The sequence below is a fragment of the Moschus berezovskii genome, chromosome 8 (genome assembly GCF_049115385.1).
Source record: "Moschus berezovskii isolate FMDL1 chromosome 8, NW_MosBer_1.0, whole genome shotgun sequence".
NCBI classification, from domain to species: Eukaryota; Metazoa; Chordata; class Mammalia; order Artiodactyla; family Moschidae; genus Moschus; species Moschus berezovskii.
In genome coordinates this window covers 106,898,480-106,968,034 of record NC_142467.1, presented here as the reverse complement: position 1 = coordinate 106,968,034, position 69,555 = coordinate 106,898,480, and the positions used below count along the sequence as shown (strand labels likewise).

Here is a 69,555-nt window from a genome sequence, read left to right as displayed (position 1 = left end):
GTTTCCCTGAAGGGCTGAGAACATCGGTTGTTTCATTTATTACTCTTCCCTGATGCAGGGGGCCCTCCATCTGATTTCTCTTTTACTACAGCATACTTGTTTTCACTTTGAGGGTTGTTTTCATACATGGTATTTTTTATTTCTGTTTCTTTTATGAATTTTGTTTTCTTCTGTTCAGATGGGCCCACTTTCACGTGGCTGGCATATTTTCCTGCCCAGTCTGGGATGCACGTCAAGCTCATTTTAAGGTCCTGGCCTTTCTGTCCTTCTGTTCTCGCTCTCAGTGGAAGCCATGGTCCAGAAATTTTTCCTGGTGAAATGATGGGTTTCTCCAAATCTGATCTTTTTGATTCCAGCCCATTTTCTCAGGAACATCAACAATAATGGTGGCTCAGATGGTAAAGAATCTGCAATGCAGGTGACCTGGGTTTGATCCCTGGGTCGGGAAGATCACCTGGAGAAGGAAATGGCAACCCACTCCAGTATTCTTGCCTGGAGAATCCCATGGGCTACAGTCAATGGGGTTGCAAAGAGTTGGACACAACTAAGCACCTAACCGGAGAAGGCAATGGCAAGCCACTCCAGTAGTATTGCCTAGAGAATCCCATGGATGGAGGAGCCTGGTAGGCTGCAGTCCGTGGGGTCGCTAAGGGTCGGACACGACTGAGCGACTTCACTTTCACTTCTCACTTTCACACATTGGAGAAGGAAATGGCAACCCACTCCAGTGTTCTTACCTGGAGAATCCCAGGGACGGGGAAGCCTGGTGGGCTTCCGTCTATGGGGTCGCACAGAGTCGGATACGACTGAAGTGATTTAGCAGCAGCAGCAGCAAGCACCTAACACCAGCTCCAGTACCCCAGTCTCAGATAATGAGATGAGTCCCCAAGTCCCCTGAAACCTTAGGCCATCACTTCTCCCTTCTCCTCCTTCCCTAGTTCCAGCTTCCCTTCCAGTATCTCCCGGGGAGGCAGCTGATGGGAGGTGGGGGGGCCACTCTGTTGCAAGTGCCTCCCCAGGGGTCAGGGGCAGTCCCCTGCTCAGGCCACTCTGCCAGCAGGTGTGGGAGTGTGCATCATGTGTTCTTGTGATGGCTTCAGTGGGGGTGGGGGGATGCCAGGGACAGAATTCCCAGCCACCCCCTCCAGGCTTTCTGGCGCCTCCATCTCAGGCCGGGTCATTCTCAGAATTTTCTCGGCATCCCCCACTCTGGTGCCTCTGGGCCAGTCTCCAGAAAGAGCTGAGATTTTCCTTGATCCTGGACATCAGGCCTGGGATCAGCCTCAGGAGCCCAGAGGTCATTTAAAAATGCTCTGTGTCATGGAAACTTTCAAACATGGCCTGCAGTTAAGAATGCACAGTGACCCGAGGGCCGTCCCCAGATTCACAGGCTACACTCTCCCCATGTGCATGACGCTACCCACCCCTGCCGTGACCTTATAAGGCTCCTGTACCCCAAGGTCATGCCCCTCATCCATTCTTCTTAAGGACAAGCCTGACCCCTGAAACTCACCAGAAGCTGGGGTGCCTTTCATTCCTTGCCTCCCAGCCTTTGTCCTACCTGCACCTCTGTATCCTGAGGGTTCCAGCCTACGTCACAGCGACAGGTCGGGAGCTGGGACCTCAGTCTCCCCGTCTGCATGTCCAAGGGGCAGCAGTCTGGTTGGGGGTGGGGAGGGGTCCACAGGCCAGGTGCGGGAGGGGGGCGGATGCCCCCGAATCTCTCTCCCCGCCCCTGTCTTTCCTGCTGTTTCTCTGTCCTCTTCTCCGCATCTGTTTTTGCTCTGCGTCTCCACCAGCTTTCTCTCTATCTGCTTCCCTAGCTCGTCTCTCTGTCTCTCCCGCTTCCCTGTCTCTCATCCACATCTCTCTTCCTGTCTCTCTGAGTGCATCGCTGCTGATCTCTGTGTGTGTCTGTCTCTCCCGTCTTTCTTTCTTTCTTTAAAATTCTTTTATGGCGTATCATTGGTTCAAAATGTTAGCTTCTTGCTGTGCAGCAGAGTGAACCAGCGGTTGTTGTTGTTGAGTCAGCAAGTTGTGCCTGACTTTGCGACCCCACGGACCGCAAAATGCCAGTCCTCGCTGTCCCTCACCGTCTCCTGGAGTTTGTCCAAATTCACGTCCATTGAATCAGCGAGGCCATCCAACTATCTCATCCTCTGTCGCCCTCTTTTCCTTCTGCCTCCAGTCTTTCCCAGCAGCAGGGTCTTTTCCAATGAGTCGGCTGTTTGCATCAGGTGGCCAGAGTATTGGAGCTTCAGCTCCAGCGTCAGTCCTTCCAGGAGTACCAGCTATACGTATACATATAGCCTCTCTTTTTCTAGATTCTTTTCCCACACAGATCATTACAGACTTCTTTAGCTGAACATCGATTTATTCGACTGCACTGGGCCTTAGTTGAGGCAGGCAGACTCTTCACTCTGGTGCGCGGGTTTCTCTCTAGCTGTGGGGTGCACCGTGGCATTTGGGAACCTGACTCCCTGCCAGGGATGGAGCCCGCGGCCTCTGTGACTGGAAGGCGTCCCTCTTTCTCCGTATCTGTCTCCCCCTGTCTTTCACTCTCTGTCCTGCAGGTTTATGGAGTCCGCTGTCTGATCTCCCGGCAACGCTTGCCTCTCCCCTGGGACCTCCAGTCTGAGCTGGAGAGAGATGGATGAGCTCTTGTTGGACCTCCAGAGAATGGTTGACAGGCTGGACTTTCTGATGAGGCCAGAATTACACACACTGGGCCCAACCTGGGCCTGGCCACCTTGCCCTGACCCTGTGGACCCCCTCCCCGACCCTGCTGACCACACTGCTGAGTCCCCAAAGCAGCCTCCCCAGGTCCCCTTGCCAGGCCAGGAGCTCCCCCACTGGTCACCCTGAGTCCAACTCCTGGTGACCCAGAGACCCCAGGATCCCAGGACACCAGCCTGGGGCTCCTCACCACCCCCAAGATTGTTCTAGAATAGAAGCAGCCCCAGCACTAGACCTTGGTCAAGGGGCAGCTGTGCACTGGGGTGAGACTGGGACAGTGCTGCTGCCTCATCAGGGTGGCCCTGACCTCGTAGGGCCTGAGAATTTGGGTAATGGTGAGATATGTGTGAACTGAACTGAACTGAACTATTTGTGAGCTAGACTTTAAGTTGACTCTCATTAGCATAAAATGAATAAATGCATCAGAAAGACACTCAGTCCAACCCAGGCTTTACTTATCCTATCCTGATGGCACCTACCGCATCACCCCCAACCCACCCAATGCCGACAAGAGCCCCACACAGCAGATGGGGGTCATTACCCCCATAGTACAGATGAGAAAACTGAGGCAGCGTCTCAGGGCAGCTGTGACAGCTACAATGTCTCTATTGCCAAATGGGTTGCTGTTTAACCTTTTCTCTGTTTTTATATTATGGTGTGCTCACACACATCTTTCACAAATGCTCCATACACAGCATTGACACAACTTAAAATACAGATAAAAAAATATTTATTTATTTGGCTACACTAGGCCTTAGCTGCGGCATGTGGGATCTAGTTCTCTGACCAGGAATCGAGCCCAGACCCCTCGCATTGGGAACGTGTAGCCACTGGACCACCAAGGAAGTCCTGGATGTCTTTTATTTTGAAGGGAGAAAAAGAATATTTGTTGGCCCGTCTGAACTGCTAGAGTATATAGTAAGAAGCGGACTACAAATGCAGGATACTGGAAATGCATTTGAAATAAAGAGACCAGAAATTTAAAACAACCATGCAAACACAGAGACTGCTGTATCAAAACCTCATGGTAACCACAAATGAAAAAAGCTAGAATAGATATACACTCAGAAAAGAAAAAGGAATCCAAGCACAACGTGAAAGATAGTCATCAAATCACAAGAGAAAAGAGCAAAAGAGGAAAGGAAGAAAAAAGACTTACAAAAACAAATCCAAAATGATTAACAAAATGACAATAAGAACATCAGTTCAGTTCTGTCGCTCAGTCGTGTCCGACTCTTTGCGACCCCATGAATCACAGCACGCCAGGCCTCCCTGTCCATCAAATAAGAACATACATCTCAATAATTACCTTAAATGTACAGCAGATTAAATGCGCCAATCAAAAGACACAGACTGTCAGAACAGATACAAAAACGAGACTCGTATGTATGTTGTCTGCAAGAGAGCCTCTTCACAGCTAGAGACACATACAGACCGAAAGTGAGAGGATGGAGAAGATATTCCAAGCAAATGGAAATCAAAGGAAAGTTGAAGTAGCAATACTCATATCAGACAAAAGAGACTTTAAAATAAAGATTGTTAGGAAATTCCCTGGTGGTCCAGTCTTTCACTGCTGAGGGTGCAGGTAACTCGGAACCTGCATGCCACTCAGTGTGGCCCGTAAATAAAATAAAATAAATAAAAATACTGTTACAAGAGATATAGTAAGATATCACTTTTCTTCCTTACACAGACTTCCAATAATAATGCATTTAGGTTTTTGTTCTTATGTTGCCTCATCCCCCCTGACCCTGTCCCCCATCCCCAAAGTCTCAAAATAAAATATATACCTATTTTTAAAAATTCTATTTATTTTTGGCCATTTTGGGCCTTCGTTGCCACATCAGGTTTTTTCCTAGTTGGGACAAGCAGGGGCTACTCTTTGTTGCTGTGCATGGGCTTCTCCCTGCCTTGGCCTCTCTTGTTGCAGTTCCCGGGCTCTAGAGCACAGGCTCAGTAGTTGTGGTTCATGGGCTTAGTTGCTCTGCGGCATGTGGGATCATCTCAGATCAGGGATCAAACCTGTGTCTCCTGCCTTGGCAGGCAGATTCTTTACCACTGAGCTACCAGGGAAGCCCATCATTTACCTATTTTTAAGGTCTGCTTGGTTAGGTTACAATTCACATACCATAGAGTACAGTTAGATGAGTTTTGACAAATGCATAGTCTTGGAACTATCAATCTGGATATATTTCTACAACCCTAAAAGTTCCATTGGGCCCCTTTTACAACCAACTCCTCCCCGACTGCAGGTATGCAATAAGTGATGAGTCCTGAGTGAGCTTATTCATCCTTTCCCACTGGATACAGAGAGTCAGAGTTAAAGATTCAACTGGAGGGAGATGGGGACTTCTCGTGCCACAATCCTGCTTGGCTGAGCCCAGGGCCTGGGGTGAGGGGTCTGCCTGCAGACAGCCACAGTTGGCCAAAGTCCCATTTTGCAGCCAGTACTACTGAGGCTAGAGATAAATGCCTCAGTGGGTTTCGTAGGCTCAAATCTGGCCCTGGATATTGGGTTTTCATCTCCTCATCTCAAAAGTGAGAATGAAGAGACTTCCTTGGTGGCCCAGGGGTTAAGACGCCTTGCTTCCATTGAAGGCGTCACAGGCTCGATCCCTGGGCAGGGTGCTAAGATCTCACATGCTGTATGATGTGACCAAGAGGAAAAAGAGATGATTAAAAGGAAAGGCAGAGGGACTTCCCTGGTGGTCCAGTGGCTAAGACTCCAGGCTCCCAACGCAGGGGGCCTGGGTTCCCTTCCTGGTCAGGGGACTAAGATCCCATCTCTGCAACTAAGACCCGGTGCAGCCAAATGAATTCACTAAAATAAATTTTAAAAGAATTTTTTAAAAAGGAAAAGTGGGTGTTGCTATACACTGAATATTTATATCCCACATACATGTGTGTTAGTCGCTCAGTTGTGTCCAACTCTTTGCGACCCCATGAACTGTAGCCCACCAGGTTCCTCTGTCCATGGGATTCTCCAGGCAAGAATATTGGAGTGGGTTGCCATTCCCTTCTCCAGGGGATCTTTCCAACCCAGGGATGGAATGCAGGTCTCCCACACTGCAGGCAGATTCTTGACTGTCTGAGCCACCAGGGATATATGCCCCCAAAATTCGTAAACTGAAATCCCGATCACCAGAGTGTTGCTATAAGGAGATGAGCCTCTGAGAGGTAATCAGGCCATGAGGATGCAACTCCCACTGACGGGATTAGTGCCCTTCTAAGACTTGAGAGAGTCTATTTTGTCTCTCTACTTTCTGCCATGTGAGGATGCAACAAGAAAGCAGCTGTCTGCAAACCAGGAAGTGGGCTTTCACCAGACTCCAGATCTTCTGGTACCTCAATCTTGGACTCCCCAGCCTGTCAGACTGAGAAATAAATGTCTATTGTTTAGGCTCCCCAACCTTTGGTATTTTTGTCATAGCAACCCAAACTAAAATCTGCTGCATCCTGGGGTCAACTACAAGTCCTTAGCCAGCTGTTTCTTCCTCTGGATCCTGTTTCTAGCTGATGGGGCTTTTGTAAAAAGTATAGTTGGAGAAGGCACTGGCACCCCACTCCAGCACTCTTGCCTGGAAAATCCCATTGACTGAGGAGCCTGGTAGGCTGCAGTCCATGGGGTTGCTAAGAGTCAGACACGACTGAGCAACTTCACTTTCACTTTTCACTTTCATGCACTGGAGAAGGAAATGGCAACCCACTCCAGTGTTCTTGCCTGGAGAATCCCAGGGACGGGGGAGCCTGGTGGGCTGCCGTCTATGGGGTCACACAGAGTCGAACACGACTGAAGCGACTTAGCAGTAGCAGCAGCAGCATAGTTGGTTTACAATATTGTGTTAGTTTCAGGCGTGCCGCAAAGTGATGCAGTTATGTATGTATATTTCAGACTGTTTTCCATTACATGTTATTAGAAGACAGTGAATATACTTCCTTGTGCATGCATGCTCAAGTCATTTTCAGACTCTTTGTGGCCCCATGGACTATAGCCCGCAGGCTCCTCTGTCCATGGAATTTTCCTGGCAAGAATACTGGATCAGGTTGCCATTTCCTCTTCCAGGGAATCTTCCCAACCCAGGGAGAGAACCCACATCTCTTGCATTGGCAGGTGGATTTTTTCTACTAGCTCCACCTGGGAAGCCCTATAGTTTCTTATGCTATACAGTTAATCCCTATTGCTTACCAATTATAGCTTATCTATTTATATCATAAAGTCCTATACTTCTCATATATCACTCCCACCATCCCTTTCCCCTTTGGTAACCATAAATTTGTTTTCTATGTCTGTGAGTCTGTTTCTGATTTGTCTATAGATTCATTTGTATTATTTTTTTAGATTCTGAATACAAGTGATATCATCTAATATTTGCCTTTCTTTGTCTGACTTACTTCACTGAGCATAATATTGTCCAGGTCCATCCTTGTTGCTGCAAATGGCAATATTTCATTCTTTTTTATGGTTGAGTAATAGTCCACTGTGTATATATCTGCTTAAACCAGTCATCTGTGGACAATCACTTGGGATGTTTCCGTGTCTTGGCTGTTGTAAACAGTGCTGCTGTGAACATTAGGGAGCATGTGTCTTTTCAAGTTAGCTCTCATCTTTTCCAGATGTATACTCAGGAGTGGGACTACTGGGTCATATGGTGTGTGAGCGCACTTGCTAAGTCGCTTCAGTCATGTCTGACTCAGACTCTATGGACTGTACCCTACCAGGCGAGAACACTGGAGCGGGTTGCCACGCCCTCCTCCAGGAGATCTTCTCAATCCAGAGACCGAACCCGCATCTCTTATGTCTCCTGCATTGGCAGGCGGGTCCTTTACCACTAGCACCACCTGGGAAGCCCGGGCCACATGGTAGCTCTATGGCTTTTGGTTTGTTTGTTTGTTTTTAAGGAAGCTTCATAGTGTTTTCTATAGTGGCCACACCAATTTATATTCCTATTCCTGCTTGTTTGGGGGGGCTATTGGCACTCTTGGGTGTCATCAGCTACTGTTACTGTTATAGGGGTTGCTACTGTTGCACCCCCAGCCCTGGTTCTTGTCTCTGAGACCTCCCAGCTGGACACCCTGAAGCTCTTCTCTCTCCCTCCTGGCCCCACCTAGCAGCCTGTGTCCTCATCCCATTCCCCCTGCATCTTCTGAGGTGGCCAGGACATCATGGGAGAGCAGGGTATGCCCGGAAGGCAGTCGATTCTGGAAATTCCAGGGCAGAGGCAGCGCTGGGTGCTGCTTGTCTTGCCCTCGCCAGGGCTGAGTTTGTTCTGGGGCTTTCATCCTTTTCCATGTGGGCGATTCAGGACACAGAGTCCTGCCCAACTTGCTTCTCAACCTTGGTGATCCTAAACCTAGCCTTACTGACGATCTGTGGGAGTCTGCAAATTGTCAAAGGGAACTGCGGGTGGTATGAAAAGAGTCCTTGAAATCATCATGTTCCCTCCCACTCTGGGGCCTTTGCACATGCTGTGCTGTCTGCCTCCAACTCGTTTTCCTCTGTTTATACCTATATATCTCCCTTTCCAGGTCTGTCAGTTCCCTCCAGGAAGCCCTTCTGGAGTCCATGCTGGTGGTCCTAGCACTTGGGAGGCAGGGGTGTCTTCCTTTGGCAGGTCCTGTCCAAGTTATAATTTTGCACTTATCCATCTCCTTTGTTTATGAGGAGTCCTGGGCAGGCAAGGCTTGGGGTACTTGGCAGATAGTAAGTATTCAATAAAGAGTGATGGGATCAATCATTGAATTTGATAACTGCTTATTGAACCCCATCTTCCATTCATTCAGCAACTCTTTCCTGACCCCTGCAGGGCACCAGGCCAGACTCTGGCTTCTGGGGGACATGGTGAATGAAGAAATTTGGACTCTGGGAGATGGTGAGGGACAGGGAGGTCTGGCGTGCTGTAGTAGTGCGGTCACAAAGATTCGGACACAACTTGGACCCCCAGCCCTCCTGTGGGCCCCTGTGGTCCAGAGCCTCTTGCAGACAATTCTAGTGAAACTCTTGAATAATAATTCTTGTCACCCAGGCTCTGGGCCTCAGAGATAGATGATGTATTTATGAGTCAATCATCAAAACAGATCCATTCCCCTGAGCTCCTAGGGGAGACAAGGATGGTGAACCATCAGTGGTACCACTCTCTCTGTTTCTGGCCTGGGATCCCCTCAGGATGTTCACAGACTCCAGTGGTTGAGGCTTCATCAAAGGGAGGTCAGGGATTACCCTGATGGTCCGGTGGTTAGGACTCGGCACTTTCACTGCTGGGTCCCTGGTTCAATCCCTGGTTGGGGAACTAAGATCCTGAAAGTCACATGGCAAGGCTAAAAAAAGGGAGTGAGGGGTCAGGTTAACATCTAAGGCAAATAAACATCTAAGGCACTCAGTTAACTTCAAATTTTGGATAAACAACTGACACATTTTTTTTAAAGTATAAACCCAAATATTTCTGTCTATATTTATATCAGAATTTATGTTTTTGAGCTCTTGTGCTAGAGAAGACTCTTGAGAGCCCCTTGGACAACAAGGAGATCAAACCAGTCAATCTAAAAGGAAATCAACCCTGAATACTCATTGGAAGGACTGAAGCTGAAGCTCCAATACTTTGGCCACCTGATGCAAACAGCTGACTCATTGGAAAACACCCTGATGCTGGGAAAGATTGAAGGCAGGAGGAGAAGGGGATGACAGAGGGTGAGATGGTTGGATGGTATCACTGATTCAATGACATGAACTTGGGCAAACTCCAGGATATGGTGAGGGACAGAGAGGCCTGGCGTGCTGCAGTCCATGGGGGTCACAAAGATTCAGATATGACTTGACAACTGAACAACAACAATACTAAAATTAAAAAATATATATCTGAAATTTAAAGTTAATTTGGTATCTTGTACCTTGATGGAACCTTGATCCATCATTGTGCCCATTTTACAGATAAGGAAATGGAGGTCCAGAGAAGTTAATTCATGGCACAGCCAGGGATGGGCAGAAGAATTCAAGTGGGACAATGAGACCCAGTGCCTTAGTACTCATTCTTCCCTCCAAAGAGCCCATCCTAAGGACAGGGGTGGGGTGCGGGAGGAGGTGGGGAGAGGATGTTTGAATGAGCCAAAGCCCCACCTTGCCTGGGTTGGAGGCACTTTTCTCACTCCCGCTCCTGGCACAGGAGAGGTGTCCCTAGACCAGGACTCTCTGCAAACAGGAGGAGCCTGTCCCACCATCTGGATTCCTGCATCTGGAAGCAGGGCGGCTGGTCTCCTGTAAACAGCCGGTCTCATGTCACTGTAAACAGCTGGTGCCTAGCATTGTTGTCACAGTGCCCGAGTCTCAGTGTGATTGCCCTGTGACTCAATACCCTGCGGCCAGCCCCTGTCACTGGATATTTGGTAAACAGTATTCTGAGAATGGGCAGCAGCGCTCCATCAGTACCAGGGCTGCTGGCTGGGTCCAACTTAAAGGCATATCCTGACGCCTCATTAGCCATCCCTGCTCATTTTGTACTGATACTTTGTAAACATGAAGTCCTGATACCTGTTACTTGTCAATGATCAGACACTGTTAGTCATCAACCTGCCCTAACGTTCCTTAGCTGGAGACCTGGAAGCACTTTAAACAGAGCTCTGATACTCTGTAAACAATGAATCTTGATACTTCGTTACCCATCCTGAGCCTTATCCAGGGGCTGGCAAACTGCAGCACTGGCCAGACCTAGAAAGGGCTTCAACACTTTTCCACGATTGAAAATATACCAAAAGAAGATATGTGACCCATGAAAAACTACATGAGGGGACTTCCCTGGTGGTCCAGTGGCAAAGACTCTGAGCTCCCAATGCAGGTGGCCTGGCTTCAATCCCTGGTCAGGGGACTGGATCCCACATGGGCCACAGCTAAGACCCAGTGCAGCCAAATAAATAAAAAGCAACCAAACAAAAAACTACATGGAATTCAAATTTTAATTTGCATAAATAAAGTTTTACAGTCACGCTCACTCATTTGAGTGTTGTTTGTGGCTGATTTCAAGAGAGCTGGATTGACTAGTTGCAAGAGATGCTGTATAGCTGGCAGAACTGAGAAAATTTATAATCTGGCCATTAATAGAAAAAGCTTGTCAACTTTTGATCTAAGCTCCCAAGCAGTTTCTGTTCCCTATACTATCCTGTTAGTGGTCAGCAGTGTATGATGTTCATATACTGGGCCAACAGTGAGTTCAGTAGTTTCTGATGTACACATACTGTGTAAAAAACAAGTGCAGTGGTCCGTAACGTTCATATACCATTGCAAGTATGAGTAGCATTCAGCCTGATGTGCTGACACGCTGGGTGCAGTGAATGTTTGGTCTCTGACGTTAGTCAGTGTGTCCCGAGACTGTGTGAACAGTCGGTAGTGACACGTGGGACTTCTCTGGCGGTCCAGCGGCTAAGACTCTGCCACCAACCACCCCTGATCTGGGAAGATTTCACATGCCTCTTGGCAACTAAGTCCAGGCACCACAACTACCGAAGCCCGCGCATTCTAGAGACCGTTTTCTGCAGCAAGAGAAGCCACCGCAGCGAGACACCCACACGCCGCACTTGGAGAGCAGCCTCCTCTCGCAGCAACTGGAGAAATCTTGTGCGGAGCAATGAAGGCCCAGTGCAGCCAAAGCTAAATAAATAAAAATCAAAAAGAAAACTCTGGGAACTGCAACCAAGATGAGATCTAAAGGGTGACTGAGAATTAGGCAGAGGAAAAACAAAGGATCTTGGCACACTCAGGCAGGACCTTGAACCCTGAGCTGAAGAGCTGGATTCCTCTGGAGGGTGATGGGGAGCTAAGGCTAGAGCGTGAGTGAGGTGAGGAGGTGCCTGCTCAGCCTGGGTGCAGGACCTCTCCTGACCTTGGATTTTCCACTCATGCTATGAGCTGAGGAGGCCAAAATAAGGACCTTTCTAGGCCTGGAGCCTGGAAGGAAAGGGGGCTCTCGATCATAATGGGGAGGGTTTTATGAGAGGCCAGTGTGTGAACGACTGAGCAAGACCTTCCATTCTCCCCACCTCCGCTCCCCCCCAAACACCAAGCAAGCTCTGGGAGAGGGAGGCAGCAGGGATGTGGAGGCCAGGGGGGAGGCTGGGGACTCTCCCTTAAGGAGACATCCTCTGGGTGCATGCATTCTTCTTTATTACCACATGTTCCCTGGACACTTGCTGCGTAAACCAGCCCTGCCCTCTCGGAGGTCCCAGTACAGAGGGGAGGTGGAGGACAACCATGAGCCCTCAAACACGTTGCAATTGTGAATTGTCAGGAGCACGAAAGAAGGGCTAACAGAGAGAATGAGGCAGGGCAGGTTTGATCAGGGAGGCCAGGGCTTCTGAGGAACTTAGACCTCAAGGAGAAGGGGAAGGTCTTGTGAGGAGTGAGGGAAGGGCTATCCAGGCAGTAGGAACAGCAAGTGCAAAGGCCCTGAGGTGGGACTAACTAAATTCTGTTGTGATGGAGGCTGTGGGGGCGGGGCTTTGGGGACGGCGTGTAGGGGATGGTATCTGAGCCTTGTTTCTTAGCTCCCAAGGGTGCCCTGGGGACACCAGCGAGAAACCCCCACCGCATTGCCTGTGTCTTGGACTGTCTCGGGTTCATTTCTCAAATGAATCAGCCTGGCATGGAGCTGATGTGAACCAAGGCCAGAGGGGCTGGAGGCCTCTTCCAGGCCTCCTCTGGAAGGGGAATTTCCAGAACAGAGACCTCTCGGTGGAATGGAAAAGTTTTGCCTGCTCTTCTAAACTATTGAGTGTTACATGTCCTGAAGGTGATAAGCCAGCAGGAGGTACCTCCTGAGAATCAGGCATGGCTGGGGGACCTGAGCCAGCTCCAGGAAGTCAGCATGTGAGAAACATGGTCCTGCAGACCTGCCTGGGTGATGCTCGGCTCCTGAGAGGCCTCAGCTCTGACCTGTCTGGAGGGGGATAGACATGGTCAGATACAAATGCCCTCGGTCCATGAGGCCAGAAATGGGTCAGAGCAAAGGGGTATTGGAGATGGGGTTTTAAAGGATGAGTAGAAGTTTGTGAGCAAGAAAATGATATCCCAGGAACATGACCCACAGAAGGCCCCAGTTTGGCCCCACTTTGCCCCTGTGAGTGAGTGACCTAGACTGTCCCCAACCCTCAGGTGTTTCTCTCATTTAATATGGGCAAGGACAAAGCCTCTGGGATCTGGCCAGTGCAAATTTGAGTCCAGGCTTCTTCACTTTCTCAATGACTATGAGTGAGTAAGGCCATACCAAGACTGGCCCCAGGTTATAGGAGAATAAACTGAGGTTTATAGAGGGAGACCACTCATCCTAGGATGCAGAGGGAAGTGGTCAAAGTGGGGACTTGGGGGAGGAGAGGGAGATAGTTGAGAATCAGAAGAAGGGGTGTCTTGCCCAAGGCCAGTGTCCCGAGATTGGAAAGAAGGGGAGGAGAGGAAGGAAGTAGCTGGCATAGCATGTGCAAAGGCCCTGAGGCAGGAACATATTTGGTAGCCTAAAGGAACAGCAAGGAGGCAGGTAGGCCAGGAGCTGATGTGTGAGTGGGAGATAGAAAGGAGAGTGGAGGCATCACACGGGCTATGCAGGGCCTTGGGTTTGGAGCAGGGAAGAAATGGTATCAAGAGAGACCACTGATGGCTGAATCAGGACTTCTCTGGGGATTCAGAGGCCTGGCGGGGAGGTCACTAAATAGGCTCCCATCTGCCTGCCTGAATTGACACAAGCCTGCACAAGCCAGTACCCTCCAGTACAAATTAGTGCTTGCCAGGGCACACCAGTGCCCACTGCCGATAGACACCCACGCCTAACACCTGGACCCAGACTCACAAGCGCACCGATCAGCCCACATCTGCTCCCCACATTGACTGCGAAGCAGATCGCATTCGAGTATACACAACTTGTGTGCACAGGCCTCTGAGCGATGCCACGGACGAGGCAGACACACACGCACATGCACGCTGCACGCGCTGGTGGCCCCAACTATCTCCCCGCCGCCTGTAAATATACATGTGCGTGTGTCAGCCTGCGTCACTAGGGGGCTCAGGAAACGCTGCTGGGGGCTCCCTTGAGAGCTGGCTTCCTGTTTTCAAAGTGGCTGGGAACTGCTGATGGAATGTTCTGGACAGGCCCAGCCCCCCCACCCCCACTGCCTCAGCAACCCTCCGCCATCCAGCCCTGCAGATCCTGCACCCGCTCTGTACCCCGGTACTGACCCTGACCTCTAGTGAGGTCAGACGCCAGATGAGGAAACTGAGGTTCAGAGAGGTGCTGTCATTAGCCCAAGGTCACACAGGAAGGAAGAGGTAGTGCCTGGAGCCCAGACCCTGAGCTCTAACCTGCCTCCCACTAGAGCACCATCCCTGGAGGTCCAGGATTCACAGACGGGGAATTGCCCCTTCCTGCCTGGACTGCGGCCCAGTGCCTCCTGGCTTCTAGGGCCACCCCCATGCAACCCCAGGCTCTCCTGCCCCATGAATCCTATCCTCCCATTCACCACTCACTCTCCCCATCCCATCCCATGTGTCCCCCAAGGAGTGCCCTCCCTGACACAAACATTAATGAAGCTTCAGCAGCTGATAAACCAGACCTGGTCTCTCCTTCTGGGGGTCAGTGAAAGACCCAGACCAGGAACAAATAAACAAACACAACTGCAGCTATCCCTGAGCCACCAGGATGGCTAAGGACATGCTTGGCTCTCTCTTGTCTGCTAGGGTTGCACAGGCTGTGACCTCTGCCTGGGATGTTCTTCTCGAGCTCCCTGGCAAACTCCTCTTCATCCATCAAAGCCCCAACTCCAATGGCTTCCCCTGCTTCTAGCCCTCCCAAGACCCTCCAGCTCTCATCCTTCCCATCTGGCCCCACCCTGACTTCCCAGAGTTGGGGGTGTTAATGGTCCTCCAGACTCTGTTCTGCTGTCCTTGTCATGGATGGTAAAGAGGGACCCTGTCGTCACCTCCAGGGAGTCTCCAAAGTCCCACAGTGATTGGCCCAGCCAGATTCACATGCCCAACCCCTGAGTCCATGGTGACAAATACCTCTAATTGGCCAGATCTGGTCACCTGTCTGCATCTGGAAGCAGGAAGTGGACCTGGCTCCTTCTGCCCACCAAAATGTGCGCAGGGAGTAGAAGCCCTCAAGACCGTTTTGCCAAGGGCCCAGGGGTCCCCTGCCTGCTGCATCCTGGCTGGGGAGCCCTGGGCCAAGTTGCCTGTTCTCCTTTCCTCAGTTTTTCTACCTGTGACTTGAACTCAGCATGGCTGAGATGTAGGAGCGCCGAGGGGCCATCCAGGCACTCCCCTCCCACCGCACACTGTTTAGAGGCCCTGATAACCGCGTGCCTCCTGCCCCATCCTTCTTGTTGCTCTCTGGTTCCCTTGAGATGGGGCAGCACAGCGTGGCAGGCGCTGATGGCCGCCGGCTGAGTCACCACTTCCTCCTGGGCCCCTTGCCCAGCCCGATGCTTTCTGGGGACTTTCCTGGCCTACCCCGAACATCAAAACAAGGTGCAGGGGAGGAGGGTGACTCCTGGGCCAGGGAAGCAAGGGCAGAGGTGCGTGTGGACAAGCTGGAGTATACCCTGGCGTGGGTTCAAATCCCACGGCCTGTCCCCACCTGCAAAGGAGCCATAGCCTCCCCAGAGCTGAGGGACTCCACACGTGAAGGCCCCACACACCCTCAACCAGGACCTGAGCGCCCCGCGCTGGGGTGGGTGTGGCCTCGCCGGCGAGCCTGTTTGCACAGGTGCTGGCGGGCGCGCGTTAGAGGGTCTGTGTTCGTTTTCTCAGCTGCGTGTGCTGGAGTTCGCGGGCCGTTTCTGCGACTCTGCTTGTGTGTGTGTGTGCGCCACGTGGCTGCCCCTGTGTGTGGAGCCCAGCGGGCTTAAAGGACAGACAGACCCAACCCCTCCTTGGAAAAAGGTGTCTCTGGCGGTGCAGGGAATTCCCTGGGCAACAGTCGGGAGAACTGGGATTCCTGGTGTGTGTGGGGGGTGGGGTGGGAAACAGCAGGGGTGGGTGAGGCCGGGGCTGGGGCGGGTCAGGCAGGGGCTGGGGCGGGACAGGCAGGCTGAGGAGATGGGGAGTCATGTGTATGAGCCAGCATGCAGGCTGACGACATCCACTCTAAAATAGTCACCAAACCCTAATGGCACTGGGATATAGTGGGGTCCTGGGGTAACAGACATGTAAATCAACAAATATGGGACTTCCCTGGTGGTCCAGTGGTTAAGACATCTGCTTTCAATGAAGAGGGTGCAGGTTTGATCCCCGATCAGGGAATGAAGATCCCACACGCCATGTGGCAAGGCCAAAAAAACCAAAAACCCTAAACATATAAATATATAATTCTGGGAAGGGCAAAGATCAGAAAGCAAATGCATCGGAGTGGGGGTAGGGGAGCTAAGGAGGTGCTCTGGCCAAGGCACAGGAAGATCTACAAGGGAGAAGGGAGGTCTGCAAGGGAGAAGGTCCTCCATCTGGGGAGAGGGAGCTCCAGATGGAAGCCTGGGCAGGTGCAGAGTTCCTGAGGTGGGGACTAGGTGCAGGAGAGGCCCCATTCAAGAAGATCTAAGCTCAGAGCAAGGAGGGGAGGCGTTAGGGGGCAGCGCTGGTGGGGAGCAGGGCCACCAGGACGGGCTGTCCTGTAACTGGAGCTGGGCAGGAACATGTCCCCCTACCCACCCGCCCCCAGTACTCCCTGCTCGGGACAGAATGTGCCGGAAGGAGAGGCTGGTGGTGGCTGGGCCTGGTGGCTGGAGCAGGGCGGCTGGAGGATTCCTGAACAGCAGCCCGTCTGGGCCTGATGCCAGTGAGGGCGGAAAACAAGCAGCAGGCGCCCTGCCTGCCTGTCACCCCATGCCCCGGGCTTGGCCCGGCCAGGGCAGGAGAGAGAGATGGTAAAAAGAGTCAGAGACAGAGATGGTGACCAAGAGAGAGGGTGAGAGACAGGCAGAGAGTGAGACAGGCAGAGACGCAGAGAGGGTAGGTCAGACGGAGCCGGAGAGAGTGACGTGACGAGGCGGACGGGGAGGCCCAGTTGGCGAGAGAGGCAGAAGCAGAGAGAAAGCAGTGAGAGACAGAGAGACCCGGCCTTGACTCCATACCGGCGACGGTTCTGATTCTCGGGGGTCCTGGGAATAAACGTGAGGCAGTGGCCCTCCTACCCCCATCAGAGTCTTTGTTCACAGCAGAGTAGACGGGGAGTCCCCTCCAGTCACTCATACCTGCTGTGTGCTGGGTCCCCAGACACGCCCCTGACTTAGCCCGGCTCGCAAGGTCTCAGCCAAACAAGTGAATATCTAAACACAAATTTCAGAGACTGATGAAAGCAAAGAAAATAGGACAGGGGGATGGGGGAGGGAATGATGAGGGGTGGTGAGTTTAGGCTGGGCTATCCCTGAAATTTAAGGCTAGTGTGTAAAGAGGGGCCAGCTATAGGGAACAGCCTTTTAGCAGAAGGAACAGCATGTGCACAGCCCCTGAAATGGTAGTCAGCTTGGGGTGTTTGAGTAGCAGCCAGGGTTGGAGGGGGAACTGGAGGGAGAGGTGGGTGGTGGTCTTAGAGGACCAAGGAGGGGAGGGATTTTATTTCAGAAGAACATTTGGCCACACTCCTCTGTACTCTGTGGGCTCCACACAACATCCACGGAGCTCCCTGAATTCTGGGCTGCCTGGCCTAGCTCCATGCCGGTTGTCATCTATCTGAACCAGAAAATCCTCCTCCTTTAGGGATCAGGTTCCAGAGAGTTGCAGACGCAGGAGTCCTGGGGACACGAGGTAGCTTGTCCTCCCAAGCCCCCTGGGGGAACCTTTCGGAGATGTGTACCCACATCCACTGTTGCAGTAAACACCTCAGACTCTTCTTAGTTTGGGAACATGAATCCGGAAACCGCAATCTTGCGTTTTCCACAATCCAGCTGACGGGGAACTCAGCCCCACCTGAGGCTGCCATTTGGGAATCTGGGTAACCGTGCTGTAGGAACATCTCCCCTCTGCCACTGGGCCCCCAAGAACCCCAAGTCTGACAAGTTCCAAGCTTGATGGCCAATCAGCTACCCAGGGCACATACTGCTGGACTGGGAGGACTGGGTGAACCCCGAGACTAGGAGATGTTGGGAATCAGGGCCTAACTTTAGACCAGGGAGGAGGGTGATGAATGTGAGGAGGAAGTGTCCTGGAGTCTCAGATGGGGAAGCTGAGGTTCAGAAGCAGGTGACTTCCGAACCCATCATCAAAGAGCAACGCCTGAACGCTGAGCTCCCAGTGCCCTGCTCCAGGGGCCCCCAGTCCTCAGTCCTGCCCCTCAGCCCCACCCGTGGCCACTCTGGGCTGCTAGTTCATCTTCACTGCTTTGGGAAGACTGGTGGGCAGAAAGTCAAGGCTGTTGGCGGGTGGTCTAATTGGGCCCCGGTCTGGGGAGGAGCCTGAGTTGCACGGAATTCCAGACTTCCAGGGGCTTTTCAGTGGCAGCTCCAGCCCTATGCAACCCTGGGCAAGTTACCTCATTCTGTTGGTCTCACTTTCCACACCTGCAGCACCAGAAAACCAACAACCTCCAGGCCACTGGAGCTGCCCTAGAGCTCTGTGGGTACTCAAACGAACCCTGTACAAGCACAACCACAGCCACTTGAGTCCCAGTTATCAGGGGGTGGAAATGACGCAAACGTCCATCAACAGGGATGGAGTGGATAAATAAGACATGGTGCATCTAAACAATGGAATATTATTTGGCCGTCAAAAGGACCGAAGCAAGGATTCCTGCTGCAACAAAGTGGCTGGACTTCATGCTGAGTGAAAGAAGCCAGACACAAACGGCCACATATTCAATGAGCTCATCTACATGAAATGTCCAGAACAGGCAAATTCAGAGACGAAAGGAAGCAGATGAGTGGCTGCCTGGGGCTAAGGGAGGAGGAATGGGGAGTGACGGCTCGTGGGGACAGTATCTCCTTTGGGGGAATGGGGAGTGATGGCTCGTGGGGACAGGGTCTCCTTTGGGGCTGATGAGCATAACTGGGAATTACAGGTGATGGTGGCACAATATTAGAACGGTCCTAAAAGCTAGGCACACTTTCAAACGGCAAATGAATTGAATCTCAATAAAAGTGGGTTTGATCCCTGGGTCAGGAAGATCCCCTGGAGAAGGAAATGGCAACCCACTCCAGTATGCTTGCCTGGGAAATCCCATGGACAGAGAGAGGAGCCTGGCGGGCTACAGTCCACGGGGTTGCAAAGAGTCAGACAAGACAGAGTGACTAAACAATGACAACAAAAGCAAAAACAGCCCAGACTCCACAGACAGGCAGGATCCTCCTGCATCTGGCCGCCCTCCCACCCGCTCGGCTCCACTCTGTGGAGACAGACGAGGCCTCCACCAGCTCTGCTCCCAGCTTTGCAACTACACTAAGGGCAGAGGGGTGGTGTCAGTCTCCCTCCGTGTCCTCGAGCCTCACCTTCACCTTCTGGTCAACGGGCCCCTCAACTCCCCTCAGCCTGGAATTTCATCTGAGATCCAGACCCAAGATGGTGGTCAGGGCCACCCAACTTTCTCAGCACCTGGAGGCAATAAACCACTAAGCCCAAGCTCTTCCTCTGTGATTTTTATTTTTTTAAAAAATGTACAAAAGAGAAAACAATTTAAGGCTTATCAGAAATGTGGAGTCCCAGGCGGGGGCCCTGCCTCGGCCAGGTCTCTGCACTTGGAGGCTTGTCCAGCTGCCCCATCATATTTTGTCCCTCTGGGACACAGGGGGTGTTCAGAAGCATATGGTGGCCCTACTCTGTCACCCCAGGCTGACCTCTGTCCCCACAGCCTGGTTTAATGCTCTGCTGTCCCTGTCTTGAAATTCGTAATTCTTGGACAAGTGGCCCCACGTCTTCATTCTGCAAGTTATGTAGCCGGTCTTGTCTGTCCTCCTTTGAACCTGTGTTTTTCAGGCCATGCAGTACCCAGGCAGTGCTCATGTCCTCGAGCGTGTGGAGGTGCCCAGGCGCTCCAGCCTGGGACAGAAGTCTCTGGTTTTCAAAGGTTTTAAGGCTGGAGTCGCTGCATCTGCCACCCTTCAGCCCCACACAGCCCTGATGACCTGCTTTCCTGAATGCCTCATTCCTGGGCCCTCTCGCCTCCCGGACCTTGCAGTATGGCCTCAACTGAAGCACTTGCTCTCTGAGCCCCATTCCAAAGATGAAGGGGACAGTTTCCAAACATCAGTCAGCTCGGACCTTCTTCGACTTTTCCTCTTGCTTGCCTGCCTACCAAGCTCTTATTCATACACCAAAGCCTTAGCTAAAATGCCCTTTTCCTAGGAAGCCTTCTCTGCTTCCTCTTTGGACTCTCCCACCTTGGGGTCCTTTCCTTTGGTCCTGTGGGTCTGGAAGTATTTATGTCTGGTTCTGTCACTCCCAGACTAGAGGCTTCTGAGGGAACATAGGCCGACACACACAGGTTGAATGGTTTCTCAGATCTTACTGTGGGTATCTGGTACCTTATGAGGACCAGTCCAGGTATGTCAAGACTCCAGACTGGCTCTTCTCCTGTGTGATGCTGGGATGGCCCTGTTTTGTTCTGAGACTCAATTTCCCCAACTTCAATGTAGTCAGCCCAGTCTGTTCTTCATCTAGCCACTCTGTGCTCATGTCCACGGTGGCTGGAAGCATGTGTAAACACCTTATCCTTTGAAGTTTCCCCTTGACACTCAGCAGGTCATGCAGCGAGGCCTCCTGGCCTCGGAGGGTGGGTTTGGATCCTCCTGCCAGAAATGATCCCATCAAGTCTTAGGAGGCCCTGGAGGTTCAGAAACACCCCCCACCCCATCCTCCTGGATCTCCACTCCCACACTAGCTTAGGGAGCAACACTCAGGAACAGATTGAGATGCAAAGTGGGTTCAGGCCCTGAACAGGAGGTGGAAGATGCTCTATCACTTTAAAATAGAAAAAATTTAAGTTTTGACTGCATCAGATCTCAATTGCTGCACACAGGCTTCTCTCCAGCGGTCATGGTGCAGGCTTCAAAGCGTATGGGCTCTGTAGTTTGCAGCACTTGGGCTCTCAAGTTGAGGCTCAAGGATGTAGTTGGGGCACATGGGCTTGACTGCCACACAGTATGTGGGATCCTACTGCCCCTACCAGGGATCGAACCCTCGTCCCCTGTCTTGGAAGGTGGATTCCTCCCTGGACCACCAGGGAAGGCCCTAGCAGTTCTATCATTACTGAAGATTCACCTGTGGTTCCTTCCCCTCCTCTTGGCTCCCAGGGCCTTGGAGAGGCACAGGGGCTTCTTGAACCCCCAAGCTCACCTCAGAGTACAGGGGCGGTGGGCGGTAGCGGAACTCCTGGATGTAGGCAAAGAAGGGGCCTTCCATGCTCACGTCAGGGTCCTGCAGTAGTGGCAAGAGGCTCTGCTCCATGGCTGCCACCTGCTCGTCGGGCACCACCTCGGAGTACTCGGGAGGGGCTGGAATTGAGAGACAGCGTGGGTGAGGCTGGGAGAGGAGGAGGGGAGAGCCCCAGAATCGGGGGCAATGCCAGGTGGAGCGGGCAGGTGCCAGTTCCGGGGCCACTGGGCTCTGTGCCTTTGGGCTGGGATTCTTGGGGGGACTCAGGTTGCCAACATGATTGTTCCGGAGCACTTCTACAGATGGGGGCAGCGAATGAGGCTGGAGGGGAAGAGAGTCGGCCAGCCCCTCACCTGTCTCCCACCCATGCCCACCCACAGCAGGAGGGAGAGCTCACCTTCAGGCCGCTCTGGCAGGACCCCCAGCCCCCAGTCCATCAGGAAGCTGGCATGGCTGCCCACACTGGATGAGCGGCTGCCGAAAGGGTGCAGGGGAATGGTGCCAATGACCAGTGGGAGCTCCAAGAGCAGCTTGGATGAGCCCGGGATGTCCACGCAGACCTGGAGAGAAGTGCCATGATACAGAAGACCAGCCACCCGGGTAGCCTTGGCCACATGCTCCTTCTTACAGGAGGAGGCCCAGCGGTCCCAGCTCTAGCCTCTAGGAGGGAGGGGAACCCCAGGCTGGTTGTTGTTGCTGTTCGGTAACTAGTTGTGTTCAACTCTGTAACCCCATGGACTGCAGCACGCCAGGCTTCCCAGGCCTTCACCATCTCCCTAAGTTTGCTCAAACTCATGTCCATCGAGTCAGTGATGTCATCCAACCATGTCGTCTTCTGTCTCCCTCTTTTCCTCCTGCCCGCAATCTTTCCCAGCATCAGGGACACAGCAAATGCAACCACCCCGGCCTCTGAGGATACTCTACCTTGAGGGCATAGTCCACGTGCAGCACACGACAGTGCAAGATAGAAGGACCCACGGGAGGGATCCGCAGAGCCCGGCCCTGCCACAGTGCCCGCCGCCCGGGGCCCACAGGCTCCCCTGAGAGACTAGCCACCACGGCTCGCTTCTGTTTGCGGGCACCTCGCGCCATGAAGGTCTGGGTCTGGACCACGGCTGCCCGCGGCAGCACGGGGCGCGTGGAGCCGTTGTCGATCTCAGCGAAGACGGGGATCACTTCACCTGTTAGGTGTAACCATAGAGCCTCAGTTTCCCCACCTGCAACCCTGACACTGGCCTTCTTCCCAAGCCAGGCCCTCCCACCCAGTACCTGGTGTGTAGCCCTTGCGGTCGATCTTGGCTGAGAGGGAGACAAGGCCACGGTTACTGTACCAGGATCGGGCGATCTTTTCCCGAGCTCCAGCTTGAGGGGCCTGGTCGGGGGGAGGAAAAGCATGGGAAACAGGTCCCATTGTACCAACCATAGACCCTGTGGAGCTTCTAAACCACCCTCAGCTGAAGGAAGATTTGGGGCAGGGCCTAGCATCCTGGTTTCTAACAGTCTGTTTGCAAAATGGATCCAGGAATGTGACCCATCTAAATGTGACCCAAGCTAAAAACAAGTGAACAAGCCAGGCACTTAGGGTGCTAATGAGTACTCAGTAAGCCATTATTATTGTAAGCTATGATTGTGCCCCCTTTCACAGACAAGAGACGAGTGGGAGGTTCAGAGAGGGTGAGACACTCACACAGAGCCACAAAGCAAACTGGTGCAGCTGGTTCTTGCACCTAGCTCCACTGGCATTCCCATGCCTGCCTCCCTCCCTGCTAGGGCTCAGCTGTGACCCCCACTTTGTGAAGGGAGGAATGAGGAGCCAATCACCACGTAGCCAGGACCTTGCCTGCGGCGCCCCCAACCCACCAAGGGCAGCCACTCACCAGCAGAGCCGGTGTGTTGATATCCACAGGCTCAATAACAGTAAACACCTTCCTCGTCCGACGGGCAGGGACCCAGGGCCGGTGGAGGGTGGCTTTGATGCAGTATCTGACACTGCCATGTTTGCCTTCAAAGGAAGTCACTAGCGTCCTGGGGGTGGACAGAAGGTAAGACCCAGAGACACCCAGGTGGGAGATCCCCAAAGGCTTTGGGGGATGAGAGACAGGAGACATTCTGGGGGGCCTCCCAGGGAGACAATCTTGGGTCTCAGTGGCCCCCAGATACCGAGCAGTGGAGTCCCAAACCTGGAAGGGCTGCAGACTTAGGGACACTTAGAGGCTCCCCCACAATCCTGCACCCCATTCGACTTACGGTGGCAGCTGGAAGCTGAATGGGAATTCATGACGCCCGGGAGGCAGCGTTGTGGTCTCTCCAGTGCCTGCAGGTAGGAGTAAGAGGGGGCGGCTCAGTGGCTGCGAAGGGGCTTCGGAAGCACACAGCAAGCGCATGCAAGGGTCCCCCGGCTGGTACCTGGCGCGAGTAGCGTGGCACGGTGGCTCACAACCTCCACGCGCTCGCTGTAGCTCTGCGTGTACGCCGTGCTCGAGCCCGCGCTGCGAGACTCGGTCCAGTGCACACGGGCGCGACCCCGCGCGCGCAGCTTCAGGAAGCTCACTCGCGCCGGGCCCGCTAGCTCCAGAAGCACTCGGCCGGCCACAGCCTGGCCGCCGCTGAACACGGGCTCAGAGCCCGCGCCAGCACCATCCAGTAGCACCATGAATGCCTTCACCTTGTCGAACAGCATCGCCGCAGGGATACGAACTCGCGGCGCGCGGCCCCTGGCTTCGAACCCGCGGCGCGGAGGCTCTACGGCTGCAGCCTCAGGACGCGAGCCCACCAGGCGCGCGCAGGCGCACTCGAAGGTCGGGCCAGAGACTCCTCAAGGCCTGCGCCGGCGCCGCATTTATACGGCGGGAGGGGCGGGGCGAGACGCACGTCCCGCCTCCGGAAGGGAATACGCCAATGGCGCGGCAAGGGGCGTGGTCTTGCCCAGGCTTGGAGCAAAATAACAAAAGCCCCAGCTTGCGGCTGGCGGCCTTCTACCCCTGCTACCCTCTTGGACCCTGGGATGAGACAAGCATCGCGGCACAGAACAAGTATCTCTCAGACTGCAGGGGTGAACAGGAAAAACCGAGGCCAAGTCACCTAGCAAGAGCATTCTGCCGTCGGCTTAATCATCTACCGGCCGCCACTTGCAGACGTGACTCGATGCATGTCCAGCCGGGGCTGGAGGGAACGGCCAGGTCCCTGAGAGTCTAGGACTAGCTACCTCGGGCCTCAGCTCGGCCCGCCCACCCCCCACCCCGTGCAATGGGGGAGGGAGGAAGAAGTGGTTGGGGCCTTCCAACACTGGGCGCCTGCTGCCCCCACCTATGATTTGAAACCCGCTCAGCTGGCTGACCTGGTTTAATGACATCTCGGAGGCTGAGTTTCCACAGTTCGTAGAGCCAGAAGAAAATCAGCCCCGACCTCAGAGAGTTGTGCACGAATCGCGGTGTAGCCCTACTCGACCCCTCCCAGAGCCTCTCTCCCGACTCATCCACCCGCCCCTGACACACTGCCACTCAGCGGCGCCTCAGTTCTTTTGCCCCACGTTCCTTTCCAAACTTTCAGCACCTACCCTCTCCACCCCTATTCCCCACCCTCCCCGCCTCCGCAAACTTCTGTTCGCTCTTTTGACCCAGCTGTTCCCCTCACAGACAGAGCCAAGTACCGGGGAAGCTCACGGAATCCCGGGTTCAGGGCTGCGGTATGCGTTTGGGACGGTAACCACTCTCTGGACCTGTTTCCACAAAGAGGAAGCTTAAGTAGAGTTTCCAAGTCGGAAGCGGCCTGTACGCGATCTGCGAAGCGCCTGCGCCTTCTGGTGGCAGCATCATACATTGCTGCTTGAACCCACCCGCTACCTTGTTCAGTCCTTAAGTCGTATCCAACTTTTTGCGATCCCATGAACTGCAGGACACCAGGCTTCCCTGTCCTTCACTATTTCCCAGAGTTCGCTCAAACTCATGTCATGAAACCACCTCATTCTCTGTTGCCCCCTTCTCCTCCTGCCCGCAACCTTTCCCAGCATCAGGGTCTTTTCCAGTGAGTTGGCTTTTCCCATCAAGTGGCCAGAGTATTGGAGCTTCAGCTTCAGCATCAGTCCTTCTTCCAGTGAATATTTAGGGCTGATTTCCTTTCAGTTCAGTTCAGTCGCTCAGTCGTGTCCGACTCTTTGCGACCCCATGAACCACAGCGTGCCAGGCCTCCCTGTCCATCACCAACTCCCGGAGTTCACTCAAACTCATGTCCATCGAGTCGGTGATGCCATCCAGCCATCTCATTCTCTGTCGTCCCCGTCTCCTCCTACCTCCGATCCCTCCCAGCATTAGACTCTTTTCCAGTGAGTCAACTCGTCGCATGAGGTGGCCGAAGTATTGCAGTTTCAGCTTTAGCATCAGTCCTTCCAATGAACACCCAGGACTGATCTCCATTAGAATGGACTGGTTGGATCTCCTTGCAGTCCAAGGGACTCTCAAGAGTCTTCTCCAGCACCACAGTTCAAAAGCATCAATTCTTTGGCGATCAGCTTTCTTCACAGTCCAGCTCTCACATCCATACATGACCACGGGAAAAACCATAGCCTTGACTAGACGGACCTTGGTTGGCAAAGTAATGTCTCTGCTTTTTAATATGTTATCTAGGTTGGTCATAACTTTCCTTCCAAGGAATAAGCGTCTTTTAATTTCATGGCTGCAATCAGCATCTGCAGTGATTAGGAAGTCCTAAAACCCCCTACTTTGGCCATCTCTTCTGAGTCTGGCTCAGCCTGGCTGGAACCCCAGCTGAGGCCAAGACACCCCCAGTGGGAGGCGGCCATAACCAACACAACCAATCAGTGATAAAGGTCAGGGCAAACCCATAAGAGAGGTAGAGGCTGTCCACTCAGTGATCAGCCTGGTGGAGGGCTCTGGAGCTGAAATAAGGCACTAGGACCTTCTCCCAGGGCCAAGTGAAAACTAGAAAGAAGACAGGAGGCCACAGGAGGAGGTAGGGAATAGAGTGATCTTAGGGGGATGGGATGGCTCATCCTTTCTTTTTGATCACACAAGACTTGTGGGATCTTAGTTTCGTGAGCAGGTGACAGGTATCGAACCCACGCCCCCTGCGATGGAAGCTCAAGAGTTTTAACCACTGGACTGCCAGGGTAATGCTGGGAAGGTTCCTTCTGAGCCAGTGTCCTCAGTCCATTTCACAGATGAGTTCCCCCAGAGACCCAGAGAGCAGCAGGGACTCACCAGAAGTCACACAGCAACTCTGCTTCACTCCTCCAGAATCTTAAGGAAGCTACCAGTGAGTGGGAGCAGGAGCGCTGGAGGGTGAGGCCAGCTATGATTTCCCTGAGTCTCAAGGAAAGGGAAGTGCCTACAGGGCCCCTTCTTGCTCATTCCATGCCAGCTATGCTTTGGTTTCCACAGCGCGTCAGGCTAGAGCCTCCCACACCTGGCAGCTGTTTGGACAAAATAGTAAATCTGTAGGCAAAGCATCTAGTGTGTGCGGGGCTGGAAGTAAGGGTGCTGTGGGCAGGGAGCCAGATTTGAGCTGCATCCTGTTTCTGCCCATCTTGCAGATGGGTATAGTGAGGTCTGTCTTCCCTGAAGAAGCGGCCAGGGCAGCCCAGAGAGGCCAACCAACATCCTCTTGAGCCTCACAGCAGGTACTAGAGCACAGACTTACCTTTCTGTCCCTGCCCTCCCCTGCTTCTGCTCGCAACTGGCTGTATGGCCTAAGGGAGGAGGACTGAGGCTCAGAGCAAGCAAGGACATGTCCAAGACTCCTAACTTGATCCGACCCTACCCCATGTCTTCTCCCTGCCCGGGATGCGTTCCCACCCCCTTACCTGCAAACACCACCAAAATCCCCAGTCCAGCAAACAACCCTTCATGCAAACACTGGTAACGGGCACTGGCCGGGGATGAGACACGGGCCTTCTTTGGGAATCAGAGCCCCCAGGCCTGGGGCTAACGAGACATCCTGGAGTTCAGAGAGGAGGATCTCCCAGCTCCACCAGGGGGTCCCCTGAAACCGAGGAGTCCTGTGGGGCTCCCAGGCACAGAGGCCTTTCTGACCCCATTTCTTGACTCCAGCCCCATAACCTTTCCTGAGTTTCATGGGGTGGGTTTGAACAGTCGCTAATCAAGGGAGAAGCCAAGAAACCCCCTGAGATAAGATTACAGGAAACAGAGAAGCTCACAAAGAGTAGAAGACCCGCCACCTGAGATGAGATTAAGGGCATGCAAGCCCTGGTCGCACCTTAATGTCATCAAAGACCCCCAGTGTCGAACCACTATTATAAAACCCCTCATCTAGTTTTCTGGGGCGGAGACATGGTTTTTTCAAGGCAGAAGCCAGGTGTGTCTCCCTTTGCCTGGCAAAGCAGTAAAACTACACTCTTCCACTTCACCCAAAACTTTGTCCGGATCCCTTCGATTCCTCACTGCTGTATCGGGAAGGCAAGAGATTGCTAACACCCCCAGACGCCATATGGGGCGGGGCGGGGCGGGGGGTGGGGATGTCTCCACCGCAGATCCTCTAGGTCAAGGGAGTCCTAGTGTCCCGGTAAGAGAGTCCCCGTCTTGAGAAGGGTTGCCAGCCCGCACGGCCTCTAAAGGGAAGGGGTGGCCTTGGAAACGGGCGCCCAGACCTGAGAAGAGGGGTCGGTGGCGGGGATTCTGGCGCGGGGTGGGGGAGATGAGCGGCTCACCTCGGAGCAGCAGCTGCCGCCGTCGCAGGTACGTCTCGGCGGCCGCGTAGTCGCTGGACACGGCGTTGACACCCACGCTTCGGCCCTCGAGCCAGTGCGTGACCGCCCCGCCGCGAGCCGCCACCTCGAGCGCCAGCACCCGCAGCGGCGCCGCCGCCTCCAGCAGCACGCGGCCGCACAGGCGCTCCCCGCCGCGGTACGCGTCGCCCGGGCCGCGCGCCAGCTCCAGCGCGAAGCTGCGCACGCCCCGCGGCCGCATGGCGGGGCCCGGGCGCACGGCGCCGACGGCGCGCCGCCGGGCAGCGCCTGCCGGCCTCCCTGGCCTCAGTGCTGGGCTTCGCCGCGCCGGACGCCCCTCCCGGGCTTTCCCCTGCTTCTGCGAACCTGTGTGGACGCCGCCGGCCGGGCCCGGCGCGCAGTTGGCTGACTTCCTGGTGCTCCGAGTCCGCCCCCGTGACGCGCTCGGGCCTCCGGGGACGCGCCGCCCGCGTGTCCGCGCCTTTGACTCCGCTGCCCCCCAGGGCGGGGCGGGTCCTGTTTTTGCAGGGTAGGCGCCGTTGAGTCACAGGCGGGCGGGGGCGGATGTGGCTGGCGCGGAGCGGAGGCAACCACCCGGGATCTGTCTAGTGGACTCATTCGTCCGCTACCCGGCACCTTTGGACCCGGCGCGGCCGCAGCCTCCTCCCCGGCCTTCCTGCCATCATCTGGTTGTTCCCCAACCACACCAAGCTCCGTCTCGCTTCTTGGCGTTTGCGCCAGCGGTTGTTGCTAGGAACGCCCTTCTCCAGGTTTCCAGGCCCAAATGTCACCTCCTCGGAGACATGCTCTGGACTTTTAATTCTTTGTGGCTCTGGTCGCTGTTTGTGACTGCGGTGTGTTCACTGTTGTGCCTCCTCCATCAGACTGGGTGTCCCCAAGGGTGAGCACTCTGCCCTGTTTTCAGCCCCTGATCTTACAGAAGAGGAAACTCAGCCCCCAGAGGGGCAGCCGCTGTCCAGAGGCACCCAGCGGTAGCTGACTCAGGACTCGAACCCACGTCTGACCTCAGCCCACCGACACCTCCCCGGATCCTTCTTGTTCTTGTGTCCCACCTATCACCCCCAGGCAGATGGCCCATGGCCTTATCAGAGGCTGCCAGAGCCTGGGCTCTCAGCTGGATCCAGAGTAGCCTCCCTCTCCACAGGGCCCAGCATCTGCCAAGAGCCTGCCTCCCCACCTGACTTCAGCACTCTGAGCCCAAGGCCTGGAAGGACCTTTCTGATTCTACTTGGCTGAGACCTTCCCCTCCATTCTGCCGCAGAGAGGCCTCTCTAAGTCCAGGATCACAGCAGTCCCCTCCCCATGGAGTGACCTCCGCCGAGTCCATTCTTCCCCTTGGCCTATGGACCCCTGAGTTTAAATCCTGGTTCACCCCTCTTCACTTTGTAGCCCCAGGCAGATGGTTTCACTTCTCTGTGTCTCCCCATCCTACCCTGGTCAGGTTCTGGTGAAGAGTCGTCATTATACTGGCTGTATCAGCAGGTGCTCAATCCATGTTCATCAAAAACGGAATGGCCCTTCTCACTCATGTCACTTCCCCCTCTGGACCATAACCTACAGTCCCACTGGAGCCTGGCCCCTACAGGGTGCTCTGGCAAAGCGAGCTGGAGGGACGTCCTGACTATCCACCTCCCCTGCAGGCCAGGGCTGGGCTCCACTCTCTGCAGGGTCCCTCTGTTGGTACCAGGTGGGACTGGTGCAGCTGTCCTCAGGGAGGTGTGGAGTTCAGGCCTGGGAGACCACTAGGCTAGGATGGGACGGGCTCACCTTGACCCCCACATCTGGTCTGGAATCCCCAGGGCCCTGGTGTCCACTTCCCACGTTGTGATACGAGTGTCCACCAGTCACACACAACAGGCAGCAAGTGGGCGGGTCCTGCTTTATTTGGAACTGGCAAGGACCCCTCTCCTGGCTGCCCCACACCCACCCAGGGCCTGGAGAGAGCCGAGGTGGGGGAGGGGCGTACCACGGGAATCAGGGGACCAGAGGAAGCTCCAAGCTCCCCCAGCTCCAAGCAGGGAGGAAGCAGACCTGCCCTCGCCTGCCGTCTGGCCCTACTCTCTGCCCAAACAGTCTGGGTGAGGTGTAGTGGTTCGGGCCCCAGTCCACTCAGCCCAACTCGGCTTCGGCTCCTTGAACTCCAAGAGGCGCCACTGTACAGGGCTTCTTGGATGGCGTGGAAGTGGCGGCCACACGATGGCCAAAATTGAGGGGTCCGGTGGCAGGCAGGGCTGTCACCCGCAGTCTGAAGGGGCCACGGGTGGCCACCAGTGTGGGGGACTCCGAGCCACCTGGTCTAGGGGGCCGGAGCCAGGCCAGGGAGGCAGGGCGGGTGGGGGCGGGCGTATGGCTTGGGCGATGAGGCCAGGCAGGGCCTGCAGGGAGGTGCCCAACGCATCCAGGCGGCTTTCAAGGGCAGCCAGGCGGGCCTCAAGCTCCTCGTGCTGGGCGTGCAGCTCGGACATGAGGTCGTACATGACATTCTGGGTCTGCCGGACAGAGAGGCGGGAGAGAGAGGAGAAAGCAGGTGAGAGAGAGGGAGGGATGGACACAGAGACGGCGGGGCAGCCCCGGCCTAAGTGCAGGACAACTATAAGGGCACTACCAGCCCACCGGAGGTCTCCTGGGCGGACCCCAGGGAGCGGTGGGAGAACAGGTGAGGCGAGACACAGGTCTTGAATGCCAGGCTCAGGCCCAGCAGTCCAGGGGAAGGTCAAGGGGGGTCCTGGGGCCCAGTGGCTGTGACCACAGTTGCTCTGAGGGGATGCACTAGCCACATGGTGCATACAATCAGAGGGTGGTCTTGGGTGATCTGGACTGACATTGCTCCAGGCTGGGAACATGGTCGAGGGGGAGGAGGCTAGGTTGTGAACTGTCCCCCGCTTCCCACATTAGACTGGGGAGGGGATGGGGGTCTTGGGGGAGAGGTGGCCGCGCCAAGGATCTGACTCCATCACGAACCAGGGGACACGACTGCCACAACAGCCACTGTTACAGCAGGTGGTGGGGTGTCCCTGCCACCTCGACTGCTTCTCACAACCCAGCAAGCAGGGGTGTCCAGAGAGATGAGCCAGGGAGTTATAGGGAGAGGCGGGACACACACGGACAGCCCTCGGTGCAGATGTCGCTGTAGCCACCAGGTGGCGCTAGACCGTGGTTCCATTCTCAGCCCAGCTCCCTGCAGACTAGACCCTCCTGCCCTGCTACCCACCCGCCCACGAGGGGCGGTCCGCTGCTCGCCACTCATTCTGGGCCTCAGGCTTGTGTCACCCCACCCTCCCTCGCCAAGCTCTGGCTCTGTGGGAGGGAGACTGGTCATCACACCACAGTTCCTTCTTTCTGCACCGTACCCACAGCCTCTCAGCCCCGAATCTTTACCTGGGCCGTGCCTTCCACCCATTCTAGAATGTTCCACCTTTGTTACTGGTAAGCTAATCCCATTCCAGGGTGAACAAATGCCTCTGGGGCCCTCCTAGGGCCACAGACCCTCCTCCCAGCTCGCCTCAAGGGACCACACTGTCCCCACGGCCAGGGAGTAACATCTGGAAGCATCCAGCCCCTGGATTGGAGAAAGAAATGGCAGCCCATTCAGGTATTCTTGCCTGGAGAATTCTGTGGACAGAGGATGCTGGCAGGCTGCAGTCCGTGGAGTCACAAAGAGTTGGACACGACTAAGCAACTGAACAAACAGCCGCTGGATGGTTCTTTTTGGCCCTCTCTGAGGTTTAAGTTTTTATTAAAATATATATTTTGTTTTCGTTGGAGAGATACAAATTAAATCAGCAATCTTGGAAAGCATAAAAATTTAATACTGGAAAACATTTTAACCTCGTTAAATTAAAAAAAAAAATTAGAAACCACATCATCCAATCCAGTGAAAGACTTACTCCAAAAAACCTTCCTTAAATGTATTCTGAGAGGAGCATACTGCTGTAATTACAGGTTTAAATAACTTTTAGCAATTCACATTTTAATCATCTATACTCATGAAATGAGATAATGGATAATCCAGACTATAATATACCTGAGTTTTTCAAAGGCATTTAATATATATATTTGGAGCTGTTATCTCATTTGCATCAAATCAGTTGGCCAAGGACTTCTACATGCGCTTAGGATTATGCTCTTTCTACTACCAACTGAATTATTTCTTCAGGCAGTCTAGAATGCTTTTTCCTCGTAACATTCCCTTCCAAATTAAGTCTATGTAGGTGGTTAGTATTAAATTGCTTTTTTTTTTTTTTTTTTTTGGCCATACTGCATGGCTTGCGTGATCTCAGTTCTCTGACCAGGGATTAAATTTGGGGCTACAGCAGTGAAAACCTGGAACCCTAACCACTAGGCTACTAGGGAACTCCCTTAAATTGCATTCTCTTGCTGATGATGAAGAGAGTGCGTCCAAGATGTGATGAGTATGACTAGTAAAATAGAAGAGGACTTCACACTTTCTAAGGATAATATTAAATTAGGCTCAGATCTATTAATTGATTAGGAGATGGAGCCAATTAGCCAAGTTCACACGTGAACTATTTGTGAAAGGGCAGATGGGAGTTGAGAAGAGTGTGACAAATATTCTAAGAGCTTGCCCAACTGAGGTTGAGTCAGTTGACATATCTTCTAATGGATGAATAGAAAGCAAGAAATCGGATGGGACCTGACATTAGAAATAACAAACAGATCCATTTCTAACACAAACTGATCTTACAGAGCTCTGGCGATTAACTTTAATCTCCTCAAAGATATTTAATTGCTATACAAATAAGCTTTCTCCTGAGGCTCTGCTTTCCTGCTTATTTAGTCGCCAAGTCATGTCTGACTCTGTGCGACTGTGTGGCCTATAGTCCACCAGGCTCCTCTGTCCTTGGGATTCTCCAGGCAAGAATGCTAGAGTGGGTATCCATTTCCTTCTTCGGGGGATCTTCCCAACTCAGGGATTAGACCTGTGTCTCCTGCATTGGCAGGTGGATTCTTTTACCACTGAGCTGCTTGGGAAGTCTATAATTTGAACTTATATTCATAGCAAAATAAATTTGTTTTTCTCTTAAACTTTAGAGCCTGTATGTAGCTGACATTTGTAAACATGAAAGTACCACTTCACCAATTTAGCCCACTAATTACATATTCTTATTAGAGCTATTAATTAAAAATGTAAAATAGCCGCCAACATTCCACAGTAAAGATTTTACCCACAGATGTAGATTTCTGGCATCTGTCTAACATGGAGCCTCTGGTCACAGTGCACCCCTGCAGACAGGGCTCATGTTCACAGGGCTGCTCCCTGCCCTGCACCCCTGGCCTGTACCATTGGCACCAGCACTGTTCCTCCCCCCCTGGCAGGAGCTGGGACTGGTTCTTTATTGAACACCCCTCTTCTCCTCCTCCTCCTCTTCTACCAGGCTTCCCTGGTGGCTCAGACGGTAAAGAATCTTCCTGCAATGCAGGAGACCCAGGTTGGGTATCTGGGTTGGGAAGATCCCCTGGAGAAGGGAAAGGCAACCCACTCCAGTATTCTTGCCTCAAGAATTCTATGGACAGAGGAGCCTGGCAGGCTACAGTCTATGGGGGTCACAAAAGAGTCAGACATGACTGAGCAATTAACATTCCTCATCCTCCACTGAAGGCCCAACAAACCCCTGCTGGCCGCCCCCCAACTCGAGCTGCCCCACCTTGCTCTGCCCTCCTCACCTTGGCCAGGTCTGCGAGTGTGTTGGTCTGGTCATTCAGCTTCCCTTGCTCAATCTTCACACTTCGGAGCCTGGGGGACAGGTGGGCAGGTGGGGTTGTGCAGAGGCTGCAGTGGGGTCAGGCGTCTTCCATGCAACTCACCCCACCCAGAGTCACCTTGTGGGGTATGCAGTTGGGGGAGGAGGGGCAAGCTGGAGGTCTCCTTGCAGCCCATCCCCTCCTGGCATGCAGGGGGAGGGCCTGGGGGATGCTTCAGCACACATGCACTAACCCCTGGGGAAGAGACTTACTTCTGCGCTCTGGTGGGACCCGGCGGAGCAGAGAGAAACCACAAGGCAATTTTAATCTCGGCACAGCTGGGCGGCCCGTCCCAACCCGGCCCACCTCCCACGTGCACCACCCCAGGGCCAGACTGGGGGCCCGAGACAGCAGAGGGGCAGCCGCCCTTGCTCTTGGGAGAGGTCCAGCCCCTGAGGGGGTGGTACCAGCCCTCAGGGATGCATCCGCTGTCTGCTTCCTCTCTCCAACAGTGCCCTCCCAGCAAACGCAGCTTCCTTCAGCCCTGCAGCCGCCCTGTATGCCAGCCTGTACCAAGCTCCTGGCCCTGGAGATGGCGTTTAGTCCAGAAAACTGTGCCCACACATTTCCTGACGGGGAAACCGAGGCTCAGAGGGGGCAAAGCTGGTGCCTACCAGCCTCCTACCAGGACTTGAACCTGCACTGCCACTCAGCCTCTGAGACCTTGGCCCTACGGACAGCTCCCTAGGCGGGCATGGAGGTTTGTCCTCACCCGTTCTCTCCACCCCTTCTCTAGCTAAGCCAGCCCAGGGAGACCATTTCAGGCAGGACTCTTTTTTCCCTCCTCACTGGTCCAAACTCAACCCCTGCACATCCAAGATGTGACAGACGCTTGGAGAGGACCCTTGGGTCCCACCCATCCTGGGTGTTGTCAGGACCCCTGGGAGGACCCACTTCTCGGTCTGGAGAAGTGGAGGCAGATACAGGCAACCCCAGCACTGGAAGTCTGGGGGTGCCTTGGAGAGGAAACGGAGGCTTGCTAAGGAGCCATGGACATGCCTGCCCTGGGGAAGTCATTCTTGGCATCTCTGGAACCTTCCTGCTGCAGGTTGAATGGTGTCCCCACAAAAGACATACTGAAGTCCTAACCTCCAGCATCTCACAATGTGACTGTTAGGAAATGGAGCCTTTACAGGTCTGCTCAGGCTAATGTAACTGGCATACTGGTACCCTTATAAAAGGGGGATCTGGACGCGCACAGGGAGGGAGAACGATGTGAAGGCACAGAGAGAACACGTGAAGATGGAGCATCGGGGCGGTGCTGCTACGAGCCAAGGGGCGCCTGGGGCTGCCAACAGCTAGGAGGGACGCCTACGACAGACCGTCCCCCAGTGTCCTCAGAGGGAGAACGGTCCTGCCAGCACCTTGGTTGTGGACCTCTGGCCTCCAGAGTGGTGAGATCACAAATTCTGTTTCAAACCACCCAGCTTGTGGTACTTTGTTACAGTCGCCCTAGGGAATGTGTACACTGTGTCCTCCAGTCTGTGCTCTGAGACCATTTCTTCCTTCTCAGCGGCGGCTCATACCGCACTCCCGCCGTGGGGGCGCTCCAGCTCAGGAAGGCGCCATGGCGCCCTCATGCCTGCAGGTGGCGCCTCTCGTCTGCTGGGCACCGCGCTCATTCCCAACGCCCACCTCTTGGTTTCCTACCCAAATCCCATCCATCTTTCAGGCCCTAGTTCAAATGGGCTTGAGTTCATCAGCTGTTCTTATAAGGCCACTATTTGAGGGGGGTGCAGGGGGACCTAAAGGTGAGGGAGATAGCCCTGCCCCAGAGCAAAAGAACACAGGTAACTCACAGAGCAGGTGCCTTCTCCACTGACCTAACTGTCCTCAATTCCTACCCTCCAGCTTCTCCCAGAGAACTTTCAGGGATATCCCTTAGAGCAAGGTCCAGAGCAGAGACATGTCTGAGCCCCCCAGGCCTGGCACACCAGCTGGTGGAGGAAATTCTTGTGGCATAACCAAACGAACATAGGGAGGGTGTCAACACTACCAGTTCCCATTTTCAGAAAATACTCTGTGGTAGGTAGGCGCAGGCAAGTCATCTGGTCACCCCAATTGTGTCTGATCCACACTCCATTCCTGGAGAAGAGGGATGTCACCACTGCTTCCGCTTTACAGATAAGAAAATGAAGCTTGAAGTAGCACAGTCACTTGCTCAGGCCCCACAGTTAAGTGGCAGAGACCAGACTGGGACCCTGTGGTCAGTAAACAACCTTTGAAGGGTCAACAAGAAGGGCTGTGGGGTCTTGTGAGCAAACAGGACAAACCCCTGGGCACAGTGATGCCAAGTAAGTGGGGTACCGATTTCTTTCCCTGCTTCGTAGGTGATAACGGAAGCAGAGGTTGGGGGTACCATGCGTTACTGAATACTTGCTCTGTGCCATGAACTATGCCAGGCATTTTTGCATATCACTCCATTTAGACCTTCCCACAGTCTTGTGAAGTACAGACTGTTATCATGAGAAATTAATCACATGATAAATGTAAATGGATTAAACTCCAGCTAAAAAACAAGGATGGTACAGTAAACATGATAAATGTTAATGGACTAAAGTCTCCATTTAAAAGACAAGGATGATGGGGCTCAGGAAGACTTTCAGGGCAATGAATCTGTTCATTGTCTTGACTGTGATGATAGCTTCATGGGTGTACACATATGTTAATACTGATCAAACTGTGTACTGCAAATAGCTGCAGTTGACTCTATGTTGATTATACTTTAATAAAGCTGTTCTTTGAAAAGAGGCAAAATGAGTAAACAGGATTTAAAAGATTAAAGTTAGCCAGCGGAGCTGCCTCGCTCATGGCCTGGTCTTCTACGGCCACACTCTGCTACCCTGCAGTGCCCCAGTAGCTGACCACACTAGCCATACCCTGGAGTCTCCCCACAACAAGCTGCCTGACTGCCCTGCTCACACGGGGGTTGGCAGTGTTGCCTCCCATCTCTGCTCCTTATGGCTGACTTGATCGCCTTCCTGTTGTACTAGTTCAGACCCTAACATTGTTTTCCTCACTCTCTGATTCATCAGCCCCTGAGTCTGGTTGAGGAGTTCTTAGGGCAAGAATCCATCTGATTTTTCCTGCTGCTGCTGCTAAGTCGCTTCAGTCGTGTCTGACTCTGTGTGACCCCAGAGACGGCAGCCCACCAGGCTCCCCCATCACTGGGACTCTCCAGGCAAGAACACTGGAGTGGGCTGTCATTTCCTTCTCCAGTACACGGAAGTGAAAAGTGAAAGTGAAGTCGCTCAATCATGTCTGACTCTCCGCGACCCCATGGACTGCAGCCTACCAGGCTCCTCCATCCATGGGATTCTCCAGGCAAGAGTACTGGAGTGGGGTGCCATCGCCTTCTCCGCTGATTTTTCCTAGGGAAGCCCAATTGTGAATGAGGTTTTCCAAAATGTAAGTGCTGGGAATGCATAAGCTCATTCTGAAAAGTGCCTTAAAATGCTTGAAAATTTTAAATCAGGTACTATGTGACTCAACTCTAATTTATTGTTGAGTGCCAGATCCCATAGAATTTGGACCTGTTTAAATTCTAGATGGCGCACTGTCCCATACCTCCTATATGTAGCTAGTGAACATTGAAATGTGACTCGTCTGAATAAAAACAGGTTGTAAGTGTAAATTACCCACCAGACTGCAAAGATTTAGCATCAAAAGCTTTCTAAAATATTAATGATTTTTATATTAATCACATATTAGTAAGTGATAATGATTTTTATATATTAGGTTGAATAAATATATTAAAATTAATTTCACTTATTTCTTTTCACCTTTTAAAAATGTGGGTACTAGAAAATTTTAGACTGTATGTTACACAATATTTCTTGTGGACAGTAATTGGCATATTATGGTTTATAGGCCAAATTCTGGGCAGCTATTTGTTTTAGGAAACAAAGTTTTATTGGAGCATAGTTACACCCATTCACCTTCCTGCTACAACAGTAGAGTTGAGTAGTTGCAACAGAGACATTTTGGCTCACAAAGCCTGAAATAATTAATATCCGGTCCTTTACAGAAAAAGTCTGCCAACTCTGGCCGAACACTGGATTCACCTGAGGAACTTAAACTTGAGCTCAGGCTGGATCCCCGACTCTACTGTAATTGGCATTCAGCATGGCCTATGGGATTTTAAAAAGCACTCCCTAGGTGACTCCAATGAGCAGTCAACATGAGAACTATTTGATTAAATAATTCACAGGAAAAAGGGACAACAGAGAAAATTAAATAATCTCTAATTACCCCACATGATCATACAAATCAGGCCACAAATTTAATTCTGAGCTTCCTGGAAGCCAAAGCAAAAAGGGGAAATTTCTTTAGTGTCCACGGGGAAAGGCATTTTGGCTATTCCAGAGAATAAAATATGCTTCCTGCCACTTATGTTGGGTGGTCTGCATGATTTATCAGAGGTGATTGTCCTGGAAAAGTGCTGGTCCCACTATCCCACCCAGCAAAGAAGCCGTAGGCCCCAACCAACCGACCACCCAGAATGGGAATGGTCATGATGTATGCAGCCACGACGAGCTGTCTGGCCTCATCTGCAGCCTCCTCCCCGCGAGCCAGGGCTGCCTCTGTGCCAGGTGGACACAGAAACGCGAGTGGGAAAGGTGCTGGACTTACTGATGGATGGCTTGGAGGAACTTACGCTGGTGTTTCCGAACCCGGGCCTGGTCTGGCTTTTTCACCAGCCTGGTGTGTTTGTAGATGAGCCACGTCTCCCTGAGAACGTTAGCAGCGGCGTTTTTTACCTGAGGCCAAAGAAAGAACAGTTCCTTGCTGCTGCTGCTGCTCACGCAGTCGTGTCCAACTCTTTGTGACCCCATAGACTCTAGCCCACCAGGCTCCGCTGTCCGTGGGATTTTTCAGGCAAGAATATTGGAGTGGATTGCCATTTCCTCCTCCAGGGCATCTTCCTGACCCAGGGATCAAACCTACATTTACCACATTAACAGGTGGATTCTTTACCACTGAGCCACCTGGGAAGCCCCGAGTAGGCACAAAACTATGGAAGTCTCTGGAAACTTCTGGAAACTTCCAGAAACTCCCAGAAACTGGAATGGAAGTGTCCCTCTGGGGTCTTGGGACTGTAAGGCAGGGCCATGTTTACACAGCCACATCTGTACTCTGTGTGTGTGTGTGCATGCATGTGTGCCAAACAAACATCACTCACCACAGGCCAGACCCTTTCTATACATCTTGCTAAAGTTAACTTGGTGAATCTACACATGGTGGAATCTCTCTCACTTTATATGTGAGGAAACAGGAACAGAGAGACCCACCTGCTGAGGTCGTACAGCTTGTAAGTTGCACCTGGCTACCTGCCTCTTGTTGAGTGGCCCACTGCGACTGAGCATGGAAGTGGACACCTGTGGCCACAGCCACGACTCTGTGCACAGCTCAAAGGCGTTCACATTGCAGTGCAGCTCAGGGCACTCTGGGCATTCACAGGCAGCATGGTGTGACCCATGGGCACACGTGCAGAAGTAAGGTGAGGAGAGTCAGCCCTGAGGACCAGGAGGTGAAATGGCTATGATGGGGCTGGTGTCCTTACCCGCTTGGTGAGCTGAGTGTCCATCATGAAGTTGTGCACGTGTTTCTCTGCCTTGGTGAGCTCCAGCTTCCGGGCCACCACAGCCACCACGAGTGCCGTGCAGCCAGCCCCCTGCATGAAGAAGGTGAGGGGCGTGTCAGAATCCACCTCATATGGGTCGCAAGTAGGACACCCTCCCTCCTCCAGGGAGCCTTCCTGGTTCCCCCCTCACCTTTGCCCTCCAAACCTGCAGGGTTGGCAAATCTCATCTTCTGGTTCACTGACTCTAACCCCCCCTTGCTTAACACCACCGTGTGTCCAGGGAGTCTGTGCCATACATTAGTCCGTTTGATTCCCAACAACCCCAGGAGGCAGGACCACTCTTATCCCTCTTAGGCAGAGGGGAAAAGTGAGGCTCAAAGATAGAAAAAGGACAAGAAGCAGGCAGGATCTGCATGTACATTTGGGGCTGATGCCCACGGAGGTGGAAGGATGGGAAGAATTTCCATCCAGGTTTTGGGGTCTACGTGATGGAGACAGAGACCCAGCTGACATGTGACTGACCAGTAGTGAGGCTAGCTGCTAGGGTCAGAAGGGTGGTGAGAAAGATCAGGTCAGCTGCCCATGGTGGGGCATTTGCAGGACAGAAGAGGCAAAGTATAGGTCCCAGGATGCAGGGAAGTAAGGAGGGGTCGTCTCCCCTGTGATGGGGCTCCCGGCTCTTAGCAACCACCCTCCCCAGTATGTTCTGAATGGCAGCCAGTCCCCCAGTGAGGGAAGGACGCCAGAGAGGACTTGCTTGTCCAGTTGGCAGCCACTTGAGAGGGAGACGGGCAGGAGGGAGGACCCAAGGAGGAGGGCAAGGCTGCCAGGCAGGAGTAGGGGGGGGACAATGAAAAGTGATGGAGGAGGGAGAGAAAGGGGGCATTCGGCCACTGAGAATCGGGATCCTGGGAACACAGGACATCCAGCTGTCGTCAGCCCAGCAGTGGCCAGGGAGCAGGTGGCAGGCAGCTGAGGGGGGCCGCTGAGGGGCCAGAAGGTGGCTCCCTGGTTGTCCCAAGGCTCTCTCTGGCACTTCACCCGCCCACTGCTTCCTCCTGTGGGTGCTGCATGCAGGATGGAAGGAAGGAAGGGACCCAAACCCAGCCCCTGGGGACCAGGGGAGTGGCTCGTTTTTCTTACAGATGGAAGCAAACATTTATGGGGAAGGGTGGGCACAAAGTCACCCCTTGAGGAGCTCCCATCATGCATTTCTGGCCAGGATATGGGTCTTGGGAGGACTCGGGAGTCTGTGTTCAAGAAAAGCCCTGTTTGAAACATTCTCTGACATAAATTGTACCAATGTTTTCTTAGGTCAGTCTCCCAAAGTAATAGAAATAAAAATAAACAAATGGGAACTAGTCAAACTTGCAAGCTTTTGCACAGCAAAGGAAACCACAAAAAGAAAAAAGACAACCTACGGAATGGGAGAAAACATTTGCAAATGATGTAACAGACAAGGGCTTAATTTCCAAAATAAACTGACAACTCATACAACTCAACAACAAGAAACAAACAGCCCAGTTGAAAAATGAGCAGAACACATTAATAGATATTTCTCCAAAGAAGAAAGACATACAGGTGGCCAACAGGCACGTGAAAAGATGCTCAACATCAGCAACTGTGACAGAAATGCAAACCGAAACTATAATGAGGTACCTCCTCACACCTGTCAGAATGACCACCATCCAAAGGTCTACAAACAAATACTGGAAAGGGTGTGGAGAAAAGGAAACCCTCCTGCCCTGTTGATGGGAATGTGCACTGGTTCAGTCACTACGGAAAACAGTGTGGAGGTTCCTCAGAAAACGAAAAATGGAATTACCATACAATCCGGCAATCCCACTCCTGGGCATATACCCAGACAAAACTACAATTCACAAAGGTACATGCTCCCCTATACTCAAAGCAGCACTATTCACAATAGCTAAGAAAGGGAAACAATCTAAATATCCACGGACAGATGAATGCATAAAGATGTGGCACATGTAGACAATGGAATACTACTCAGCTATAAAAAAGAATAAAATAATGCCTCTTGCAGCAATATGGGTGAAACTAGACATTATCATACTAAGTGAAGCAACTAAAAAAAAGAAAGAAAAATACCACACAGTATCGTTTATACGTGGAATCTAAAGCATGGCACAAATTAACCTATCTACAGGACAGAAACAAACTCACAGCCATAAAGTATAAACTTGTGATTGTCAGCAGGGAGAGGGAGGTGGAAGGGAGGGAGTGAAAGTGTGGGATTGGCAGAAATAAACTATTATATACAGAATGGATAAACAACAAGGCCCTGCTAACATAGCACAGGAGACTATACTCAGTATCCTGTGATAAACCATAATGGAAAAGAATTTTTAATAAAAAAGAATGCTTTCTGTGTATAACTGGGTCATTTGCTATAAGCAGAGATTGGCACAACATTGTAAATCAACTATACTTCAATAAAAATTTAAAAACAAAAATCCCTGCCAACTGGGGCAAAGAACATATTGGGAACCTCTGTGTGGAACACTATGCAGCCAGGAAAAAGGTGGGCTGCTGGCCAGTGTGCCACACAATAGCACAGTTGCCACATCCAGCAAAAGACTCTGAGTTTACAGGAGGCCGTGCCAGGGTGCCTTGAGTTCAAGGATGAGCAAATGTGTGTTTTATAACATATTGGAAGCGGGTGGGCCGTGGAACAATGACAGGGAGGAGACACACTTGGGCAAGGATGGAAGAGGAGACAATGACAGGAGAAAAGAAACAGAAGGTGGCTTGAGGACCGAGGTGCGGCTTCATGTGATACCTGGCTGTGTGGTAACAGAGAAGCGAGAAACATCCCTGGGTATAAACACCCTGCTGGAGGCGAGGGCCAAGAGTGAGCTGCAGGCTAAATACCAAACTAAGTTTCTGGAAGGAGGCTCATCCCAGTGGAGAGAACATGGCTTTTCTGTTTCACTGTGGGTTTTCCGGGTTTAAAGTCATCTTATCTGAATACTTTAGTTTATTTTATTTGTAAAGTTCATTTGAGGTCTTCCCTGGTGGCTGAGTAATAAAGAACTCGCCTGCCAATGCAGGAAATGCAGGTGTGATCCCTGCATCAGGAAGATCCCCTGGAGAAGGGAACAGCTACCCACTCCAGCAGTCTTGTCTGGAGAACTCTATGGACAGAGGAGCCTGGCAGGCTATAGTCCATGGGGTCGCAAAGACTTGGACGTGACTGAGAGATTGACATTCTCACTTTTCTTCATAGCAGTGGTCCCAGGGGGGGCGGTTGCTGATAAGGCTCAAGAGTGTGTGCAGGGCCTGCATTCCTTAACCTGGCCTCAGGTGGTCTCTGGATGAGCTTCTGTGGTTCTCGTGGTTATCAAACTGACCTCTCTGGAATGAAGACTGCTTACCAAGTATTTCATCATCTTCCATTGGTTGGAGGTTTTAGTTCTTAGAAGAGCTCAAGGATACTATTATGTGTATCCCTGAGGCAGAACCGGGACCCTGCCCCAAGGCTGCACTGTGGTTTCCTGGCTGCTCCCCTCCTGTCTCTGTATCCCCTCCCCTGATCAGCAACTATTTGAAAGGTTTCTGTGCCCACAGGGTCCTGCTCAATTTTAATTTGTGAAAAAATTAACACAAACAAGCCAAAGGAAGCCAATCTAATTCCCCCCAAGGTCCTTCCCAGGCCACTTATTTTCCTTTGCAGAGAAATGCATTTGTCCTCACAAAAGTCCGGCACCGTCCCCTCCATGGTTTTCTTTCCTCCCGCAGAAGGAGGGGCTCTGTTTCCACTGTCCACTCAGCCCCCTTCGCTGCATGTTGACTGTCTCCTGCTGTCACCGTCTCCCCAGGCCCATGGCTCTCTCCTCTCTTTGCCCTTTATCTCTTTCTTTTTGGACACGAGCTGGGGGTACACATCCTCCTCTGGCCCTGACTGTGTCCTTGCTTCTACAGGCTAAGCTGACCCAGCCCTCTCTTAGTTAAAAGGCATTATGCATGTTTCTTGACGTTATTTTACAATCTACTCCAGCACCCCACCCCCAGCAAATTAAATTTGTTGTTGTTGTTTAGTTGCTAAGTTGTGTCCGACTCTTTGCCACCCCGTGGACTGCAGCCCATCAGTCTCCTCTGTCCATGGAATTCTCCAGGCAAGAATACTGGAGTGGGTAGCCATTCCCTTCTCCAGGGGACTTTCCTGATCCAGAGATCGAACCCAGGTCTCCTGCATTGCAGGCAGATTCTTTACCGCCTGAACCACCAGGGAAAACTCTACCCTGGAGCCATTGCTATGAAACTCTTCACCAAATCCTCCCGGGTTGGGACACATAGTTCGAGCTGCACAAGCCTGCTGTGTCCCCTTTTGTCTGGCAAAGCAATAAAGCTAATCTTTTATATTTCACCCCAAACTCTATCTCCAAGATTTGATTTGAAATCAGTATACAGAGGCCAAGTTTCTGGCATCAAAATGAACATGTTAACTGGGGACTAGGGATAGGTGTTCCCTACCATATGTCAAACAAGTTATAATTCAAAACATGGAAAAACACTTATGGAGATCAAAGAAGCTTGGAGAGAAAGAAGGTTCCAGAAGGAAGGGATGGGCAGGGAACCTAATGATCGAATCATGGTAAAGACAAGGCGCCAGACGTCAAAGGTTGCCAACCCAAGCAGATGGACTTAGGAAGACTTTAGGGAAGATGGGGTGCTGCCTGGGCCCACAGAGTCACATGAGATAAACTTCTCACCCGAGGGGCTCAGCGGGATGCTCAGCACACTCTGAGAGTTAGGCAAGGATGGGGAACTGGGTTGTGATAGGAGGGGTCAGGGGGTATTGACTGGGAATCTGAGGCATTCATGGCTTTAGGCATTTCACAAAAATGAAGGGACTGAGTCCTTGCAAGAAGCAGAGGGAGTGGGCACTGGTTACAGCCAAGGAAACCAAAGCACAGAAGCATCAAGCCCCTTGCCCTGGATCCAAGGGCCGTGAGTTACGTGGGCTGTGGGGCATGCAGGGGCAATGGTGACTCTTGGTTCAGAGTGGACCACAGCACCTGGCCTGGCGGGCACTGGAGCAGCTGTATGACTCAGGCTGGAAGAAGCCAAGAAGAGATGTCCCCTGGAAGCCCAAAGGGGTGGGTTTCATGTCGCATCAGGGGGAAGGGGCAATGGTGGGCCGACACACGGAGGAACTCTGAGAAGGCCCAGCTCGAAACAGGGTGAGCTCCCATCAGTGGGGACACGCAGGGGCCCTCGCCCTTACCATGATGCCGGTGAGCAGGCACACGCCCTTCCCGCAGTAGGTGTGGGGCACCATGTCACCATAGCCGATGGAGAGGAAGGTGATGGAGATGAGCCACATGGCCCCCAGGAAGTTGCTGGTCACTTCCTGCTTGTCGTGGTACCTGAAGGGGAGCCAGGGAGGGCCTAGTCAGTCCACACTGGTCCCTCTGCCTTCATCACACCCCCAGGGGCAGTGCCAGGAAAGCCGGGCCCTGGGTCCACCTGACTGCATGGGGGCCTTGACTGCAGGAAGCTGACCACTCTGGAGGCTCACAGTGTCCAAAGCGTTGCTGTGGGGGCAGTGTGGGGCAATGGTTAGTACCCAGGACAGCCCCATGGTCCTCCTGAGGACACCACAGGGCACCCATACCCTCCTCCCCAGCATCCCCGCCAACATCCTCCTTTCACCTGGCCGCCAGGCTGCTCGTTACGGGGCAGTAAGGGGTCCAGGTGAGGAAGCGTCCACATGTGACCACGCATAAGCACACGATCCCCCTCCCAAAGACAGACACACAGACAGATGCAAACACGGGTGGCCATGGGCACCAGAAGCGGCAGGAAGTAGAGGCGAGGATTCAGGTCAGACACCAGGAAGAACTTCCCTAATCAGCACGGCCCGAGGAGGGAGCAGGACTCCACGGGGAGACAAGCCTGCAGGAGCAAGCCCTGGGGATGGGAGTCCTAGGACAGTCAACGTGTGGAGAGCAATTGCTCCAGCTTCAGGCCTGAGAATCTTCTGGTGTTGGGCGGGAAAGGCGGCAGCATGTTTAGCTCTGGGGAGAGACCTGGGGACTCAACTTTTGTTATTCAAGAGGACAGATTCCAAGGCCTTGCAAAGGGACATGATTTTGTCCCAGTCAAAGCCAAGCCTGAGACTCTGGCTGCACAGGCTATGGACTGATGGTCAGCCTGGGGCTGACCGTAGAGGCTGAGGGACTGGTGCTCTGGATCTGGCGGTGGTTCAAAGCTTTGCTCCAGCCCAGTCTCCTGCCTGCAAAACCCCTCCAGCTCAGGGAGGTCAGGAAGCCCTTCCCAGATGACCCCTCTCCTTTTGGGCCACAGAGGCCAAGCAGGGGCAGCTGCTGGGGAGGGCTGTTCCAGGCAGACGGGGCTGGGGTCAAGGGCTCAAGATAAGGAGGAGATGGAGACTTCCCTGGAGGTCCAGTGTTTAGGACTCCGAGCTTCCAATGCATGGTGCACAGGTTCAATCCCTGTTCAGGGAACTAAGATCCCACATGCCATGGGGCGTGACCAAAAAAAAAAAAAAAACGACAAGGAAGAGATGGAAACTCAAAAGGTGGGAAGGAGGGATGGAGGCCTTTCCGTTCAGCCTGGGCTTCCAGGCTGCCTGCTGGGTGAGGGGCACCAGGGACCAAGCCTCATCTTTCACTGTGGCACCTGAGCCTGAAGCTACACCAGCTTCCACTTCTCCAGAGACCAGCACCCCACACCCAGGAGGCAGGAGGAGCCGGGAACCTATCAGCTGTCAGCCATGGGCGCAGAGGCTCCAGGCCTGGCTGCAGCTCTGGTGGGAGCTACTGGGTCACTCCAGACCAGGGAGTGGGGGCATGCAGGAGGTGGGGTGGGACAGAGCCACGGAGGTGGAGCGAGGCGGGCGAGGGGGCGTCAAGCGGTGTCACAGGGCTCAGAATTTAGGATTGGCTGCCCCTGGCCTTGCCCCATTCCCCGCCCTCACCAGGTGCCCCTGCAGTGACCCAGCCTGGACCTCAGCGATGCCTGATGCGGGGCACCCTCTCCCACTCCCCAGCCCCCAGCCCTCGGGTCTGCAGGAACTGGCATGGAGGCATGTCAGGGGAACAAGGAGCCCTCATATGAACCTCAGCCTTGGTGACGGGAAGAGCTGGGCTCTCTCTGCCAGGAGTCCCACATCAGGTGGAGGCAGGGTGGCAGAGGGGACAACTGAAGGGGTGAGGATTGGGGTTCTGGGGACAGGTCCGGCCCAGGGACCTCCCAGGAAGCCCAGTGCCAGCACCATCCATTACAGCCCCTACCCAGCTCACCAAGAGGCAAGAGAGACCCCCTCCCAGACAAGGCATTTCCCTGCCCTGAGAGATCCAAGGGGACCCTCCCCTCTCCATGAAGTCCCGGGAGGTTTCTGAAGAGAAGCAGGAGTTGGCCCTCAGGGTGTCCCTTTAAATCCTCAGAGCCTCAGTATCCCCATCTGTAAGTTGGCTGGATGGCCCTGCACCTTCCAAGGCCGTTCAGAACAAACCCCCATATGGGGGTCTTAAAAGCTGGGACTGTGCTCGTTCATCCCAGACCCACTGAAGGAGCTGTCGCTGCCCCCTGGGGCCAGCTGCCTCAACAAGGCACCGGAGCTAAACTCTTCTTCCCTCTACCCCCTTCTGCTGCCCCCTCCTTGGTGGCAAGGACCCCAGGGATGCCCAGGGCACCGGGCCCGAGAGCGACCCAGACCCACCTGCCTGGTGGCACTGGGACAAGCTCTCCCCACGGCCCATGGGCTCTGGGCGGGTCCCGGACACCCGCCTCCCCTCTCCGCTCCCTCCCCTGGTGGCAGCTGATCTTAAATTCCTGGCGGGCAGGACAGCTGGCAGCTTTGCACACATAGCTCGGCTGAGGGTAGGACTCACATGTTTTCCCTACAGTCCGGCAGGGTGGGCAGAGGGGAGAAGGAGAGCAGGTTAAATTGTGGGGGACACAGGTGGATGGAGGGGATCCCTGTTCCTGCTGCCTCCACCACCCTGGGCCAGAGACAGGGCCAGTGGAGGGGCCCCTGGAGGGAGGGGAAGCGGGAAGAGGGATGGGGGCCTGGAGGGGTGAGGGTCAGGGCAGGACTTGGGGGTGGCTAGGGACACAGGGTTGGAGTCCCAGGGATGAGGAAGCTGCATTTGAGAGCTGCTGAGGCCAGGATCAGGGGGAGGGGTCAGCAGGATCGGGGGTCACGGGGGTGGAGTCATGGGTGGGTACGGGGTTCAGCAGGGTCAGAAGTCATAGGGTCAGAGTGCTGGCTGGAGGAGCCCTGGGGTCGCTAAAATCGTGGGTGGGCCTGAGGGTCATGAGGGGCCAGGGCCCGGGGGTCAGGGGCGCACCTCTCGCAGACCCGCACGGTCCATGCAGCGATAATCCAGGAGGAGATGCTGAAGACGAGGAGCACAGTGCCCGGGCAGATGGTCATGAGCGTCTTCATGACGAAGCGTGTGTTGAAGGTGATCTTGTTGAGGGCGCCGATGCTGCGGCTGGAGGCGTCCGTGAAGATCTTGCTGTGCAGCAGCATGACGCGGCCCAGCAGGTAGAGACGCAGGAACATGGGCACAGACAGCAGCACGTCCACGTCGGCCTCGGCCGCTGACGGTGTGTACGTGAAGGCCAGCCGTGCTGTCCATGTGAAGCGGTAGTGGCCGGGCACTGGGTGGATGGCGCACACGGCCAGCTCCAGGGAGATGAGGAACACGCGCTCGCACGTCATGGCGATGCGCCAGTCGTCCGCCCCGTTGTCCACCATGAACAGCTGCAGACATCAGGTGGGCAGGACACAGTGGGTGTTGGACACGTGCCTAGGCCACGGAGGGAGATCCCAGCCCCAAACCGCATCAGCTTTTACAACAAACGTGGCCTCACAGGCGAAACCCCCTAGTGCTCGGGGTCGGCCACAATTCAAGCTAAACAGGGCACAGGTGTTCCCCCAAAAGTCAAACACAGAGTTACCAACGACCCAGCCCTCCCATTCCCAGGTATATGGGCGAGAGAGACGAGATCAGTTGTTCAAACACATCCTTGTGTGCGTGCGATCACAGTAGCACTGTTCACAGGCGCCCACAGAAGGCATGGCCCAACGTCCATCCAGGGGCGGAGAGAGAAAGAGAATGCGGTCCTTCCACACATGCAACATGCCTCAGCCAGGAAGAGGAGTGGAGCACTGGCAGAAGCTACTCCGTGAAGCCTTCACGCTGAGTGAGAGAAGGCCACGGGCCAGGGCCAAGGAGGCAACGCTGCCGCCTCAGCGGGCCTGGAAGGTCGGGCGCTGAGCCAGTGAGGACCATTCTCCAACCTTCACGCCCAGTGGAATTTGCCTGGGCAGGTCTGAGACAAGTTTCTCGGCTGCGGGGATGGGAATGTCTATCCTATGCTATCCCAGCACTGCTCTTTGGAAGCACACAACTTATCTGCTTCACAGCTGGAGGAAAATTTTGTCTCCAGAGGAATTGTACCTCAAGTCTCACCCATGTCTGTTTTAGATGATACTTAGCCTGCCAATCTTGGAGATGCAAGAGACACAAGTTTGATCCCTGGGTCGGGAAGATCCCCTGGAGTAGGAAACTGCAACCCACTCCAGTATTCTTGCTGGGATAATCCCATGGACAGAGGATCCTGGTGGGCTGCACAGTCCATGGGGTTGCAAAGAGTCAGACACAACTGAGTAACAGAACACACACATTTAAATATGATCTTTCTCCCTTTTTCCCCTTTGGCCACACTGCACAGTACATGGGATCTTACTTTCCTGACCTGGGATCGAACCTGGGGCCACTGAAGTGGAAGTGTGGATTCTTAGCCACTGGACCACTGGGGAAGTCCCTAGACGATATTGAAAGGAGATTTTGGACTTTGAGTTGATGCTGGAATGGTTTAAGACTTTGGGGGCTGCTGGGATTGATGCATTTTGCATGGGAGAAGGACACGGATTTGGGAGGTGGGCCAGAGGGTGGAGAGTTATGGACTGAAGTTTGTCCACTCAATATTCAACTGCTAAGCCCCTAGCCCCCAATACGACTATATTTGGAAATAGGGCCTTTAAAGATATAACTAAGATTAAATGAGGTCATGGGGTGGGGCCCCCATCCTACAGGACTGGTGTCCTTATAAGAAGGGTATATACAGGGGCATATGCGCATAGAGCAAAGGCCGTGTGAGGTCACAATGAGAAGGCAGCTGCCTGCACATCAAGGAGAGAGCCTCAGGAGAAACCAAACCTGCCAGCACCTGACCTTGGCCTTCCAGCCTCCAGAGTTGTGACAGAATACGTGTGTGTGTTAGTCACTCAGTCATGTCTGACTCTTTATGACCCTGTGGACTGTAGACCGCCAGGTTCCTCTGTCCATGGGATTTTCCCAGGCACGCATACTGGAGTGGGTTGCCATTTCCTTCTCCAGGGGATCTTCCCAAGCCAGGGATCGAACCCGGGTCTCCTGCACTGCAGGCGGACGCGTTACCGTCTAAGCGCTCAGGGAAGCCCCACGAAAAGATATACTTCTGTTGTGTGAGACGCTCAGCTGTGGTGCTGCAAACATGCAGTGCTTCATCCTTTCCTGTTTCGCGGAACAGTACGCCATTGTGTGGACGGACCACCATGTGTTTATCCACACATCAGCCAATGGACATTTGGGAGGTTTCCACTTTTAGACAATTGTGAATAATGCTGCTCTGAACACACGGGTACATGTCTTTGTGTGGATGCAGTTGTTGTTTCTCCTGGGTGTGTAGCTAGGGGCGGAACTGCTGGGCCATATGGTAACTCCATGTTTAACTGTTCGAGGAACTGCCGGAGCGCTGTTCCCAGCTGTCCCTTCAGAACTGCTCCTTTTACTTCAAGGGTCACCGTCCTCCTATGCCAGCCCCTAGCCAGACTGAGGACCCCTCCCGTGTACCAGACTCTGGGTGTCTGTATGCCGACAGGACTGCATACAGTACAACCTAGGTAGGACTTTCCTACGCCCATCTCCTGCCAGGCTGTGGCTCCTTGAGGTCAGGTGTCAAAGGCCAGAGTCAGGAGCCAGATCTGACTCCCGTTGGTGTCCCCAGGCCCTGGTGCTGGCCTGCTGTGGTAACACCTGCCTTACAAGTCCTGAACTTGGCTCTCCAGGGACCTGACCAGGTTTTGATCAACTCCTGAAATAGGAGAATCCTTGGCACACGAGAAATCTTTCAAACACAGGTCCAGTGGACTAGGAAAAGGAGCCTGGGGCTACAAACACTGGACTCCACAGCTGCAAAACCTCAGAGGATCCCAGGGCTGCAAAAACAATCCCCGTGCACCTCAGAAACCCAGCCCACTGCCTGTTCCCTCACAGTTCATCATCTTTACCACATTTTCGATGAAAATTAAAATGACGATACGCATTCCAGGAAATCTAGAGTGATCTAAACAGTGTGTTTCCATGGAGATCTTTCTTTTCTCTTCTTCTATAAAGTGGCTATTGATCCCTCTGTTTTAGAGGGCTCCCAGGTCCTGGGGGGCTTCCCAGCTGGCGCTAGTGGTAAAGAATCCACACGCCAATGTAGGAGGTACAAGAGACGCAGGTTCAATCCCTGGGTCAGGAAGATCCGCTGGAGGAGGAAATGGCAACCCACTCCAGTACTCTTGCCTGGTGAATCCCACGGACAGAGGAGCCTGGCAGGCTACTGTCCAAAGGGTCACAAAGAGTTGGACACAACTGAGCGTGCACGCATGGAGGTGGCTGGTGTGGGGGGCTCTGGGGTGCAGGGAGGGGAGCTACCCTAACCCCACTGAGCACTGACCTGGATCTCTCGGGCATGGTAGAGGATGACCAGGCCCAGCAGGATGACCGTGGAGAGGCTGATGAGGCATTTGAGTGCAAATGAGTACAGGGACTCCTGGGCAAAGAGAGAGCAGAGGGCAGGACAGACACTTGGAGGCAGGCAGCCCTCCTGACCCCCCCACTTGGTCACTTCGCTCGGGAAGTGAAGTCCTTACTCCTTAGGCTTGGGCTCACAGCAAGGTGGCTCTTCAGGTTACAAGGCGAGGCCTCACATGGGCATCGCAATTCATAGTTTATAAAACCAGGCCTCGAGCAGATGCGGCACTTTACAGTTTATAGGCTGACTTGGCTCTCATCTCCCTCCGTCCTGGCATCCACTTGGAGACCCACAACCCGGCTCATAACCTGACCCAGCTCGCCCTCGAAAGGGGCAAAGTTCTTTCCCTGCTCCTCAAAGCAGCTCTTCTCTGGTGCTCCCCTGTCCCCTCCGGGCTTGACCCGGAAGCAGCCCCCTTCCCACCTTCAGTGAAAGCGCAGTCCCATGGTGCAAGGCGGAGGGAAGGGGCTGGAGACTTCGGGCCCCACCTGAGGCTTTCCTGCTGTCCCCAGGAGGTGGAAACAACAGGAGGCCCTGGGTGCCCCACCTTCCCACCTCCAGGATCCCCTCAGCGTCCCCCACCCACCTCTCCTAGGGCCGATGTGGTCCCAGACCCCATGCCCAAGGGGGTCCTGGGAGCCAAGTGGGACCAGCAGGGCCTCCCCAGGGTGCCAGGGGGAAGGACCATGCCTACCTTGGTGTAGACCCCCCAGGACAGCTCCGTCTCTGTCACCATGACAACGATGCCGAACATGCCAAAGATTAGGGCATAGTCACTGAGGCGCTTCCGCTTCTCAAAGAGCGCCCTCCGGTGGCCCAGGCGGTGGCCGACGCTGGGGGGCTTCCCTGAGCCCCTCTGTCTGACCGCCTCATCTTCGTCCTCATCTTCCTCCTCTTCCTGGTCCTGGGGCTGCCCCCGGGGGCTGCCAGGCGAGGGCTGTGCCGGCTCGCTCTTGGCCACCACCTGGATGCCTGGGCCATTTGGAGGCTGCGGGGGGTGGCCGGCCTCAGGGTCCAGAGGATCTCGGCCCAGGGCACCCAGCCCGCCACCTGGTGGCCGTCCCTCGCAGCCACTGTGTCTGTGGCTGTTCATGACTATGTGGGTGCTGGCGTTCGGCTTGCTGCCGGCCGCCTGGAGCCTGGCATGGCTCAGCAACCGGGCTCCCGCGCTGACCTGCAGGGCACAGGGAACATGGTCATGTCAGGGCCTGGCCAACTGACCAGATGGCTAGGGACCCCCACCCAGAACATCCTGAGGCCAGAGAGGCCATGAACCAATTGAAGCTGACTGTGGACTGATCGACCGCCCCAGAAACCAAGCCAACCTATGCCCCTCCTCGGTTCAAAACCTCCACACAGGACTTCCTTGAGGGTCCAGTGGTTAAGAATCCACCTCCCAATGCAGGGGATGTAGGTTCGATCCCTGGTCGGGGAAACAAAGATCCCTATGCTGCCAGGCAACTAAGCCTGCACGCTGTGACTACAGAGCCCACACACTCTGGAGCCCATATGTCACAACTAGAAAGTCTATGGCCCACAACGAAGAGCCCGCATGCCGCAACTAAGACCCAGAGCAGCTAAAAATAAGTAAGCAAATATAAAACAGAAACAAACCTCCCCGTGGCTCTCCAGTGCTATTGCATAAAAACTCCTCACTGTGGCCAGGAGGCCTCTATCGTCTGGCTCCTACCCATCTTATCCTTCTCACTTTCCCAGAGTCACCCCCTTTCAGCCACACTGACCTCCCCATCACCAGGTTCCAACAAGCTCGGTCCTGCTTCAGGGCCCTTGCACACTCTGAGGCACCTGCTGCACCCTCTGCCTGGAACACCCTCCTACCAGGCCTTTGCCCATTGACTTTTCTGTGTTTCCAAGTACCTAAAGAAATGGACACTAACAGCAATAAACACTTAGAATAATCAACACAGGCAACACTCAGTAAACACCTCTGAAAGCCTCAAGATGGAATTCTGCTGGCTGGTTTGCCTGGGAGAATTAGAGGCCACCTAAATAAGCCGTCTGGAACCACTTTACCTTAGCTTACCTGTCTCCTGAGAAACCTGTATTCTGGTCAAGAAGCAACAGTTAGAACCAGACATGGACTAGTTTGAAATTGCAAGAGGAGCACGTCAAGGCTGTATATTGTCACCGGGCTTATTTAACTTATATGCAGAGTACATCATGAGAAATGTTGGACTGGATGACTCCCAAGCTGGAAGCAAGACTGTCGAGAGAAGTATTGACAACCTTGGATATGCAGATGATATCACTAATGGCAGAAAGTGAAGAGGAACTGAAAAGCCTCTTGATGAAGGTGAAAAAGGAGAGTGAAAAAGTTGACTTGAAACTCAACATTCAAAAAACGAAGATCATGGCATCCGGTCCCATCACTTCATGGCAAACAGAAGGGGAAAATGTGGAAACAGTGACAGAGTTTATTAATATTTTCTTGGGCTCCAAAAGCACTGTGAATGGTGAATGAAGCCATGAAATTAAAAGACACGTCTCCTTGGAAGGAAAGCTATGACAAACCAACACAGTGGATTAAAAAGCACAGACATTACTTTGCTGACAAAGGTTCATATAGTCAAAGCTATGGTTTTTCCAGTAGTCATGTAGGGATATGAGAGTTGGACCATAAAGAAGGCTGAGCATTGAAGAATTCATGCTTTTGAATTGTGGGGCTGGAGAAGATTCTTGAGAGTCCCTTTGACAGCAAGGAGATCAAACCAGTCGATCCTAAAGGAAATCAATCCTGAATATTCATTGGAAGGACTGATGCTGAAGCTGAAGGTCCAATACCTTGGCCACCTGATGAGAAGAACCAACTCATTGGAAAATATCCTGATATTAGAAAAGATGGAAGGCAGCGGGGGTGGGGCAACAGAGGATGAAATGGTTGGACGGCATCACTGACTCAGTGGACATGCGTTTAGAAAAGCTCCAGGGTATAGTGCAGGACACGGAAGCCTGGCGTGCTGCAGTCCATGCAGTTGCAGAGTCGGATACGACTTAGCGACTGGACAACAAGTGAGCTGTCAGGAGATGGTTCCGACCCAGGCTTGTCTCCTGACTTCTGGAATCTTGGACAAATTAATCTCACTCTGCTGAGCCTCCAATTCCCTACCACTACCATGTGGAGTTGTCCAAAGGCCTGAACACACTTACACAGTCACAGGGTATGGCCAGGGAGATATTAGGGACCATGACCATGGCTATGAGACCCTCAGCTCCCTCCTGCCTGGATTCCAGGACTAAAGGAACAATCCAGGATTTAATTCTAAGATCCCAGAACTGAGGAATGCCCTGGCAGTCCAGCGGTTAGGACTCCATGCTTTCACTGCTGAAGGCCTGGGTTCAATCCCTGGTCAGGGAACTAAGATCCCACAAGCCAAGGTGTGGCTAAAAATAAAGACATACAATTTAAAAAAGAAAAAGATCCCAGGAAATTCCCTGGAGGTCCAGGAGTTAGGACTCTGTGCTCTCACTGCTGAGGAACGGGTTTGATCCCTGGTTGGGGAAATAAAAATCCTGTAAGCCATGTGAAGCCGTCAAAAAAACAAAAGATCCCAGAACTGATTCTACAGCACCTTGGTCTGGTCCTGCGACCTTGGGCCAGACTCAGTTTCCCCACAAAGGAAACTGGCTACCGAGAAGCAGACAGGCTGATATGCTCTGACATCCTCAGATTCTGCGCCTGCCTGGGGCCAGGTCCTGCATGTCACGTGCAGGAGCAGGGACGTTGAAGACAGTGACATGCACAGGATGAGCCTGCCTGGAGTCCACTCTTGCCAGACCCTCCACTGCTCCACCCCAGCCCACTCTCTCACTCCTCACCCCCACAGGCACCCCTAGCTGCCACCACAGCCTGTGTTTACCAAACACCTACTACATGCAAGGCTCTGTCCTTCACACGGAGTTTTCTCCTTAATTCTCACAACATCCCCAGAAAAGGGTCCTAGGATTTGGCCTGTTGTACAGATGGGGAAACTGAGGCACCAGCCTCCCTTCACTGTGCAGTGAAGGGTCCGTCTCCTTACAAGGCAGATTCTGCATCAGGCTGCCTTGTGGGATTCTCCCAAGAAGCCAGGCAGCAGTGTGCTGTGGGTCCAGTGTTGTCCTCCTGGAAAAGGCTAAGCTGGCATGTGCTGGGGGCTCAGTATAGGGGGCTGCGCGCAGAGACAAGGCACCTCTTTGGCCATGAAACCATGTTCCTGGGGGTGAGAGACGCAGACAGTGTCACACCAGGACACACCACGATGAGCTAGGTTGCCAGGCAAGACACGGGTGACCTTGGCCAGAGCATCAACCACTGCATGCACTGCAGGACTACCTGTGTCCATGTCCACCCCGCCCCCAGACAGTATCTGTCCCACTCACTGCATGTCCCTAGACGAGGGTGCCAGTGCACGGGAAGAACACAAGAAACATGAGTCTTAGGACACGTCCCACTTCCATCCATCCTACCATCCAGGCTGTGGCCACCTGTGACCTGACGCTTCACAGTTTATAAGAGCTGGCCCCCCGTGGGCCCAGGACACTACAGTTTGTATGGGCTGATCGCCCACTGGCCCAGCACTTCACAGTTTATAAGGCTGATCTTGGCCCTGATCTCTGTCTCTTTGTCTTCACAAGCAGTCAGGTGCCACTTTCTTCTGGGGCTACGGTCCCTGCTTGCCACCTGAAGGCCATGAGCTGCTAGGTGGGACTAAGAGCCTGCCCCCGGGACACAGACCACGGACCCAGCCCTGCTCTTCCCCAAGAGACAAGGAAACCTCAGACAGTCCTCCCACCTTCCCTCCTGAAGGTGCAGAAGGGTCCCTGCCCAGGGCTTGGGGAGAACAGTCAGGAGAGGGGAGGGCCTGGCAGACAGGACTGGGAGGGGGTGGGGGCGCTGCAAACGACCTTCTGAAATGCACCGATGAAGATGCAGTTTGGGGATGTGACTCAGCCACCTAACACACAGGCCAAATTCAGCCACGCGGCGGCCATGCTCCTCCTTGCCTGGCAGCCGCGTCCTGACATGCCCTGGGCAGAGAGGGAACGGGGTGGGGCATGCGGATAGGCAGCAGGTGACTTGTAGGAAGGTGAAGGCCTGGAGGGCCTTCCTAGGGCCCATCATATTAATGAGGTTATTTGTTATTTAGTCACTCAGTCGTGTCTCTTCTGCGACCCCATGGACTGTAGCCCGCCAGGCTCCGTTCACGGGATTTTGCGGGCGGACCAAGACCTTGATCAGAATTACTGCATTTAATCCCTATGGCTACTCAGCGAGGCAGGTGGCATTCTTACTCACATTTTACAGATGGGAGACAAGGCTCAGAGAGGTTCAGCATGTTGCCCGAGGTCACACAGCCAGGAAGGGCAAAGGCTAAGTTAGTGCAGTCTGGGGGTGGCAGGATCTGCCTGGATCCCTCTTGACCAGCGACTATTTGGAAAGGGAGCCAGTCTGGTGCTGCCCTGGAGGGACCACAGAGCTCAGGGCACAGGAGTGGTGGCTGTCTGACACCTCCCACGACCTCATAGGATGTGAAAGGACAGAGTGGCCTGACCAAGATCTCATGGAAGAAGGGGCCAGCACATAATCTAAAGATTGGGTGGAACCAGAGGGCCTTAGGGACAAGAGACCCCACTCCTGCCCAGGCTCAGCTTCCCCTACCCCATAGCAACCTGGGCCTAAAGGTGGGGTCCGCTGGATCCTCAGAGTTTTCCCAAAGAACGAGGAACTCCTATAAAACCCCAGCCAAGGTTTCGATGTCCATGAAAGGGTGTGTTTTTCTGGGTGAAGGCCTCGAGTTCTCCAAGGACTTCTACAAAGGGAGAAACACCCTGTGGGCTGTGTTTGGTTTTGAAGGTTCTTGGAATTGCTAAAATTGTCTCACATGTCTGGGGCACAAGACCTCTGTTCCCTGAATGCTGGGGTAAAGAGAGGAGCAGACCCTGCCTTCTGCACCATTTCAAGAGATACTGTGGGAAATTAGGCCAAGCTGGGCAGGGGGAACCCAGGAAGGCTCTTGAAGCAGGGAAGAAAGTGTGCAGGCAGCAGGGACCAAGGAGGCCAGCTCCTCTGAACTTTCCCACCCAACAGGAAGAGAAAGAAAATGACCAGACAGCACAGGCCCTCGAGTGAGCTCTTTTACAAATGACGGCTTGATTACAGAGGGACCTTTGGGTGTTCCAGCCAGGACGAGGTCACTGCCACTTCCTCAGCTACTTCTTTAGTAATGGGGTATCTGAGTGCCAACCCAGCAGGGTCGGTGACCAGAAAGAAATGAGATCTCACGTGGAAAATGCCTAGCACACAGTCATGGGTACGTTGTGGTGCCACTGCCCAACACTGCAATCTGTCCTTCAGAGCTGGACCAGGAGAAAGTACCCCTGCCCATTACGTTCAAAGGCAGAGCCTCCTTGAGGCAAAACGCCCACCTCACTGCTCCCAGGAACTGTGGACAGAGCGGCACATGGCATAATCTTGTAGGTTTTGTGGGCAAGTTGTGGGCTGTACGTCCCTGTGAAGGGGTAGGGCAGGACCCCAAGACACTCCTCCACCATCACTCTTCAGGCCCTAGCTCTGCCGGGCTGACAGGATCCATTTGTCCTCCCACCCTCTGGGCTATTGGAGAGTGGGCGCAGCAAGTCTTGGCTGACTGCCCCATCCCTTAGGCATTCCCGCTTCACCATCCATCAGGGTGCAGTTAGCCTGCCCTAGCCTGCTCTCCCCAGCGCCCTCCACTCTGATGCATCTCCATCAGCATCTCTGGCTCACCCCCAGCCTCCAGCACTCACATCTGAGGCCCCACCCTCCAGGACAGCCAGAACAGCGCGCTGTGCTGGGTACCCGACCTCTGTCCTGGGAGAGCTAGGGGACCAGTTTTACGATCCCTGCCATGCTGCCCCTAACGGCTGGACACAAGGGCCAGTGGTTAAGGTCTCGTTCCTCCCACTCCCAAGTCCGTCCTGGGTCACTGCCTCCACCCCGAGAGCTCCCCCACCGTATCTATGGAGTTCGGAGACTCACTATTCTGCCCCCGCCAAAGTGAACCCAGTACCCTCCCCCTCCAGGATAGGGATCCGTGAATCGACTCACTCGGGCAGTGCACATACACACATTCCCCCACTGCCATGTCCTCTCGGTTGCGGACCCCACGGAAATCCTCCCTCCTGGCCCCTGCCCCAGACAGCATCTCACTCAGGGACCTGTCTCCCTGGGTACCCCTGCCCATACCACTCAGTACCTGCGGGACGCGGCTCGGGCAGGCGGACGAGGCTGGAAGGGAGAGGGACCCACGCGGCCACGGACCCCCAGGTCGGGGCCGGGGCCGGGGCCGGGGTTGCGGACGGGGCGGGCAGCAGCGGGCGGGCGCGAGGCCCCGGGGCGGTGGGGCCGGGGGCAGCGGCAGCGCTCGCATCCCCCGCCGCCCTGTACACGGGCCCGGCCGGGGGGGCGAGCTCCCGCCGGGGCCGGGAGAGGAGGGGGCGGTGCGACGCCAGCGGCGCGGCCGATTGGCCGAGCCCGGGTTGGCACCGCCCCCGGCGACCCCACAAGCCCCGCCTCCATTTAAAGATCCCTCATTCCCCGGTGCCCCCTTCGCCCCCAGCGCGCGGCTGGTCCTCAAACTCACCCTCCTGCCCCGCGCGATGGAGAGGGCCGTGGCGAAGCGAAAACTCCCATCCTCGATCGTCTTTGAGAACTCCTAACCACCCGTTTTCCAAAATCAGGTCCCCAAACTCCAGCCACCTCTCAACATTTGCGCACCTGGGGGCTGATCACAGCACGCACTTGCAGAGGTGACAACTCTGCAAAGTGACTGGCCACTTCCCTCCTGAAATGACCTCGTCAAACTTCCGCTCTGTGTGTGTGTGTGGGGGGGTGTCTTGGGGTGGGGAAACAAGATGATGGCAATTAGAAAGTGCCTTGGAGCTGGGTGTGGGGGCTTTCAGGGCTGGGGGTGGGGGGGTGCTTGCTGGGGCAAAGGCCGTCTTCTTTGAGGGGAGAGAATCCCCTCAGATTTAGCCCCCTCCCCCAGTCCTAAACTCCCCAAACCAATGCCAGGATGGCAGGCCAACAGGAGATTATTTTTGGGTCCCCCAAATGGTGCCCCTTTCGTCTGGTACTGAGGATGACCTTGGGCAACACTTATTCAATGTTCATGGAAGCTCAGAGGAGCCTTGGGGACTGGAAGGTGGAGAGCCCTTACCTCCTCCTTTCTCAGGCAGCCTCACCACCTCAGCCTCGCCCTATCCCCACCCTGTCAGCTGGGTGACTGAACCTGGCTCTGTCCTCCCTGGCCTGAGGGATCCTGGGGGCAGCAGTTCCCCCTTCTCTCTCCCAGTTCCCCATCTATTTCCCTCCTGGCCCTGAGCTTTGGGCCGGGTCAGAAACATCTGACTGCTCATCACTGCCTTGGGGCAGTTGTCTGTTCTTTCTGCGGTGCCCAGAATATAGCTGGGCTGAATGAATGAGTGAGTGGACAGTGGCTTGGGCAGGGGTAGTCCCATGGGTCAGTGATGGTGGGGAGGGTGAGCGGAGCCAGGTGTTGGGTGGGGGGTCAGCAGATGGGACTCCTGGCCCCTTATCTCCAGAGCCTGTCCTTTATCCCAGTCTGCTGGGAGCACCCTAAGGAAGGCCTCAGTTCAGTTCAGTTCAGTCGCTCAGTCATGTCCGACTCTTTGCGACCCCATGAATCACAGCACGCCAGGCCTCCCTGTCCATCACCAACTCCCGGAGTTCACTCAAACTCATGTCCATCGAGTCGGTGATGCCATCCAGCCATCTCATTCTCTGTCGTCCCCTTCTCCTCCTGCCTAGCCATGGTCTATGCTAGTTGGGAAGTGGAGGCCTGGGGACCCCCATGCCCTGTTGTGTCCATAAGGGCTCCAGGAGTAGGATTTGGGAACCATAAGGGGATGCATTTTCAAACATGCTTCATCCTGCATACCTCCATCCACTTACCAGCCCCCCTTCCCAGGCCTCCTCAGACTCCCCTCAGCTCACTCCAGGCCTCTGTATTTGCTGTTCCCTTGCCTGAGCCACTGGGGCCTCTGTCTAAAGCACAGCAGTGATGGAGCCGCCCACATCTCCCTCGGGGTCTGGCACACATCCCTGTGTAGCATTCAATGCCCTGGCCCCTGACAGCCTGTCCCTGCCCCCATATGGGTCCCTGCCCCACAAGCATTCTCGTCGTGCCTGCAGATTGACCCAGGCTTGCACAGATTGCTGCCATGCCCCTGCAGCACTGAGCGTGTGTGCTTAGTCGTGTCCGATTCTTTTGTCAACCCCCAGACTGTAGCGCACCAGGATCCTCTGTCCATGGGATTCTCCAGGCAAGATCCTGGAGTAGGTTGCCATTTCCTACTCCAGGGGATCTTCCCCACCCAGGGATCAAACCAAAGTCTCTTGCACTGGCAGGTGGATTCTTATCACTGCGCCATCTGGGAAGCCGCTGCAGTATCCAATGCTTTCTGAATTAAAGTCCACTATATAAACATCCAGAAAATCAAAAGAGCATCGACCGCAGCCCACAGAGGCACCTCCATTCCTCCCATCCTACCAGACCCTGCAGGCTCCATCTCTCTCTCTAGAAAGATCACTATCTCTCCTTTGGGCTCACATGCCCCAAGGGATCAGGAAATTCCTTCACGGAGCTGCATTTAGGACAGTCAGTCTGGTGACTGTTCACCTCCTGCCCAAGTTGGCTCTGTGGTCTGCCTGAATCTCACCCCTCTGAGACAAGGCTGGCATTGGTGGACAGAGGTCAGGGGTGAATAAAGGTAGTGCTCTGGGCTTCCCAGGTTCTTTACTAGTGGTAAAGAACCCGCCTGCCAATGCAGGAGATATAAGATGCACATTCAACCCCTGGGTCAGGAAGATCCCCTGGAAGAGGGCATGGCAACCCACTCCAGCATTCTTGCCTGGAGAATCCCATGGACACAGAGCTTGGCAGGCTACAGTCTGGGGTGGGGGGTGGTGGTGAGGGGTCACAAAGAGTCAGACACAACTGAAGCAACTCAGCACACACTGAGCGGGCTGTATCTGAGTTTCCATTCCAGAGCCTCACAGCAGCCCACAGTTAGCTGGAAGGGACTCAAGGAGCACGCACATGAACTTCAACTGGGAGACCCTCAGGACTCGGGTCCCAGGAAATGACCTACAGACTGGTGAGGGGTAGAGGCTAAACACGAAGCCCCTCCTCCAGGGCCCTGAGGGGTGGACCACAAGTTCAGGCCAGTGGCTGTGCGTCTGGGTGCAGGAGACCTGGGAGAACCTCACAGGAACTGAAGCACCCAGAGGCAGAGGCAGTGGCCTGAGCTGGGGCAGACTGGCCACCTCTCCATCCTACCCCCAAGCTGCATATTCACAGAAGTCTCAGCCCCATCCTGGGTCTAACCAATGACTGCCTCAAAGGAGGCAGGCCCCTGAATCCCCTGTGAGGGTGGGATTGGCAGAGTGGGGCAGGCACTCACTCGCTCTCTCATTCATTCATTTATCCACACATTCATTCACTCACACACCCACCGAGTTTCTTCTCCAAGTGTGGTGCTGAGGATGCAGTCTGAGACAGGGGTAAATCTTCCCCTTTTGGAGGTGATCTTCTCGAGGAAGCAAACAACCTTTACTAATAAAGGACTAGTAAGGCTTCCACACAAAAGCATGGGAGGGACTTCCCTGGTGGTCCAGTGGTTAAGACTTCAAGCTCCCAGTGCAGGGGACCAGGGTTCGAACCCTGGTCAGGGAACTAGATTCACATACCACAACTAAAAGACCCTGCATGCCCTAATTAAACATTCTGCATGCTGCAACAAAGATTGAAGATCCTATGTGCCACACCTAAGACCCAGCACAGCCAAATAAATTAACTTGAAAGAAAAATAGACAAGCTTAAAAAAAAAAAGCATTGGAAAAGAATCCAGTGAAGCTGAGAAAACGAGAACGGAGGTGGGAGCCTTTAACTAGGGTGTTCTGGGGTGGCCTCTTGGAAGAAGGAACATTTGAAGGCATGCCAAGAAGCCAGCCCTAGAAAAGCTGGAGAAGGGTACACCCAGAGGAAGGCACTGCAAGGGCAGAAGCATTGAGGTGAGACTCCCGAGAAGGATGTGATGGAGGAAGAGAAGGGAGACCCATGGGGCTGGAGTGAAGGGGTAAGTGGGGTGGGGGAGTCACAGAGGCAAGCAGGGGTCCCACTCTCGCGGCTGTGTGCAGGACTCTGAGCAGAGCGGACGTCATGAAGGGTTTAGCCCCCTAGTGTCCTGGCAACTGTGTCCTAGTGTCCCTCGGGGGGAAGGCATTCCAGAGGGCTTGTTCCTGGGCTCTTCAGGGTTCAGGGACCCCCCCCCCGCAGAAGCTTCCTTCATCCTGTCAGCATTTACTGAGCACCTCCTGTCTTCAGGGCTACTGTGATGATGAAGACACACAAAATCCCCCAAACACAGGGTTTCAGGCCAGTGGGCAAGATAAGATATTGAATCAATCAATAAATACAACTGGCGCTTGCAGATGGCTCACAGGGGAAACGAGGCCAGGAAGGGGTAGGAAGGGACTGCGCCTGGCCTCCTCTGTTACTTACCACGGGCAGCCCACTGAGGAACCCTCTGGAGGAGGAGATGGGAGTCTGGGGGTGGCATGCAGGCAAAGAAAGCTCTGCCATTAGCACAGAGTTCCAGAGAGCAGCAGGGAGACCCTCCATACCCACCAGGGGACCTGCCCTGGGGTTGTCTTGTTCATTCAGCTGGTAGCTGCATCCTTGCTCCAGACTCTAGCCTTCCCTCCCTCCCACCCTTGCCACTCTCGGGCTCCAGACTAACTCTTCCTCCCCAGAGTCCCCCACATCTGACAGACCAGTCGATGATCACTTCTGAATTCATTCCAGCTCACCCCTCTGCCCCCATCCCTACAGCCCCTGCCTCGGCACAAGGCTTGATTCTGCAGTATGGTGCATTCCAGAGGGAATGTGGCCCATACTGTGTGGCTTTTCTGATTCAAACAGTATCCCTCCCCCTAATTCCAGCTCATCCAGGACATCAGAACGGGACCTTATTTGATCCCATTATTGGTCTTTGCAGATGTAGTTAAATTAAGATGAGGTCTTAATTTTATTGGCTCAGACAATAAAGAATCTGCGTGCAATGGGGGAGCCCCGGGTCCAATTCCTGGGTTGGGAAGATCCTCCTGGAGAAGGGAATGGTTACCCACTCCAGTATTCTTGCCTGGAGAATTCCATGAACAGAGGAGCCTGGTGGGCTACATTAGTCCATGGGGTTGCAAAGAACTGGACATGACTGAGCGACTAGCACTTTTCACTTTCACATACTGCATTAGGGTGGGCGCTAATCTGGTGAGTGCTAAGACTGGTGTTCTTATAAGACCATGTGAAGATACAGACATGCACACAGGGCAGAAGGCTACGTGAAGACAGGGATTGGAATGAGACAGCCACAATCGATGGAATATCTGGAGCCACCAGAGGCTGGAAGAGACCTCTCCAGGAGCCTCCAGAGGGAATGTGGCCCTACCATGCCTGGACTTCAGACCACTGGCCTCCAAAATGCGACAGAATACATTTCTGTTGTTTGAAGCCAACCATGGTTGTAGACATTTGTTACGGCTGCCCCCCAAAACTCTTACCATGGTCATGGACAAGGGGCCGTCCCTCTCTGAGCCTCCGATTCCTGAACAGGGCAACAAGGACCCTCCAAGGGCAAGGGGAGAAGTTAGGGAGTTAATCCCAATTAAATGTGCCACAAATACTGTGATGGCTGACTGCATGCTCCCCATTGCTATTGGCATGATCATGACCTGGCCTTTTTTTGCGGGGGGGCACACCTCACAGCATGCAGGATCTTAGTTCTCAACCATGGCTCAAACCTGTGCCCCTGCAGTGGAACCTCAGAGTCTTAACCACTGGATGACCAGGGAAGTCCTGATCTGGACCATTTCAAAAGCTCCTTCCTGGCCTCTTGGGCTCCAGCCGAGTCTCTGCCAGGTCCCAGAAGGGATCTTTCCTTGCTAAAATATGATCATGCTGCTGCTAATTCTGAGTGCTCAGCGGCTCCATGTGGCCCTCACAGCATTTGTATGATTAGATCCCCAGCATGGCTCCAGCTGGCCATTGGCAAACTCCCTTCAAGACCCAACTCAGGGATTTCCCTGGTAGTCCAGTGCTGGGAAAGACTGAAGGCAGGAGGAGAAGGGGCAACAGAGGATGAACTGGTTGGATGGCATCATCGACTCAATGGACATGAGTTTGAGCAAGCTCCAAGAGATAGCAAAGGACAGGCAAGCCTGGCGTGCTGCAGTCCACTGGGTTGCAAAGAGTCAGAGACGACCGAGACGGGACTTCCCTGGTGGTCCAGGGGCTAAGACTCCTCGATCCTACTGCAGGGGGCCCGAGTATGATCTCTGGTCAGGGAATTAGACCCCACATGCTGCAACTGAGACTCTGCATGCCACAACAAAGAACAACAATCCCAAATGCTGCAACTAAGACCTGGCACAGACAAATAAATTAACAACAACAACAAAAAAAAAACAGCTCAAAGAACAAGCACACCTCCTCCAGGAAGCCTTCCTAGAGCTCCCCCAGGCACAATGAGTCCCTCCTTCCCTCCCTGCGGTCCCTCAGCACCAGGCAGAAAATTGGCCCCAAAGAGTTAATCCTCCGTTCAGTCCAGAATCTGCTCCCTTTTCTGCATCCCTGCAGCCCCAACCTGGTCCCAGCCAAACCGAATATACTCTGATGCCCCTTTGGCCTCCCTTCTGGCCTTCTATCAATCACTTCCACTCCTGCCCCAGTAGTCCCTGTTCTCCACGGCAGCCACAGGGGCTTTTGAAAACCACAAATCATAATATATCTCTCCCCAGCTCACACACCGTCCACAGCTCCCCACTGTTCTGCAGTCCACTCCTTCGCCACAGCCCCTGTCTGCAGAAACCCCCACTCTCCTCCTCCTCCTCTCTCCCGCTTGCTTTCTCTGTTCCAGCCACACCAGTCTCCTCACTGTTCCTCAAACACGCCAAGCTCGTTTCTGCCTCAGGGCCTTTGCACATGCTGTTCCCTCTGCCTGGTGTGCTGCTCTCCTAGCTCTTGCCTGACTGGCTACACCTCCTCTCTTGTGTCTCAGCTCCCTGGAGAGGCCCAACTACAGAAGCCTCTCCGACCCCTCAGTCATTCTCCCACACATCTCTGTGTTTTATTTTCCTCACTGTGTTCCCAGGGCCCAGCCCTGGGCCTGGCATATCATAACTGCTCAGTCTTTGTTGACTCACAAAATGACCCCACACATTTGACACTGGCACCTGGTCCCCTCCACACAGGCAGCTCACTGCCAAGCCTAGAATGTCAGTCAGTATTCCTAGGAGAAAAACCCATCAGAGGAGCTGCTCCCTGAGGGTTGTCTCTAGGGAGTGAGGTCACAGGACCTGGGTGGTGGAAACTACAGGGGTTTTAGAGCTACTCCAACTCAGTTCAACTCCCTCCTTCTGGCTGTGTGACTCTGGGTGGATCACTCAGCCTCTCTGAGCAGGTTCCCCACCACCAGTGACCTGAGAAAGTGGACAGTGACTCTCTCCAGAGGGGACTCTAGAACACACAGTCATGACAATAATAATAATTATTATTATATTAGTAGTAGTATTTCAAAGGTTGGCATTTTGAAGTCACTAGATTTTCTATTCAACTCCTGGCCCAGCCCCCTACTCCCAAAGGTGACCTGAGTTTGCGATTCACTCACCCTGGAGTGCAGGGGTCTTCCTGATGAGGCACGATGAAAGGGGCTGTCTGCTTTAGTCCCACTTGGCTATCACTTGGCTGGCAGGGGGCTGTGGCCACTTTTCTTCCCCCCTCCCTGCCCTGTAAGGACCAGACATGGGTTGTGGGGTGGAGCCAGGGTCCCAGGAGGCTCCCCGACTGCAATGGTCTTCAGAACAGATCTGTGCTCTGACAAGCTGAGTTTTACCCTGTAAGTTCCAGGGAAACCTGTGATGAGGGGTGGCACTGTCTGTCCAGGTGGGGGCCTGTTTCCGTCTGTGGACCCCTCTTTGAACCCTTGTAGATACACCCCCACGCTAGACCCCCTCCCTGGATGGCCCCCTCCTTCCCCTGACACCCTCTCTCTGCCTTTCCTTGCGCTGGTCCCTGTCTTCCTCTCCCGTGCCCCCCCCACACCCCCACCAATTCCTTCACCACAGGAAGACCTGGGTGGGTGAGGCTGGCATGGGCTCGTGTGAGGATTAAGGAGTCAAGGAATCCCCGGCTTGACCAGTTCTATTCTTGACTGCCCCTTAATTCTCCCAGGTCTGCAGCCGCCCTGGGCACTGAGGCTCCTTCACGGACTTCGCTGGCTCCAGAAGCCCGATGTGAGCACAGTACCCTCATCCCGCCCTGGAGGAGAGGACAGAAGGGGACACATGATGGTCCCATGGTGCCGGAGGGCAGGGGGAGACCTCAGAACGGGACTGAAGGGAAAACTCAGCGGGCCGTGAACATCACAGCCGCCTTTTCTTTGGCCAAAGGTCTGGGGTGGGGGCTCATGGCCAGGTTCATGGTTCTGGTGCTGCCTGTTCTAGCCAGGGGACCTTTTGAAGTTGACCCTGGCCCTTCGGAGGGCAGGGAATTGTAGAACGTCAATAGTGGGTGAGTGATCAGAGTGGAAATTATTCTATAGGCTCATAATGCTTGGCTTGCCCATCTGGAATTCCCCCCACCCCCAAGGGTTTCCTTCCAGGTCTCGGGCTGGCTTGGGGAGGGGGGCTAGGAGGCATGAGAGACCTGGAAGCCAAAAGGAAGGAGCCAGCTCGGGGGTGTTGGGTGGAGAGGTGGAGGGGGGTTCTCCATTCAGTCTCATGGGGCCTCTGGCAGGGCAGAGAGATTGGGGAGGGTGACAGAAACCCTCCCCCCTTTCCAGGGCCCCCAGAGAGGGCCCTCACACCTGTGGTTAAACGCAGGGCGTGGAGGACCCTAGAGCTGACACCGCCCGCTGGCTTCTAAGGTTAGTGAGCCATAAACCCCCGCTCTGCTCCTGCCCAGCTGCGTGACCTTGGCTAAGTGCTAACCCTCTCTGGGCCTCTCTCCCTGTCCGCGGGGGTGGGGGTCAGAGAAGAAGAGAGAAGAGCCGCGAGCTCCAAAGAGCAGGCGCTCAAACGCACAGTAGGCCGGCAGGTGGGGGTTTCCTCCTACTCCTCAGCACAGCCGGCCGGGGAATCCCTGCCAGAAACTGGGAGAGAAAGACGGGGGGAGGGGAGGAAGAGGGGAGGGGGCAGTGGGGCCAGTCCTCCGCCTTCCCCGCACACTGAGGGCCGCGCGGGAGGGTCCGCGTGCCTCCACCCGCACCTCCGTGGGAGGATGTCTCCGCATCCCAGATTCCGGGAGCGGAAGCCCCCTTCTCCAGGGCTGGGGGCCCTGGAGCTGACTCGGGGCTTAGTGTTGAGTGGGGAGAGGGATGGAAGGGGGTTTCCTTCCCTTCCGCAGCTCCTGCTCTGAATTCTCCGAAGCGGGCCAACCCTGGCGGATACTCCCACCGAGGAGACGGCGAGCGCCGCGGAGACCTCCACCCTGTAACCCACCCCTCCACTGCCTACTCACCGGCCGGAGTCGGCCGCGGCAGCTGGAGCCCCAGCGCCTGGCCCGAGCGCGAAGACAAGTGCCCGGCCGGGCAAGGGCGTGTGAGCCGGGAGGGAGTGTGCGCGCCGCCGCAGAGCTGACCCCCTCCCCGCCGTTCCGGGCCCCGCCCCGCCGCCCGGGGAGGGGGCGCCGACCGCGCCGAGGGAGAGGCGACCGGCGGCTGCCGCCGCGCGCCCCGCTCCCCCGCCACGCTGCTCTGGAAGTGGGGGGCGGGAATCCCCGTCTCGCGCAAGCCCCCTCTCCGCAGGGGCGTGCCAGCAAATCTCCTACCAGGTTCCACCAGCCGAGAGGACCCTCTGCCGCCGCTGACCCGCGGCGCTCATTTTTTAGGTGGGGAAACTGAGACCCGGGGCGGGGGAAGCCCCTGGCCTGGGCCCAGAGACCCAGCGGCACAGAAGACAGCTGTCCCCTCCCTCCCCACCCCCGGGGACCGCTCCCGGGATCGGGGGAAGGAGCCGAGGCCAGGGAGACAGAGGAAGGCTATTAAGCGCCCTCCTCCACGAACCTTGAGTGGGACCCGGGGGCTCCAGGGGGAATCGGGGATTTGGGGCAGCTGGCGATGCTGCCCGGGCTGGAAGGTCCCAGCGAGGGAGGGGAGACCCGGGATGTCCAGAAAACTAACCACAGTAAACTTCTCCGTATTACTGTTGCGTCGTGATACCCTGAAACCAGCCCTCTTAAATGCAGGATGCCGGGACCCCGCCGAACGTGAAAGGAAGAGGCCTGGATGTCAGGGTTTGTGAAGGTCACTGCCAAATGAGAACAATGCGGCTACCGAGGTCTGGGTCACTAGAGGATGGGGTACTGAGTCTAGGGCTCAGTCCTCCGATGACCTTGGCCCTGCGCAAGCCCCTCTCCGAGTCTGTTTCTCAGAGCGTCTGGACTGGACAGTGCCCACCTCTGGGGTCCCTCCAGCTCTCGGGAATCTGTAGGGCTGCCGGATATACATTTTGCTGGTCTCCTCCAACTTTCCCCTTACCTCCAAGAAGCGTGGCGCCCTCCCAAAGACCACTGTCTTCGCCCGCTGCCCCCGCAGCTCCGCCCGCCCCGTCTCTGAACCCCCCCCCCTTCCACCTGGGCCTGGGGTGTGGGGAATTTTCTCTTGGGAGCCAGAAGGTTTCTACGAGCCTACATCCCTTTTTTCGTCGTTCCCCCCTCTCTCTTTTCTTCCATTCATTCTAAAAATAGCCCTCCCTCTCCAAGCCCCCCTTCTCCCTCCCCGGGCCGGGAGCGTCTCGTGAAAGGTACTGTGCTCCCGGGAGGGGTCCTGAGGCAGTGATCCCGCGGTGCGGGAGGGGCTGGGGGAGGCGGCTCGCGGAGGCGACTGGGGAGGGGGAGGCGGCTGGGAACGCTTTCTTCCCCCTTCGCATTATGTGTGTGTAAGCCGCGCTCAGAGGGAGCCGCCAGCGTGACCATGGCCATGTGTGGAGGGAAAGAGAACAAAGCGGCGGGGGGCCTCCGGGGTCTGCTCTGTGTGGGCAGAGAGGGGTACAGCTGCGGGAACCGCGGGGACTCCACAGAGGAGGGGCCTCACCCAGCAACTCTCAGGGGGTGACTTCCAGCCCGTGGGAGCCTCTGGTGACAGGACGCGCATCATTTGGGGTGTCCTCCGCCCTTGAACCCCACAATTGCCCTGTAGAAACCCCGGAACGCCCCCTCAGCCCCGCAGCTCATGTGTCCCCAGTGTCACCCCACCGTCCCTTCTCTGATGCAGCCACAGAATTCCATCGTCAGCCATGTGACTGGTCACGTCCTGCCCCACATTACTGGCTACCTCCTCCTTGAACCAAAAGGATGATCCTCATTCCTCCCCCCTTGCAAGGCCCACGTGGTCTGGTCTAACCCCGGCTTTTCAGCTGTCACCCTGTCCAGCCTTGGGGCCTTTGCATCTGCTGCTCCTTCTGCCAGGATCACCCTTTCCCGGCTCTCCTCACCCCCTATTGTCTTTCAGAAGCCCGGTCCA

General features: G+C 54.3%; 2 protein-coding genes across 4 annotated transcripts; both read right to left on the bottom strand.

Moving 5' to 3' along the window:
• Positions 1-19,297: 19,297 nt before the first annotated feature.
• On the bottom strand, positions 19,298-28,124 carry ARRDC2 (arrestin domain containing 2). Of its 2 annotated transcripts, XM_055430705.2 has the most exons (9): positions 27,740-28,124; positions 23,471-23,754; positions 23,312-23,378; positions 22,942-23,089; positions 22,334-22,436; positions 21,989-22,245; positions 21,462-21,624; positions 21,026-21,183; positions 19,298-20,478 (listed from the first exon to the last, which is right to left on the bottom strand). In XM_055430705.2, the coding sequence occupies exons 1-9, from the start codon at positions 28,003-28,005 to the stop codon at positions 20,425-20,427; spliced, it is 1,500 nt and encodes a 499-aa protein (XP_055286680.2). In that variant the 5' UTR covers positions 28,006-28,124; the 3' UTR covers positions 19,298-20,424. The 2 variants fall into 2 exon arrangements, with proteins under 2 accessions (XP_055286680.2, XP_055286681.1); XM_055430706.2 differs by lacking the exon at positions 23,471-23,754 and having other exon boundaries at positions 27,747-28,124.
• Positions 28,125-29,507: 1,383 nt separating this feature from the next.
• On the bottom strand, positions 29,508-58,403 carry KCNN1 (potassium calcium-activated channel subfamily N member 1). Of its 2 annotated transcripts, none has more exons than XM_055431198.2 (9): positions 58,212-58,403; positions 51,671-52,150; positions 50,899-50,994; positions 47,472-47,890; positions 44,381-44,522; positions 39,112-39,222; positions 38,181-38,308; positions 33,471-33,540; positions 29,508-30,274 (listed from the first exon to the last, which is right to left on the bottom strand). In XM_055431198.2, the coding sequence occupies exons 1-9, from the start codon at positions 58,383-58,385 to the stop codon at positions 30,020-30,022; spliced, it is 1,875 nt and encodes a 624-aa protein (XP_055287173.1). In that variant the 5' UTR covers positions 58,386-58,403; the 3' UTR covers positions 29,508-30,019. The 2 variants fall into 2 exon arrangements, 1 of the variants encoding a protein (XP_055287173.1); XR_008686540.2 differs by having other exon boundaries at positions 30,139-30,274; positions 38,206-38,308.
• Between the last annotated feature and the right edge of the window lie 11,152 nt (positions 58,404-69,555).

What these genes read in the sequence shown, in the direction of transcription:
- ARRDC2 (XM_055430705.2), bottom strand. Translation starts at nt 28,005, where the DNA reads ATGCGGCCGCGGGGCGTGCGCAGCTTCGCGCTGGAGCTGGCGCGCGGC. An exon ending in TCAACACACCGGCTCTGCTG is followed by an intron (nt 22,437 to 22,941) that starts GTGAGTGGCTGC and finishes CCCCCCGACCAG; the next exon opens with GCCCCTCAAGCTGGAGCTCG. An exon ending in CCGCAAGGGCTACACACCAG is followed by an intron (nt 22,246 to 22,333) that starts GTACTGGGTGGG and finishes TACACCTAACAG; the next exon opens with GTGAAGTGATCCCCGTCTTC.
- KCNN1 (XM_055431198.2), bottom strand. Translation starts at nt 58,385, where the DNA reads ATGCGAGCGCTGCCGCTGCCCCCGGCCCCACCGCCCCGGGGCCTCGCG. An exon ending in GCCTGCTCACCGGCATCATG is followed by an intron (nt 39,223 to 44,380) that starts GTAAGGGCGAGG and finishes TTCTTCATGCAG; the next exon opens with GGGGCTGGCTGCACGGCACT. An exon ending in CACTCGCAGACCTGGCCAAG is followed by an intron (nt 30,275 to 33,470) that starts GTGAGGAGGGCA and finishes TCTGTCCGGCAG; the next exon opens with ACCCAGAATGTCATGTACGA.